This window comes from Electrophorus electricus, chromosome 2 (genome assembly GCF_013358815.1).
Source record: "Electrophorus electricus isolate fEleEle1 chromosome 2, fEleEle1.pri, whole genome shotgun sequence".
NCBI lineage: Eukaryota > Metazoa > Chordata > Actinopteri > Gymnotiformes > Gymnotidae > Electrophorus > Electrophorus electricus.
The window spans coordinates 32071086-32143174 of NC_049536.1; the positions used below are offsets into that span (position 1 = coordinate 32071086).

General features: G+C 42.9%; 1 protein-coding gene across 3 annotated transcripts; it reads left to right on the top strand.

Moving 5' to 3' along the window:
* Positions 1-20016: 20016 nt before the first annotated feature.
* Positions 20017-58444, top strand: fign (fidgetin). 3 transcript variants are annotated; one of them, XR_004777091.1, is made up of 3 exons: positions 20017-20157; positions 21119-21153; positions 45166-45209. XR_004777091.1 is itself a non-coding variant. In XM_035535866.1 (3 exons), exons 2-3 carry the CDS (start codon positions 21129-21131, stop codon positions 58442-58444), a joined length of 2211 nt encoding a protein of 736 aa, XP_035391759.1. In that variant the 5' UTR covers positions 20017-20157; positions 21119-21128. The 3 variants fall into 3 exon arrangements, 2 of the variants coding, with proteins under 2 accessions (XP_035391759.1, XP_035391766.1); XM_035535866.1 differs by lacking the exon at positions 45166-45209 and adding an exon at positions 56259-58444; XM_035535873.1 differs by lacking the exons at positions 21119-21153; positions 45166-45209 and adding an exon at positions 56259-58444.
* Positions 58445-72089: the final 13645 nt, after the last annotated feature.

The following is a 72089-nucleotide window of genomic DNA, read 5'->3' on the forward strand; positions in this document are numbered from 1 at the left end:
TATATCGTTAACAAGCACAGTAGAGAGTTCTGCGATAATTTTTTTTTTTTAAATACCTGGAAAACCACTAAAGACCACAGCATTAGGAGAATTGTAGTTTGCTGGATCAGGTTGTAGATTGCTAAATCAAAAGTACATAAAAATCTTGTAAATTTATTGCTGCATGTTTGTTTTTTTTTATCTTTAATTTTTTTTTATGCTTTATGCACCAGAGTTAACCAGCACCAGAGTGATGGAATGAGGAACACTTAGCAACTTAGCAATGATGTCACTGGGTTGCTAACTTAAGGCAATCAATGGCTGATCAATTGATAGATTAATCATCAAGGATGTGCCACCAAGTTACAAACATTTTTATAAACAATTTTGTTTATTTGTCCAATTATTTATGGTCCTACAGAATGGGTATAAAAAGAGGTTCATATGTGGTTCCTTCTCTACACATGTATATTAATTTGAATCAAAGATGACATTAATCATTAATCTCGTAGTCATCATTTAATTTCTGTGTCCATATCAGAGCTTAATTCCTTACAGTCTACAATGTAAATTCCACTGACTACTGCCTGTCTACATAATGCACTTAAACGATGTCTTGAACTGACAAAACAAATGCAAGTCACTGATCCTGCAACCTTCAGAGCTCCCACTGGTGGACACAAACTTTAAAAGAGGCAGATGCTGTCTCACCACCACGCTATGCCATCACTGAAACTTCCCTGTGCTGCTGTCTCTACATCAGTGGGCTCCAAAGCTCTGAGACACTGTTCTCATAAATGATTGCTGGAACTTGCTGTGAAGAGTTTTGAAGTGTTTACAGAGAAAATAGAGAACATGCTGTCCATGTAGTGCTGTTGCTGGATGATTTGTACCTGGAAACTTCAAAAGAGGTAGCTGCAGGATGGGACTGAGTTGGTTGTGGGTTAAAATACTTCCCATTAAAAGTTTGGTGACACCTAGATTTTCAGGTTTAAAAAAAAACAACAACACATTTATTGTCTGTTCTAAAATACAATTTTGAAGACTACCCAGATTTAAGCTGAGGAAAATCAAATAAAATCAAATTTATTTATATAGCGTTTTTTACAACAGATGCTGTCACAAAGCAGCTTTACAAATGTTCAAGTTCAAGCCCCCAGTGAGCAAGCCAAGGACGACAGTGGCAAGGAAAAACTCCCCAGAGCATGAGGAAGAAACCTTGAGAGGAACCAAGACTCAAGGGGGGTGGGTGGGTTGGGCATTCTCCTCTGGCTGACAACAGTCACCACAATAGTAACAATTTTAAGAGAAAAATAAATGAATAATTATAAAATGAAAAAATAAGCAAATAATGTCTAGTCTGGTTTTCTAGAGATCCTAGTCTTGTCCCTATTGTGTGCACGTCTCTGAAACCCATCCAGCAAGAGAACGTCCATCAAGGGCGACGGAGAAGTAGCTGGCTGGTGTGGAGGTGTGGTGGGCTACAGCAGGGGACATCAGGGGCTGGTGGGAATAGCCATGGCAGCTGAGATGGGTTGAGGCTCAATAACATCATGACATCAGGGGCAGGTGAACCTCTGAAATCATAAGTACAAATGTTTATACTTATATAGCTCATATAGCAGCTATTTCTGCTGCACACACCTTCTTCATAAAAATGGTTAGATTTTCTTGGCATTCTACAGAAATATCCTATAAATGTTCTTTATGTGCTTTTAGCAATAGTTTGCACCAACAGTTATTAGTTTTTCTTAGTGTTAAATTATTATTTAGGTAAAACTTCTTCATGCCAAGACGGACACTGTGATGAACACAAATGTCTCTTACAAAATATATACAACATCCTCTGCATGTATCTGTGAAAATCAAATATTAATGTGATTTTTTTTTTTTTAAAAAAAGGGCAAGGTGTCCCAAAACGTCACTGGTGCAAATGGCCAAACCTATATACAGCATGTGTATCTTGCTGGGTTTCAACTCTGGGTAGTTCATTTTCTTATTGTAAATAATGTCAGGGGGATACACGTCTATTTCTCCTCACTGCAGGCGGGACTGGTGAGGGTGAGATGCGTGAGGCGATTCTTCAGCAGACAGTGACACACGGTTTCTAGGGTTAGATCCCAACTGCAGACTGCAGCTCTGTTTGGCTATCCGTGATTGGTAAATTGGACTAAAGACACAGACAGTGACTGGTATCCTCTATTATATTACAGCATCCCCTTTTATTCCTTCTCTAGCTTTCTGTCTGTCTGCTGTTTAAAAGCACAAACATCAGCTAAACATCAGCATCCAAAGTCAACAAGTCTTTTTCAAATTCATAGAGAGTATTAGGGTGAGGGGTCCAAGAATGGCCTCTATGTGCTGATGGTACTAATAATGACATTACAGCAGGGATCCAGAGTCTCTGCAGTGCCATCAGCTAATTACTAAAGCTTTCAGATCCAATCACTCAACAATCAAAATGGGTCCTGGCCAAAATAAACATGACAAAATCAAAGTCTTAAATATTTGTGTGCAATGATAACAGAACACAGGTATCCTGGTAGTTAGGGAATATAGTGAAAATAAAACTCCAAAGCACACAGATAATTGTACTCTTAGAATGAATGAGTAGGTCAATGTTTGTTTAAGTGAGAGTATATGTTTGTTCAGTGCTAAAATGTTGAATACACAGTTATTTGATGTTGTGCATGTACTTTTAATAAGGCACATGAGTAAATGCAGTTAGGTTTAAGAGAGTGCGGTCTTCATTGACTGAAACTTGTTCTGTACGTAGAAAATACTAAGAAGTGTCTGTTAGGGAAAATGTAGAGTTGAATCAGGGGGTTGTTAGAACTCAAGGTCCACAAACCCTGGTGGTTTGTGTTTTTAAACATTTAAGAATTTTAATTGATGGCCATCTCTCTGTAAAGCTTCATTCACAGAATCTGGTTAAAAAGATCAAATTTAAATTGCATTTTTACTTTGTGAACAGGACCTGTTTCTCTTTTGCTGTAGATGAGTTGAGGCTGCATTTTTTAATTAAATTTTTTTTTTTAAATTGATTATGGGAATCTGTTGTGTGTGAATGTATCAGTTCACTGTTTTCATACCTACAGTTCTGTTTTATTCATTTGCTTTGGTGGCCAGAAAACATGTCACTTAGGGGCCATGAGTTGGGTGAAAAGGCTGTTCTGTTTCTTATTCACTCAAATGAACCTTAAGGACCTCGCTACTCTCAATGAATTTAATTGATCGTGAATGTTTTAGTTCATGATATGATTTATGATTTGTTGTATTGTAATTTTTAGATGATTTTAGTGAAATTGTCTTATACCTGAAACTATATGTATTGCTGCTGTCTTCATCGGGTCTCTCTTGTAAAAGAGATTAATATCTCATTGGGTTTCTAACCTGGTTAAATAAAAGTAAATAATACATAACTATATAAAATATTATATATTGAGTATACAAAATATATTTAGTGCTCTCACTTACCACACATCTGAAAAATATTACCACAACTGACATACTGACATTAAAAATGATAGTACAAGAATATATGTTCTGGAGATAGGTAGAGAGAAGATGGAGAGAGAAAGAGAGAAAAAAAACCCTAATTTGTAAAAATAGAAGCAATTTCCCAGTGCTTTTATTTCAGCATCAAATGTCAAGATCGGCTTCCAGCTGTGGAGTGCTCTGTGCTCTGTGTACCCTGATTCAGACTGCCGAGTAGCTCCATGTAATGAGAGCCTTTTGGAGATTGTACTACAGAAACAATTGATTATGTAATGGTTGAAGGGCTGTTCTCATCGCACTCTCAGAGGGAGCACACTGGCGTCTCAGTCCTCATAGCTGTGAGACTCACTCACTTCCCCCTCATTCTTCGGCTATGGGAGTTTCACTTTCCGTAGCACTGCAGACGTCTTCCTCAGAGGCCTGTGTCTCCACTCCTCCTCAAAGTCCGGCACAGAGAAACTGAACATGGTGAGGAATTCATGTAACATATTTCCATGTAAAACAAACAGTCAGTCTCTCTTTCTTGCTCCCTGCCTCTCGCTCTGTCTCTCTAAGGTCTCCTCTACATATCTTTTTTATTACACATTGTTAAATTCTGTTTTAAAAACTAAAACAGGCTCCTACATAAAACGAACACTACATAAAAGATTTCTCCAGTTCACATTAAAAGGAAACTCTTTGGGCTAAATACAGACTGAAAAATAACTGAAATTAAATTAATTTTCACATGTGCCAAAGCTGGACTGCTGGAGCATTAATTCACCAAAATCATTCCATGGATTTCACTGGCATTGTAATAATACAGGATGCGACTTTAATGAATTTTGTGGTAGGAGACTTTTTGACTTCTGGACTTCTGCATTGACAGTAACCAATCAAGTTATTCCTTAGCACTTGGTGTAATGAAAATTGTGTGCGAAACCAAAGCACACTGCTTTACTGGGAGACAGGTGCTTATTGCAGACAGGACCAAAGTGGATGCACCCATAAACACTAGCCTATTGAAATTCCAGTATCATACCTCTGGTCCTACACTGACGATGGACAGGTGTTTGGCTCAAATGAGACATATCAGTCTCCTCTAATTGCCAAGTGACAGTGCGTGTGTCTGTCTGTGTGTGTGTGTGTGTGTGTGTGTGTGTGTGTGTGTGTGTGTGTGTGTGTGTGTGTGTGTGTGTGTGTGTGTGTGTCTTTTGCATGTGTGTTTGCGCATGTGTATATGTGCATGTTTGCATATGTGTGTGACTGAGAAAAAGCAGGAGAGAGCCAAGAACCACATGACCTGTGTGTGTCTGAATTCAGTGTTTCCCTTTCTGGATGAGCAGCTCTGAGTTAGAGTGCGTTCACATCTCTGTGCATGACAAACAATAGACAGGGGAACCAATTAGTTTGTCGAGATGTTAAAAAAAAATCACCTACGGTAAATCCCAGCAGATATGTTGTGATTCTTCTCCAGGAAGCATTTAGCTGACTATTTCTTTGTTTGCCAATGGCTTAATTATGGAAGCACTGTAGCATTGCATCTCCCTGGAGAGCTACTTGTTGGAAATGTGCCAATAGCATTAGGGGGATAGCTGCTGTGTGTGTTTGTGTTTGTGCAGGTGCAAGTGTGTGTGTGAGAGACAGACAGAAACTAAGAAACTGCAAATTAACTGATAGTGAATGTAATGTCAATACTGTAATGCTTTATGGATTTTATGTATGCATATATATATATATATATATATATATATATATATATATATATATATATATATATATATATATATATATATATACTGCTGACAAAAAGAGAAATATATATATATATTTCTCTTTTTGTCAGCAGAATGTGAGTAATTCTGTGATGTTTTTGTGCACACTATAAAATAGTGTAAACCTATCCCTTCATTACTCCCTGCTCACCTTTAGAAAAGCAACATTATTCGGTCATCATGTTCTTATGACAAAATAATTTCTGCGAACAATCAAACTGCAGCCAGTGATCACAGTCTTCGGGGTGGTTCTGTGTTCTGCTGCAGGGTTTATTCTGCTCTCCCGCGCTCCTCTGTTCTTTATTGCAGATGAGTGTGCTGTCTGGCTAAGCCTCTGTATTGTGTCTGCTGGCTTTGATGGCAGTTCCGTTAGCTTTCCCCCAGGCAGAGAGCCGGTGTGTCAGAGCAGGTACACACACACACACAGACACACACAGTCTTGTATTGCTATCTTTGCAGGGTATGCCCGTTGGCTTATGTATTACTGCAGCTAAATAATGCTATTGCCTGCACCTAAAGCTAAACATTACCTATCCACAGTAACCAAAAGAAAATATTTTGGCTCTTTTACTTTTCTAAATTTTTATTTAAAAAATATGTCAATCTTTGGTTTTAACTTAAAAATAACTAAACAGGCACAAAGACAAATGCACACACACACACACACACACACACACACACAAATACACATACATACATGCCACACAAATTGTCATACGCAGTGAACACTAAATGCCCCTGGCTCAGTACAACACAATCATTGAGGTTTCCAAGCGGATCTGACAGAGGAGGTGCTCAGTGCTCAATGTTGCATATTTAGAGAAGAAAAGGAAGGTTTTTCTGGCACTCTGATCCAAATAGCTTTTGGCTATGTGTGTGTGTGTGTGTGTGTGTGTGTGTGTGTGTGTGTGTGTGTGTGTGTTTGTGTGTGTGTGTGTGTGTATTTTGACAAATTAAAATATTGTGTTGTATTGGCTTTGTAGCCCACCACTTTGGATTTGAAATGATACAGCAACCATGAAAGTAAAAAACAGATTCACATATTTTGTTTATATTTATGACAATTAATATATCCATAAGTAATCTGCTATATTTAGCACTTGATTGGAATTCCTTTTCATTCAGTGCCAGCATGATGTCTGTGACTACAGTAATGCTATGTACTACCTGGAATGCAGGCATTTTCAGTCACTCCTTGTGGCAGGTGCTTGCGTTGAGTACATCTGGTCTTCTGCCTGACATGTATGCATGCATGTTGGCGTTCAAGTCAGCTGACTGATATGGCGAGTAAAGAACTCTCCATGTTTGGCCTACACCTCTATAAGCTTTGCATGCACTTGTTAGGAAGATGTAACCTGACATTCTGTTGTTGAGGATCATTGGTGATTTGCATCCTGTGCTAAACTGTCTAGAGGTCACAGGTGTATTCTGCTCCTTATGTCTTTTGAATAACCTAGGTATACCAATTAGCTTTCAATTAGCCTGTAATTAATGTTTTTTTTTACTGTTTCATTCTTTTTTTTTTTGTATTTTATTATATTATATTTTATTTATTGCTATTATGTCTTTCTAGAAAACACTTTCTAAACAGTTCTTAAAGTAAAAGTTGGTAAGATTGAGCAAAGTGGACTAGCTTGGAACAGTGCAACCATAGGCCCCTCCCCTTCCCTCTCCAGCCCCGCCTCCAAAGCCCCTCCCAGCATAGGAGGTTCTGCACGTTGTGAAATGTCATTGCTGGCCAACAAGCAGAAATAAATCTTTTAGACCTGAAAAATAATCTACAGTAATATATATTCTGTATAAGATCAAGCACACACTTAAAGAGCTAGATGTTTCTTTGATAACAGAAACTAATAAATAGTGCTAAATATTCAAGAAACCACTTATGGGAACGTTTAGCTGTGAGAGCACAGACACACATAAATACCAGGAAATACACCAAACCGAGACGGCTGTCTGGGAGCTTTACAAGGATATGTTCACCAACATCCAAATAAAACAATGCTAGCCATTAGTCTTAGCATGAGAAACAAGTTAATGGTAGAGTATCTGTTTCGTGTACTACTGTCAGGTCATAGTGACAGTTTTAGCAAATATGGCAAGAAGTTATTTCATTAAGGGTTAACTATTGCTGCTTTATCAAAGCCCTATTTAAATAAATCATGTTACTATTGTTGTTTTTGTTGTTTCTGCTTTACACTGTTTAACATTTTATTTTTCTTTATGATAAAATGTATTCTTTAGATCTCTACTAAGAGGGTCTTCTGCGTATTATATGACATTGCCAAACTCACCACTGTGTTATTTCTTCTTATCAATGTATCAAACAGTTGCTTTTAACACCTTGTGTTTTGGCTTTGTCTTTATTGATTTATCCTGAGGTTTTTTAACTCTCATATAGTCCTGCTTTACTGGCATTAACATGACTTTGGTCATCATGTTAAGACAATAGCAACAGACAAGAGGCAAATGTAACATCTAGAATCAACTCTAAATCTTTTGTTAGCTCTCTTATACTTGAACTAATTATGCAAGGACACAGAGCAGAGCCAATAACAATCAAACAGCTAACTGTCCAATTACATAGTCTTCTGGTATGAGGGTTTGTATAAGGTCTGTGATTCTTGTGAAGTTTCACCCAATATAGATATAAAGGACCTTGAATTATAGGCAACATTTTGCACTTTGAACTCATAATTATTGTTTATTTAAAGTCCAGTGTGCTGGAGTAAAGATGTGTCACTGTCCAGTTAATGAATATATGTACAGCACATGAAATACACTATGCACAATGCTTATCTCCATCATATCATATCTGGTATGGGTAGAATTATAGCAAAATGACCATTTGTTAGTGAATAACTTTGTGCTGTTGCCAATATGATGGATGAGCCATAGTTCTCTGTAACTGTCTGTGCACTGGTGTGCAGCTGTCTAGGTTTGGGGTCAGCTGCTTCTCAGCAGAGAGAGATTTTAAAGAGAGCACTGAATGACTTCTGCTTAGGCTCAGTGGGGGAAACACTGTTTTTTTTGTGTGTGTGTTTGTGTGTGTGTGTGTGTGTGAGAGAGAGAGAGAGAGAGAGAGAGAGAGAGAGAGAGAGAGAGTCAGTGTGAAACACAATTCGGGAGGAATGCATGTCTCTCCATACTCATGCACGGGTGCTCTGGGGGCCAGCAGGGATGATAATGGAAGCAGTGGCGGCTGTGGCCGTATTGATTGCTCAGGCCACTAGTTTATTGTTCTAAGGAGTGACCGGCAACAACCCGCAGGGGCCCAGCTCTTCCCGGCTCCGGGGCCGCGTGTGCGCGGGACGCTTGAGCCGGCTGTGTAATTGTTTGTGGTGTTGGCTGGGCTGATGTTGGAACCCCACAGGGAGACAGGTTGCTTCAGCCTGTGACCTTTTCTCTACTGAGTCCAGGCCTGATCCACAGATTGAGTGGAGAACATATCAATGTAGCCCTCTCCGTCTGCTCTCCAATTAACACACACACTCATAGGTACACACACACTCACACATAGAGGCTCTGTCCCCGGGTTCAGGGCAAGATAGCGGAGCAGGAATACAATAGATCAGCTAATAGCTAATCATGGTTCTCAGCTCCCGGAAGCAAGAAGGAATGAGACCTGTGTTTATCCTGTCTGTCTTTTAATTGGGCTTGAACTGGATATTGCGGATTTGCAGTACAGACAGGTGCAGGAAAGATTTTGTTCTTTTCTTTCCGTGTGTGTGTGTGTGTGTGTGTGTGTGTGTGTGTGTGTGTGTGTGTGTGTGTGTGTGTGTGTGTGTGATTTAGGAATTTCTGTCCCATTTATTTTCCATTGTATGATCTCGAAGAATAAAAAATACTAAGATTATCAAAAAGTTGTAGTGCTGATTTATTTATTTAGTTATTTATTGAGAAAGTAATACAATTATGGGACTAGTCACACAATTAACCAATGCCACAAAAATAATCTATAAATGATCTATAAATTAATAATGTGATTTTTGGATGATTATGAGTGTTCCAAGTTATTTCATCATAAGGTATATGTTACCTGCAGTGTAATTGGATGAGTTTTATTTCTATAAATAACAGTTATATACTACTACAGCTCATTTTCCAATTCGGTGTGGTCTGATATGAAGAGTAATGACTCGCTCTGTTTCTAACTGCTCTTTACCTCTGCTCTTTTGCTGACAACCATGTAAGCTGATAAGAGCCGACATTTCTCCTGTAGAAGTGTACGTCTCACTTGAGTGCATGCGTGTGTGCGTGCGCACATGTGTGTGTGTATGTGTGCGTGTGTGTGTGTGTGTGTGTGTGTGTTTGTGTGCGTGTGTTTGTGTGTGTGTGCGTGCCTGTGTTTTTTTCTCCCAATGCGAGTGTGCGCTGAGACCTGTAGCTCGTCTGGATCTCACCCACCAATAAATGTAGATATCCAGCCATCCTCAAATGAGCAAACACAATTTGGCAAATAGTACAAAATGAAATTGCACGTCGCAGGCTGTGCAGTCGTCCTCGGGCTTTCCCAAGAGGCATCTCCCCCGGGTCCCCCAAGGAGCCGGGGAGTTCGGCTTCATCCCCGCGCGCATTATCCGTGAGCGAGCGAACTCTATTTGGGAATTGGTAAAGCACGCGAAGAGAAAGAGAGAGAGAAATGAACAGCACGGCAAATTCCATTTCACATCTGAAGTGGCAGAGCTGCAGAGAGATCATTTGGTTTGGAGTGAGTAAACACAGAGGACTCCATTGCCTGCAATGACGCGGGTAAGTGTGTGTGTGTGTGTGTGTGTGTGTGTGTGTGTGTGTGTGCGCGCGCACAGGTGTGTGTGCATGTTCGTGAGACAGAGAGGAAACGGTGAGCAGGAAGTATAAGAGTTATGTGAGGAAATCCAGTGTGGCAGAAAACAAGCATTTTCAGTTCAAATGGAAGAAGTCTGTTCATGTGTCTGCTCCTCCATTTCATCCTGCTGCATTAGAGAGAGACCAGCACCGCTCACTGTCTGGTTTTATCAAGACCAAAAATAATACTGTTTTGCACACGTACACGCACACACACACATTCAGACATGACACATGCATGCCAAACCTTTCTCTATAATGCAAAAGAAACAGGAGGCTCGTGTGATTTCTATGTCTGTGCCTAAGCACAATATACTGTCCTGATAAACATACATGTAACAGAGGAACTAGATAAAAGCACTGCAGGTGAAACTCTGTCTCCATCTATAGCTGATTTAATCACATGATACATACACTGATTAATGGAGACACAAAGAGATCAAAGCAATCATACATTCTTATGTATGTTCACAAAGAGAGCAAAACATGTGAATATATATGTACTTGCAGTAGTAGCTTAAAATGGACATAAAAGGATTTGTGGCTGATTTATGTTGGATTATGTCTCAGAACAAGTTGCTCCATGTATCGCAAACAATTGCATTGCAAAACCTCAAACAATGCCTTGTGTAGGGCATTATTGGTTTTCTTCATAAAAGACATCTATATTTTCAAACGGTCATTTCATGCCCGACATCGCCTTATTCGAATTACACATCTGATATTTAAATCAATGTGATTTACATATCATCACTCAAGTCATTTCAGTATGCTATAACCCCCCCCTGCTCCAAGTCCCCAGTAAATCTCATCTATAAAATGTTTCTTTTGCTGTGTACTAATCGGCCTGTTTGAATGCCCAGTGATTGACCACGTTAGTGTTAGTGGAGAGTCTTAATCGTGGTGGTGGTGGAGGTTTAGCCGGTGATTCACTGCTTCCTTTTTCCCCTTGGAGAGCCGACTAACTCTTCCCAACCCCATTATTTTAGCCAGAGCCATTCTAGGCTGTAAACTTTCATTGCTGGAAGATTTTAGTCTGCACCTACGGAAAACTTCTTTAAGTATTTTTATTAGGAATTGATGGCAGACATGTGACCTTTTCTGAAGCACAAAAAAGATATGGAAATGTCAATGAGCAAACAAATATTTTATGAGTATTCGAGTGTTCATACTTGTAGCGTGCTTAAATTGATATGGTTAGATACAGTTAACTATTTAGATATTATTATTATTATTATTATTATTATCATCATCATCATCTTTATTTATGTATTTATGTATATATTTATTTCTATTTTTACTTTTATTTATTTTTTGTTTGTTTAAGGTGGTTATTTTTTCATCTTTGGTGTCTTATGATAACTTGTTACGATACATAACAGAATTATGGGCCAGACATGTTTTACTGCAGCAGTGCAGCTCTGTAGGAGGCATGTGGAGTGTAGCTATGGGCCTTCCCTTCACATGGTCCTTGCTTTCCCAGACATGCTCCTGGTCTGAGCAGGGCAGGAAAGAGAAAAGCGCTAATTGAATGACCTTGGTATGGGGCGGCTTTTCACAAAGAGACCCACTCCAGCATCGGAAGTTGCAAGAGGGAAGGAAAACTGTGTCTTAGTGGGTTTTTCAGAATTCCGCACTTTGATCATGTCTCCATGAATACTGACAACTATTTTGTGGTTAACAGTCGTGACATTATTCAGGGCTCCTTCTGGACAGGTTTAAATATTACAAGCCACTCTGAACATGTCTGAAACTCACAAAAGAGTTGTGGCTGAACACACATATGTAGCTCACCTGGCCAAGAATCAGGCTTCAGACCACAGCAAAATCTGGCTGCATGTTCACAAGGCTTGTTTTTCTTCACACAAAAAGGAAAAAGAAAAAAAAAAGTTATGAAAAACACAAATATTTCAAAAGAAGGAATTAGAATTAGATGAAACTGCACTTTTCCATTGTATGACACTAATTACTCCAAACTCTTCAGCATAGCTCAAAGCCGGCATCTTTCCCAGTGCGGTTCTGTTTGTTTTCTTTCTCTCTCTGTCAGCCCATTAAATAAATAATGCTGTTCCTGTCTGCATTCCTGGTGTGTGCTTTTCTGGGCACCTCTGGGGGTGTATATCTGTGAGATATAGGATATATATTTTTTCTGAGATTAAGAGATGAGCGGGGAGGAAGGGGAGGGGGAGGAGGAGGAGGAGGAGGAGGAGGAGGAGAAGGAGAGGGTGAAGGCCTGGCTCCTGCTGTCCGACAGAGCAGGGCTGAAATGGCAGATCCATCAAAGCAGTGGAGCCTGTCTCACCTGGGGTGGGCTTGCTCACACTCCACTGAGAGTCCGCAGCAGAGAGAGAGAGAGAGAGAGAGAGAGAGAGAGAGCTGTATTTGTGAGCTTGAATGTGAGAAAAACACCTGTGTGTGTATTGCAGAGACTGAAGGAGAATGAGAGAGAGAGAGAGAGAGAGAGAGAGAGGAGGGGGTGTAGCGTGCTGTCCGTTGGCACGCGGCCAGACTACACTCAACAGCATTGTCCTTCACCTTCCCCAGCAGCAGCCTGACGTGCAATTACAATAACTTTACACTGACCACTTGGAAAACGTGCCAATAACAAGCGCTTTTGTACTGCCCATGAAAGCGCTAAAACTTTAATAGGTTTGGTCTTAAAACTATGGTATGTAGATTTACGCTACTTAAGAATTGTGAAATTTAACCTGCAAAATATTTTTTTCTGTTTCATTTTTCAATACTTTGCAACCAAAATTGTCCTCTGAAAAATGAACCCCAGGTTCTGAGTAACCAATCAATACTGAATCAATGACGTTGCAGGGGTAATTCCTGCAATGACTTGTAATGTTCCTGATACACATTACATATCCACATTTGGATCTTCGTGTGTCGCTACATAGTTGTAATGAAATTTAAATAACATTTCTGTACGTTTATCTTCAATAAATAGCTGTGCAAAAAAAAACAAACTGCAATAGCTTTCCTTTACTACCCACCTCAGATTATCACACTGCCTTTCAAACAGACTTGGGCCTCAGGTAAAAAACTGAAGTGAGCTATATGTGATTTGCTGTCAAAATAATATACACACTCCGCATTTCTGAAATATCAAGTCCAATTTGCATTTGATCTCAGTGTTTGCAATGAAAAACATCACCTACTAAAACCAAGACCATCACCATCCATCTGTGTGGGAGTACATTGACTTTAAAGGACTTACTCCAACCCTGCACCTCTTCTGTGCTTAGTTCCTATATGAAAAGCAAATATGCTTGCCTACAGACTAAACAAAACTAATTACTATTATTAACAATAATTAATCATGTTAGAAATTCTAATGGTGATTCACTATCGGCATTGCAATTTGGTCCAAACCTTAATCCATGTCCAGGAAACCGGTCCAAAGAATACTTGTCTTAATAATAAAATACTTACTTAATAATAATTCATCATTATAATAGAAATTCCAATGGTGATTCACCATCGGCATTGCGATTTGGTCTAAACCTTAACCCATGTTCATACACTCGTGTGTGTGACACAGTCATGAGCAAAATGTGTGGCCACTTCAAACATCTGAAGCTGAATATCCTGCTTTCTGCAAAGTCACACCAAAAAATTCATTTTGTATTTAACATTCATGCTCGATACTATGGGAAAGTGACAATTGCTTATCTCCATGGCGATCAATAATGGCTGTGGGTTCAGGGTGTGGAGGGTGTACGACTCTAATACAGAGAGGATGTCATTATTATTTTCTTTCTCCTAATGATGGTCATTATGCATGGCTACTGATTGAATTTCATTTGTTACCTGCATTTGAGCCGGAGTAGAATAATTACCATTTAAGTGTCTCCATTAAAATTCATACATGAATTTCATGGCCAGACCTCCTGTTAAAAATAACTAGAGTATTCTTTGCATGTCAAATGAACTGCATTTCAACCCAAGCCTGATTTAAATACTTGATTAAAGAATACCCTGTCCACACTAATTATGATTTCTAAGAAGATGCTTGATGATCAACTGAAAACAACTTGTAGCTCCCATGTCCTCGCATTCTTATTTAATATTTAATTAAAATGGATCTGCTGGTAAAACACAATCAATATCTAGCTTTCGGTCTAAATTGCATTTCCAACCTCCTGAGCCTCATTCAAAATAAACATTGCTATTTCATTATGACCAACATCGTCCAGAAGCCTTGTTCTCTTCATGGTCACTGCGTTGTGCTGGTTAAATTCAATAGTTATCAGAATGTAAGATGCCAGAGTTACAGAACAGTGTGGGGGGGGAGGTTAATAAAAGCTCAGGCAGGTTCTGTGGGCAAGCAGAATATGGTCCATTCAGTATGGACAATTTAACAATGAGGGCCATTGAGGTACTATGGTGACACTCGAGAGTAAAAGTTCTTAAAGGATTCTTGACGGGGTTATGAGGTTCAGGATGCGAGTGTGTATGCATCAAACAACTCCTTTTCTGCTTTTTCTTCTGCACAACAATGACCCTTTGAAGTTTTAGGAGTCATCCAGTTATGTATAAAGGTAAACATATAATGTAAAGTTAGCGATATAACGGTATACTTAAAGAAATCTAGTGGCTATGGGCACACAAAGGTGTAGGTTCATGGCTCATGGAATAAACTAGTGTCCTCCAGAACTATTGGCACCCTTAGTAAGGATGAGCAAAAAAGACCAGTGAAAAAAGAGTTTTGTTTGCCTGTTTCATTTTACAGGATAGGAGTGATCTAGCCATTTCCTTACAACAATCAATGGAGAAAAAAACACACATATCACAATCAATTGGAAACCCTCCCTTTTCCAACATAACAGCACTAAATTTTCTCTTATGATGGCTTGAAACTGAGTTGTTTGAAACTTCCATTTCATCTTCAAGGTTTATAGCTATTGTCTGTTTTGTGATGGTAGAAGACCTCTGATTTTCATTTAATTTGCATATTCTCTGATGTTTTCCATGTCGTTGGATGAGTACAGGTTTTTAAGGCTGCATGTCACACCAGTGAACCCAGAAGCCATCGTTACCTGCTCAAGAGTTCTTAAAGATTTGGGTGTGTTTCGAAGGTAAGCCATGAATAAGAATATATTAAATGTGTATTAAATATATATTCAAATGAATTTCTAGTTGCTGTGTTGGCAAAAATGTTTTTAATAAGAGTTTAAATAATGAATCTGAATAATTTCACTTCCTTGAGATTTGATATTTTCACTGAAAGACCAAGCTGCCAATCATTAAAGGTTTTTTTTCCTAGCCTCTTTTGCCCATCTTTACCAAGGGTAAATCTGAAGGGCAATGAAATATTAAATGTCGAAACCACATAGTCTCATCCTCTATGCTCTGTCATTGCACAGATTACAGAACCCATTAAGGCCAGGTATTTCCATTCTTTATGTCCTTAACTAAATACAAACTAGATACAGGTGTATCTACCAGCAAACAACATGGCTCAAGCTGGGCCTTCTTCCTATGAGACTGCAGCATTGCAGAAAGACTTTAAGCTGTTCTAGGGTATCAGTGTATCGGTTAATGCAAATCCTGGTAGTGTTGATTTTAAACTCAGCCGAGGAACAGAAAATTATGTAGTGCTGAACCGAATCAGAATGCCTGTGGACAGGTATAATAGCCACTCTGAGTTTGTGTGTGGGCTGGATATAGTGTGGACACTCTCCCAAGATCTCTGCCACCTTTATGAATCTATGCTCTTTTATCCCCTCACTGGATGTCTTCAGTACCAACAAGAACATGCCACTTCTTGTTTCTCATTTCATTGGACTCTGCTGCCGTGCACGTCCGCCCAAGTGGAATTAACTGTGTTTGTGTTGCAGGTAAATAAGGCATGCAGGGCCTTAATACAGCCAGAAGCCCAGCTGTGGCCGAGAGCCTACCCCACGGAGCGAGGCGAGGACGAGAGAGTGGGAGCTATAGTAAGACCTAATCAATCAATGCCAGATTACAGCTAAAGCCACTTCCATACCCATTAAAGGAGGACAAATGCAGAATTGCAACTGAACAACTTCTAGTTTTAAGCCAACAGTGGGACTTCCTGGTTATTTATCAAAGTCATTGCTGGTGAGCCAGGCTGCCTGGCTGCGCGATTGTTGTTCTCAGTAGAGAGAGGCGAGCGAAGGAGCCTTGCTGAAAGGCCTGTTTATGCCCTCAGCTCTGCCGCTGTCAGCTGGCTGGAATTTACTGTAAATCACATTGCTTTTATTGCAAGATTTAGTAGCTTATCCTCGGCGGGCTCCATTCACTTCGAGCTTGTCCCCATTAGGATGTTAGCCTCAGACCATAAAGGGATTCAGCTACACATCATCATACAATGTGAAACCAAACCTTTCATTTCTCTGCCTCACCCTGCTGTCGTCCCCTCCTGCCCTCCTTTGCCATCTTTCTTTTCACCGTTTCCTTGTCTCTTCTCTCGCTGTATTTTCTCTGTCTCCTTCTCTCTCTTTCCCCCCTTTTCTCTTTTTTTTTCTACATCCTCCTCTTTTGCCGCCTGCCTTTCATTTCTCCTTTACGCCAATTCTTTGGCAATCGCTGAGTCCTACGGCCAGAGACTCCGAGGTGGCTACGGCCTCCCCTCTCTGAACTGTTTCAGTCAGTGTTGCTTTTCTTTCTATTAATGGACCTTGGCTGTGTTTTTTATACAGATCTGTCAGAATGTAACAGTGCTGAAGCGCTTGCTTTTTTAGGCACAAAATGTTATGACTGGTTTTACCTCTCAGATGAAAGAAGCTACAGCATTTCCAATTACTGACTACAAACTCTAAGTGATATAAAACTGGACGTTGCCCTGGAGACCAATAGATTAATATTTTATTTCTGGAATGAGTAATGTGAAAATTCTTCCTCTGAATACACAGAAATATAAAAATCAACAAATGAGGGAAAAAGAGAAACTGTTGCAATTATCTGAGGCCTACTAATACATGCATACCATTGCTTTTATACCCTGCAGATTTAACAACACGGTTGCACAACTAAAACATGCTTCATAAAATCTAGAAGGAAAATCAGAACTGCATTTTTCCCCGCTCCTGTGGTGTTTATAATGGCACATCCTTTACATATTAAACTATATATATTTGATATTGTGACTACAAAATCAGATCCAAGCTTGTTGCATGATTAAAATACAACTGATGCTTCCAAGAAAGAGAATGTCAGAGAGAGAATTCAAATGTAGAACTTTTTTTTTTTTTCTCTCCATGGTGTGCTGTAGATATTATACTAAAACCAAATTAAACAGTGCAAATCACACATTGGGCTTTGTGAAAACATGCTGCCTGTTTGTTTGGTTTTTCTGGGGTGGTTGGGTTTTTTTTGTTTTGTTTTTGTTTTCCAAAGTGTGGGTTTTCCATATGAGAAAAAAATCCCTTAGTCCAAGCCCAGATGAAGTGATGGGGATGACAGAGTCCGCAGGCAGAAGGTTAAAAAACAGTGCATCACGTGACTGGGCAAACCCCTAACCTTGTTCCTGAGGAAACGGACAGTTTCGGTTGTGGCGAGGGTGTGTGTGTGTGTGTGTGTGTGTGTGTGTGCGCGTGTGTGTGTTGGAGTTGAGGGGGACAACCATGGCAACACATTCCTATCAAATTAGAGCCTGATGCAGTGTGTACACAGCCCTGATCATTACTACTTAACTGGTTAATCAGTTGAAATCCATTTAGATAAATGCTGTTCTTAATCACAGCTTTGGGATGCAACTCAAGAACAAACATTTAGTGTTTAATGTTCACTTTTCAGGCTTATGCCATTTCCATATTCAATGTGAAATATGTATCTCAAGTACCAGGAACCAGGTGTGATTACTCTGAAAATATGAATGGCTAAATTTGATCATGTTACAGTCATTTTTTCGATTTACATACACTGATTTTATTCACCTAGGTTTTCCCTTAGGTCTGGTAAACTGTTATACCCAACATCTTCCCTAATTTCAGTTTTTTGTGTTTTCTTTTCAGGCTAGAAATATTTCAGACAAACAGACAAAAAGAATAACTTCACATCTAAACATGAGCTGTTTGTGTGAGTGTGTGCAATGTCCTTATCATCCACCACAAACCTTCACACACGTGCACACACACACGCACACGCACACGCACACACACACACACACACATTCTGTCTGAATATGATTGTGGGTGTGTGTGTCTGCGTGTGCGCGTGTGTTTGTGCGTGTCCGGATGATGTGTGTGTTGACGTGCCGTAGCAAGAGTTCAGGGAGGCAGCTGAGAAAAATAATTTAGAATGTCCTGCCTGCTGACACAAGGACAAAAGGCACAGGGAGAACTTTCTCATATGTGGCCACGAGACAATGGCGGCGGCTCAGGCTGCCACTACACAGCGGTTGTTTTCTTGCTGACCTCTCGTCCTCAGAGTGATGGCTGGAGGCGTCGGACAGCCGGCTGCTCCTGCATCCACCTCTCCAGCGCTGCCGCGGCCCCGCACACACCTAGAGGCATTCCGCCGCTGATGAGCAACATTTTCCACCACCGCCAACATCTCGAGCAGGAGATTAATAACTGTCCTGATTGCATCTTGTGTGCTGGTTGTCCTCTCTTGCTGACTCGTTCCTGTTGTCTCATTCTATGGCTTTTTCTCCTTCTGCCTTTCACTGCTTCTCTCTCTCTCTCTCTCTCTCTCGCTCTCTCTCTCCCTCTTGTACAGACTAGTTTACTGCTTGCTGTCGACTTGATTTCACAGGGTAGCCTAAACACCCTGCCATACATCCGCTCTCCCATTCATTACCTCCACATCGCTCTCTCCCCTTTCCCAAAAAGCAAGGTGTGATGGGACTCAATTAAATCAAGATTAGCTACAGGAGCAAAAGAAGATGGAGCCCAGGGCCCGATCGGAGCAGCCGGGCTCCTTCGCTCATACCCAGGACCTGTGCAGTAATTATTACCTTGGAGTAAGGTGGGCAGTCGTTTGTTAGGGAGCCCAAGTGGACCAGCACTGGGTGCCCACGGGCAGGAGTTCTCCCCAGAGTTGAAGGCTGCACTGGAAATGGCCAGTGAGCTCGCTAGGGAGGGGTCAGGGCCAGATCAATGCATCACTCCAAGGCTCCTGCACATAGAGTGGAACAGGCACGGGGGAACGCGGGTGACACTCTTCACAGCATGTGTCTAAACTCACCTTCTCACCTTCTCCAGCTTTCACCGAGAGGTGTGTGGCAGTCAAAGCAAAACTCCGAACTTCAGCCAGCTAGACAGATAAGACAGATGTATGAATGTGCCCTGCAGTGACGTATGAGGTTTCCTCCACCACTGTCGAAGCGATGGATAAACCTGAGCATGATCATAACATTTGCGATTAGATGTCAAGTAAGCATGGTATGAATATCATAAAATGGTTATTAGAGTAGTTCAGTGATGAAAGATTTCTCGAGACATCTCCTGTGGTCTGAGCTATGAGCCAAGACCGCTTCACTGTGAGTAGCTCCACCGCGCATTTTTAATCTATTACTAAATTGTTACTACATTTGTTTGTAGTTCAGGCATCATTATTGTCACATTTTGGAAGTACATATCAGGCACTAATAAATTGTGACACAACAGACGATGATATATCACAATATTTCTTTTGGCTTACACCGAAAATTACATTGTTTTTAAAATACATAGGCTCAATTCAATGAAAACATTTCAGCATCAGAGTTCTGAACTGAGTTGCTCTATGCAATTAATCTGTTTATACATATTAACTCATAATTCAAAATAAATGCAACCTCTAAAAATGGGAAACGCCGTAGCCGCTTATAGACGAGTTTTTTCTTTTTTTAACTCACTTCACGGAAACCTGTGTTTAAGTAAACCTCGCCGTGACCCGGGCAGCCTGCTTTGAATTTGGCTCTCTGGCAGAGCGCATGCGCAATTTGCAGCGTGTTGGCTTCTGTACAGCAGCTGTTTAGGGTTTGAAATTCCAACATGGCAGAGCCAGTGGTCAGTCTTCCCCTTACTAACTTGGAATGGTTTCAAATCGCAAGCATCTGCGCTTAACCCGCACGACCATTCATCAGCGAACCTGTCGGATCGATGTTGCTCTAACCTCTGAGGTGATCCTGTCACACACACAGGTAAGAGTTAATCCTGCTATTCCAACGATATTAACAGTCTAAAAAGCATCGGAGCTGCTGGACTACGGAAGAGCGCTTGCTTTATCGCATAGCATGCCTCTGAGTCGCTCCCATGCACCATCCAAAAACTGCAGATCCGTATCCGAGTCCGGAATTGAATTTGATATAAAATAGGTTTGCGTAGATTGTGGAAGGCAAAACGCGCACCTGGGTGGGTGAAGTTGGATATCGCCGAGTGATAGTTGGATTGTACTCATTATCATAGCATTAGGTCTTTGATGAGAAAGTAAGAGACGGGTGCGGTTAGAATTGTTTCAAAGTAACTTTTTCTGGCAAAAGGCTGGTCAGTGCATGTAATATTATTCCCTGAAAAGTTTTCCGTTTTTCTCATGCCAATTTGGCATTTTGTGTTACATGACTGTTTAAGGGCAGCGGTCGGCATCAGAGTGTAATCTGTTTTTAAAGCTAAGGACGTTATGCTGAGGGAGTAGTAGTTCATAGCATAATTTGATGTCGGTTGAAGGCGATCACTAATCTATCTCTATCCCCGGTAGTTTTAACCAGACGGTGGAGCAAACTGACATGAGCTTGCTGTCGTGGTCATGTGTTTTTATCCGACCAGTCTCTCCCACTCTCCGTCGCGCTCTCTCTCTCTCTCTCTCTCTCTCTCTCTCTCTCTCTCTCTCTCTCTCTCTCTCTCTCTCTCTCTCTCTCTCTCTCTCTCTCTCTCTCTCTCTATCTAAGCGTCTCTCCTCTTACATGTTATCCAAGAGCTTTTGTTGGTTTTGCCTTTTGCTTAATTATATGCATGTAGGTTAAATGAATACCTGACGAAAAGGCCCCCGTTTCACGGCGGTGAAATTCGAGAGCGCGGAGGAAAAGTGGCTGTATTGAAAACCGACCTTTGGAATTTCTCCTCGTGAAAATTCCGATTCTGTTTTTTCCCCTTTCCTTGTTTTAGCCCGGCAGAGATGATCAGTACCACCGGTGTGTATGGTAGGTTTATGTTTGTGTCATTTCAGTAGACTAGCATGTCTTTAGATTTCCTCAGGTCGCATGACTGATTTAAATAACGAAAATAATGTGTGTTTATTGAAACACTAGTGATAGATACCTGTTTGAATGTTTTTCCAATCGCAGATTTTAGGACTGAAAACTATTTGCAAAGTGAGCTTTACATTATTTTTATAAACTTGTAGCGTTAGTGAATTACTCAAAAATATAGACATAATAATAATAATAGCCCAGTAAGTAATATGACATTCATCACATTAATCATAATGTAGTTTGTATGTTTTCATGTGCGGTTGTAGGAGTCCAGTTTCAGTTGGGGACGTTAAATACATTTCGGAATGTCATTTTTTATTCTTTATTTTTTTGCCTTGACAAGTTGGCATGCGTCTTTAGCGTTCTCACTATGCACACAATGACGATTAAGGGCACATAGTAACCGGAAAAAGCAGAAAAACTCAACTCTCCAGATTTGGAGATGGAATGAATAGAAGCCTCTTTCAACTCATTGTCATTATAAAGCCGGCAGGCCTGCAGTCGTATTACACTTCACTAATCCTTATGAATTTGGAGAAACAAAAACAGAAAATGATTGTTTACTGCAAGTTTGTGTAAATAAGTTGTTGTACTTGCTTATTTGAAATAAGCAACAGTGTAATGTGTGTGTGTGTGTGTGTGTGTGTGTGTGTGTGTGTGCGCGTGCATTTTGTGACAGACAACTTTCCTAGCTTTTCTTTTTAGATAGCAGTCATTAGATATTAGAAACTCTCTGGGCAGCACCAACCTGCAGCCAGTGTTAGAAAAGGTCCCTGTGCGGCTGCATTCGCATATCCGAGGCAGAGAAAAGTTAGCAACAATTTCCTGAATGTGGCACATGCATTATTCAGCCTAGCAATGGCGCTTCATCCATCACCAGTGCAGAGCAACACTGCAAAGCCTTTTGTAAAGAGCAGGTTACAGTATGCACGACTGTGTGGTTCTACATCTCACAGAATTTCAGATGAATTCTCCTGTTTCCTTAAAATCTTGCTTTATGGAGGTAACGTTCATTTCTGTGTGATTTTCTTTCTTGCTTGATGCCTGTTTCACCATTTAATATGTCACACTTGGACGTTTTAGTATGACAGGAAGTCAATATTGTTCTATTTAGAGTTACAATACTGTTATAACAGTAATATTTAGTGTTTTAATTTTTCAGTTGAATAAAGTCATGAATCTGATTAGCAATTTCGTTAAAAGTTGTTGGAGTAATTGTGGAGAGTGTTTTGCTGATATCATCTGTCTAATCTTTTTTTTTTTAACATGTATAGGTTAAAACCATTCAATTGTCCTGAAAGCATATTATTGCTAGGTGATAATGAAAAAGTGATGTGCACATACATAGCATTTACATTTTGTTATTTAACCACACAATTAAAATAATCAGGCATAAACTCAAGGGTGTTTGCCGGTCCTCTTCAATAGGGAAATGTACATTTACATTTACATTTTGTATGCTGAAGTGTTTTGCTGCGGTGCATTTTCATTAAAGTAAGCATCAGCTTTTTTTTCCCCAGCCATTAGATGTATGATACCTGTGCTAGTAAGACAGATGCATGGTTAGTTTTCGTGAGTGTTAGTTGAGAAGGTCTGCTGGCCTAATTTAAGGTGTGTTAAATGTGTAAAGGTTCCCTGGCTGTCCAGCCTTGTGATGTGGGCGTGTAACCAGAGAGGGTTGCGTTTTGGATAGATGTTTGGATGGTTTGAGGCTTTTGTAGTTGTAGCACCGTGGGGCAGGTCAGTGGGACGTGGATGGTCCGAGCAGGGCTGTTTATTTTACACCTCTGGGGGGTGGAGCCACCGTGCTCTGCGAGGTCAGGCACAGTCCTGATTTATCCCCGGGTCCTGCCTTTATCAGCACGTTAAGCAGAGCGTGCGCTTGATTGGGCGGGCGGGCGTGCGCCCGCGTGTGTTGACATGAAACCTCATGTTGAGTTTTACGGTGTGCTTGATGACAGATGCTAACCCCTCCCCCTTCCACCACCCTCTTTGCTTGATGTGTCTTGTGTTGACATGCTCGAGCAGGCGGCCTTGGGAATACACACCTATGGAATACACACTGCTGCAGCGAGCACAGCTAGCCTTGCTGCTGCTCCGCTAGCGTGTTGATGGTTGTGTTGCAGGACATACTGAGAATGTGCCAGCAGGTGCTGTGGAGACTCTCACACACCGCTTTTCTTCGTTAGAATTTAATGACCTACTAAAAATCAGTTGTTCATTTATCGCAATGAGGTATTTTCTTTGGTGTTTCAAATGTGATGGACATTTTGAGAAGTGGTTTAGGAGTGGGTTTTTTAACAGGCTTTGTTTAAAGTAAAAAATACACCTTCCCTCGTGACTAGCAGGAGTGCCATTTCTGCTTGACAGAGACAAACGGCAGATCATGTCTAAGATGTTATAAGACTCACATCAGGTTTTAATGATCCCACTATAAATTCACAATAGAAAGAAAACCCCTCTCGGCAGCCGCACGATATAGTTATTCTATATTATACTCTGCTTTTGCCCTATATAGCATGCTTGAATGCTTGAGTATCTGCATTATTTTACATTCAAAATCTGTTGCATTTTTTTAGGAAATTATTATTGGAACTGGTACAAATGTAATATTTTTGAATATGGATGTTTTTATATATTTGTCCCCCTTAGTTGTACTATTTGTATTCTATTTTGCAGTTGCACTTATACACATTCATGTTTGCCCATCAACAACTGGTGGACTTTGATGGTGAATGTTGTAGTGGACAGTTGTGTTCATCTTTAGGTTATATATTGATACATAATGTAATATTCTAATTTATATTCTGATTGTGAATATTTGACAGGACTGTGTATAATTGTTGTGGTCAAAAGGAAATTTGCCTTTTTTTTCCCAAGTGTGAATAACGAGTATGAATATGAATATTAGACTTCACTACCACACACACACACACACACACACACACACACACACACACACAGACCCAAAGACATTCACATACACACCCACATACAAAAATAGCTTTTTATTAAACCCTTGTTTGGTTTAAAGCTGTTTCACAATTTTTTTTTTTGTGGGAATGTGTCCTCCTGTTGTTTTCAGTCCCGAGAAAAGTAGACAGAAACCAGAGGCGGAATTTTTTACGTTTCACCTGATCCCTTTGACACTTGAGTAAGGTGACATACACATAAACGGTGTTGGGTTAACACTTTCCAGAGTCAAATTTACATCTGTAGGAGTTAATGTAATGCTTGTGATTTTGTGTACCTGCATCTTAGGACTCATTTGCTGGTAGTTTGGTTAAAAGAAATGGAGAAAAGGCAGCAGTATGTCTGTGCTCGGCGAGCAAGCACCGTCTTTCCTCTCGGGATTGTTTGTATAAATGAGACTGACAGTTTTTATCTCAATCTAATGGTGACAATTAAAAGAAGCTTGAGACTAAGGCTGCTTGCTGCTGGACGAGCACCTTGGGAGATCTTGGGGGCTGTTTCAAATTGATGAAACACTCATCCGCACAGACGGATACATTTGTCAGTCTCTGTAACAAATCTTATTCGCCCCCACTCCCCTCCCATCCCCATTCCAGACAAAGCCCAGCTCAAATGAAATCAGTACCGGGTTGTCATCTTTAAGCAAATATGTTAAGTGTTGTCTTGTGTGCTTTTCATCTGAAAACGAAGGAAAAACCCCTAGGGAGAGAGACTCATGCAAATACAAATCCCATTTCTACAACAGGAGGGCCCCTCTCTCACTCCCCTGCCCGTCTCTCTCTCTCTCTCTCTCTCTCTCTCTCTCGCTGTGTTTCTCTCTCCCATGGCAGCTGGCTGTGTTATCTTTGTGCGTTTCTGAGTGCGCTGTCAGTCCTCTCGCTGATCTAAGTTGGGCCGCATTAGAAAGTGGTTGCAGCTGTCTGTTGCTATACTGAGAGATGTGTGCTCTGCAGCAAAGATGAAGGACCTCGAATCCTTGACATGTTCCCTCTGCTTCCCCCTCCCCCAGACTCCCTCGCGCACACACACACACACACACACACACACACACACACGTGCGCACACGCACACACACGCATACACACACGTGTGCACGCACGCACGCGCACACACACACACACACACGTGTGCACGTACGCACGCGCACACGCACGCACACACGTGTGCACGCGCACACACACACACACACACACACACGTGTGCACGCACGCACGCGCACACACACACACACGTGTGCACGTACGCACACGCACACACACGCACACATACACGTGTGCACGCACGCACGCGCACACACACACACTTTAGCTCATTTGGACACATGCTGTCTGTCAGCTCTCAGCGAATTTTTTTTATTTTTGGTGCCTCACACAATCCTCTCTGCGATTGACAGCCTATGGGGGTATGTTTTCTGTTTTTTTTAAAAAAAAAAAATGCATATTGTCCATTATCTGTGCTGCGTTCACATGCTCCTGCTATGCTTGCCACGCTGTTCTGCTGTCCAAGCAGAGATTATCTCCAGAGTCATGGAGCAGAGTAGAATTTCTCCGCATGCTTCAGGCCCTCTGCCGTTCTGGGAGAATGATGCATGAGCACTGAGCGGTAGTTAGCAAACAGTGGCAAACAAACTGTCAGTTAGGCGCTGTAATTAAACAGATCAAACCAATTGGTTATGAAGTGTTATGAATTTTAGAAGCATTTGACTAAGCAATTTAGTTCCAATTGTGCTACTTAAACTGATAAGAGCCTGCTTAAAAAGATAAGAATATCAGCTTATTTTTGATTGATCAAACATTGTCTTTGTACTATAAGAGTATTGTAAATGCTGCACAAATGCATCCTAGAATGATGAGGAGCTAATGTCAACAGGGCTTGTTCTTCTACCTCTAGATCAGAATGTTTAATCAGTGCCGAATGTGATATTTCACAGAAACATGAACACAATACTTTGTGCACTCGAACATAAACAGAATCCTGTGCATTCAAGCTCATCTCAGGGCGCCAGTCTGTGAATAAAGGTCTACTCTGATTTGTTGATTGGTCTTTTTTTAGCTCGTTACTCAGCATTGATCACTGTGGCTGGTAGTGTAATTTTAATTCACATTTTCAAGCAATAACTTCACTTATCCTTATTTTTTTTTCTTTAGCTCTACTCATACTTTTGGTGAGATTTTGTGGGCTTCCCATGTAAAATGCTGTGTGTGTGTGTGTGTGTGTGTGTGTTGTTACATTTTTCGATCAACAGCTTGATCCATAGCTGCATGGCAGTCTAGGGAGAGAAGCACTGAAATCCATAGCAGTAACCATGATTGACAGATTGCCATAAATATGTTGCTGTGCACACTAGACTTCCATTCATTACAACGCATCGCCAAGGCAACACAACCTGACAGCATCATAACCACAGCAATCATGTTAAGCTGACATCAGGATTTGAGCTGCTCACATTCCAGTTTGGGATTTTCCTGCTTTCCACGATGGATCGCATCAAACCGATGATGAGGACAAAGGATGTCAGAAATAGATGGTGTGGCATTTTATTTAGGAATAATGGAGCATTGTTAGCCAAGTTATATTCGGTCTGAAAGTCTGAAACTGTCAAAGTGCGACAGCTTTCTCAGTGGTACATGCCTCAGCATCATCAACAGACACAACGTGTTATTTAATTTCATAATGTTTATACCGATGGACCGGGCAAAGAATGAACAAGCCAGCGGGCTTTTATGGATTTTGCGCACAGGGAGAAGTTGTTAGTGCGGTTCTTGACATAAGTGAGGTAGACCATTAAAACCAAGCATAACCAAAGTCCTTAGCTCTGGTCCCTCCTTTTTTCCCTTCTGGCAGCCCATACAGTGAGCTGCTCCTCACTGGATCTATCTCCCTGCCCATAAAGCACAGAGACAGTGGAGAGAGTCTGTTGGGGATTGGTTTAGAATAGCCAATCCCCAGGTGGGCAAAAATAGGTGTAGGAGTGATACGTTTAATCTGGCCTTCTCTAAGATATCCCCCCTGCATCATCAGTAATTAGCATACCCCCAGTGGCAGGAGCTGAGACAGCTACCTAAATCACAGATGTCTTCATTTCCCCCGTTTACATTCTAATTAGGCGTTACAAACTTTTTGATTCTTAATGGTCTTTATGAAGGGAGATTTTATCCCTTTTACTTCAAGAGGAAGCAAGCAGACACGCAGAGAGAATGAGGGAGAGAAAGAGAACGTCTGTCAGGAGACGGAGCTTTAATTCCTTTTCCTCTTTACACAGCTCTCCTCTTGGAGATGCATCATTTTTTAAATAATTCTAAGCTGAAAATAATTATTTTTGCACTGGCCTAGAGAACAGGCCTAGTGCTTTTTGAATATGTTTTTGATGCATGGCCCGAGAAGCCACGTGTTGTGCCAATGATGAATTCGCGGGTACTATTGTTTTGTGAATTAGATTTTGGAATGACATTGGCAGCTAACCATGAAATTTTGTGATGGCACAAGAGTGAAATCAAAGCTTTTTTTCCTGGCCTGATCAGGAAGCAGTCCAAAAACAGGGTTTCTTTTAACCCTTGTCTTGTGCCGGTTGTCGCCATTTAAAGTAATTCCTGGCATGTTGTGGAAATTTCACCGGTGTTTGTTGCTTGCTTAGGGCTCCCCCTGAATTGTGAAATCGAATGACTCGTTCACAGGTCCACCAAGACCTGGCCCACTGCAGAGCAACTGTTGCTATAGAGTGCGGCACGTCAGAGGTGCAGGTGCATTGGCCGTGGCAGTCTCTCTCTGCAGGAATATGTGCTCTTATCGTCGAGGAGCCTTGAAAAACGAGACGCGTGTTTTCGGCCCTCCTTCAAGGCGTTTTGCCGTGCGCTCCCGAAAGCATTTCCGTGGCTACTGAAGTGTGTGGAAACGTAAGAATACAAGAAATGAGAAATAACGAAATGATCACAACGTTGTCTGGAACAAATGTGGTCTAGTGTTGACGCAAGCACCTTGTTTTAATTTAGTTCTATTTATTTATTGTTGGCTGTCTTCCTTGGTCACATAATGTTCATTGCATCCTTGCATTTGTTTCTGTGTTCCATCTTCTATGTATGGAAAAAAAAAATTGAGATTGATGTAAAATTGTCAGACAGCTCGTCTCTTATTGCCTAAAGGGTACCCTGCAAAAAGTCACCTGGTTTCTTCCAACAAGCGGCGCTTGCTTTTATTGCAGGGGGCTAAAACCACTTTTCTGCTGTTCATTTATGTGATGTTTCTTGACATTTAAATTCATGGAAGGCCTTGTAAATTACACTAAGCCAGGAAAAAAAAAAAAAAAAAATGTGGCTGCAGAAGATCACAGCCATTCCAAGCTTAGCTTTGAGAGTGAATTATATCATCTAATGAGAACATAACATTGTAATTAATGTATTGAAATTAGCCTCTGAGAAAAATTGTCCATTGATATGCATGACAGAAAACATTCATGTGCTTGAATGAGAGTGCCAATATTTTGGCTTCCTTTTTCCTCATTCCTCATTGGCAGAGGCAAAAAAGAAAAGCGGAATCCTTCAGGAATGATGAATTGAGTCATCACGTTCAGCGGCTAATTGTCTCAAATTGATATTTTGATGTACTACTAAAGATCACATAAAAGCAGTCAGATCTTAATTAGGACGATGATCATAGGGAGATGCGCGCGATTGCCCGCCCCGCTCCACTCCGCGCGCCGCCACGCTAACTTCCCACCGCTCCATTCATCCTGGACGGGGCCGGAGGGCTGACAGGCTGGCGAGGTGCCAGGGATTGACGGAGAGAGGCTCTGGGGCGCGGGGGAGAGGTGCCGCGCGCCGCCCGTCTGAAGGGGGTGCAGGCCCAGTGGAGGGCCAGAGAAGCTGGAAAGGGCGGGGCAGAGAAAGCTGCTGGTAAACCGCCATGTAGGTTTATGGTGTAAGGCCTTCTGACGGAGGCATGCCGGAAGCTTCCGGGAGCCTCGCAGAGAGATCAGCGCTTAACGTCTACGCTCGGACGCGCGAGAGCTCTTGGAGTGGGGGCTACACCCGGCTAGAGCTCCGGGGCTGCTGTCAGGATCTTTAGACCAGCGTGTCTAGGTTTCTGGGTGCTGTCCTAGGCAATTTATGCTCCAAATTAAAAGAGAGGAATGGAGAAGACAGCTTTATGATATCCGCATAACCTTCCTATTTGATCGTAAAATAGTTCTTGTTTCACTGAAATAAGTGACGCTCGGGCAGGTTTGCATGTTGAATATTTAAACGCCTCCTGCTAACAGGCCGTGGCCGTGTGCCGAGTGGAGTGCCGCTGGTGGTGGAGTCCTAGCAGCGAGCTGTGGCCGCACCAGAGTTCCTGCCTGCCTGGTCTAGCTGGCAGCTCAGACTGGAGCCTTCTGAACGTCGGCTGGTGGGGCGAGGGCCCAGTGCTAATGATGGGCCGTAATGTAATTATCTCATCTCATCCGTCTGCGGAGCAGCACTTTTCAGCTGTCGCGCTCACCGGCACGCGGCCGACCCCGGCTCACCCCGGCTTTTTACTGCCCTCCTCCTCTCTCGCTCCCTCTCTCTCTCTCTCTCTCTCTCTCTCTCTCTCTCTCTCTCTCTCTCTCTCGCTCTCTCGCACGCTCGCATTCCCTCCTGCTTCCACGCCGCGGCTTAATATTCAGCCTCCGCTGTGCTCCCCGCGCCGGTGGGTCCTGTCCGTGTTTGTGTCAGGATCCGGAAAGGTACTTTTCAGGTTAGGTGTGTGGACCCCCCCCCCCCGCCCCCCGAGGCTCTGTGATTGTTACGTCGCAGAAGGTGCTTCTGAAGGAGCCTTAAGAAGCAGGCATTGTGCCAGGAGCGTATCCTGTCATGTGGGCGGTCACTGACTTTAGTGACAGTCATGGAGCAGGAAGTGACTTGCATGTTTGACTTCAGCTTTGTTGAAGAGAGAAGGATCTCTAGACCAGCATTTCTGCCGCCACAAGGCTTCACTTCTTCACCTCTCCTCACCATGTAACATCTCACACCTACTCCTTATTTTTAATCTGATACTCCCCAGGATAATCCACCAGTTGTTTATAGACGCTTCTAATTATAGAACCTCTGAGATGCTTTGAACCATTTACTATTCAGGAATTTTTAAAACAGTTACCATTTATTACAGTGAGATGTAGTTTGCATCTTCACAGAATTTACATTTAACCCTGGCTACCTGGTTTACTGATTAAATACCCCGTTGCTCATGTGAGGACCAATGGAAATATTTGCTCGACGCTATTTGCATCTGCTAAAATCCCCATAAATTATTAAAGCAAATTTGCATAAGAGAACGCTGTATAAGCGTCGCGTGTGCCCGTGTCGGAGGAGTGTTCCTCATGCATGTCCTCCAACTGAAGTAATTAGAAAGTAAATGTGCATTTGATGAATTTAATTGTTGAAACTGCCCTGCATGCATTTTTTGTGTATGATTATGCATTCATATTATATGAGCAGCAGGGATGAAACGCTGGCCGTTGCGTGCCCTGTCCACCTCGGTCCACTCCTACTTTAGTGCCAGATGAGCTTTGTCAGCCAGGGGACATTTCACCGTCCTACAAGGGATCAGTTGCATTCATGCGAGCTGTGGATTTCTTTTCCTTATTTTCTGAAGCATATACTCATTAATTGTTACTAAACAAAAGGCTATTGGTTTGTGAGTCAGTTGATTAATTATGGCCACGTTTAGGGCTTCGAGCCCCAGCCGTGGAGGGCTGTAATGATCATTCCCTGGGGTCCTGGATGTGTTTTTATTTTTCAGAATGTCAGAAGAACTGCCCCCACCCTTCCCCACTGCCCCCTCCTTGCTCCACCACCTCTCCATCCCTCCCTCCATCTCTCCCCCCTGATCCTTTTCTCGTTCCGTTTCCTCTTGTCACTCCACTCTTTCTCTCTTTTTTTTTACTGCGTTTAAAGAAGTCCTGAAACTGACCCTGTTTCCAATTTGATTTCAAATGAGCCTGAAGGTTTCTCTTAATGAGATTCTCATCCAAACCACTATATAATGTCTGTACAGTATGGCTAAATATAATCATAAAATGTGTGTGTGTGTGTGTGTGTGTGTGTGTGTGTCATATACATGCATATACATAGAGTTAGAGTGAGTGAGTGAGTGAGTGATTGACAAAGGAAAGCCGTACTGCAGTAGGAAAACCATGAAAGCTTTAATGGAAAGCACGGATCAGAGTATGGGTTACTGGGTTACTCCAGCACAGCCATGCTCAGTAGGCTACCACACTTGTATACTTGGAGGTGATGTTTCAGCGTTCCTGTGCGAGCTACTTTACACTGCGGAGGCGGAGTGTAAACATTTCCTTGCCTCTGAGGTCAATGAAGAACATGGTCATTAAATACTTGCTGCTGTGATTGTTACAAGCTGCGTGTCTAGTACAAGTGATTGTTTGATTTTAAAGATATAAACACATACCAGAAGTTGTCATTTTAAAAAATAGCCTTGAAATAAAAATCAGTTTAAAAAAAGGAGTTTATTTTTGTTTTATATCATTTTATTGCCTGCCTTACAGCAGCTTACTGATCTTAGCTTTCTCTCCTTTTTTTTGTTCCTTAATGTTTTCTCATTGTGTTCTTGCAATTCAATCTTGTGCTATAGCTGTCTGAAACTTCCTTTTCATAATTACTGAAAATTGAAGACAGAGAAGGTGCATTATAGGCAGTTGTGTGTGTGTGTGTGTGTGTGTGTGTGTGTGTGTGTGTGTGTGTGTGTGTGTGAGTGTGTGTGAGTGTGTGTGAGTGTGTGTGTGTGTGTGTGTGTGTGTGTGTGTGTGTGTGTGTGTGTGTGTGTGTGGTTTTCCTTCAAGAGATGTCTAAAAATTTCCTTTGGTAGTCATAGTTTGTGTAAACCGATAAGATAAAGAAAAGGGGGCATCATTTTTATCAGTCATTTGTACAGGGCACATAATGTACATTGTTGGTCTAGTGTTGCCCCTTAAATTGCCCAGTCTCCTTTAAGAATAAGCTTGTTTAGAATGTGGCCTGCTTGACAGTGCCTTTAAGTGTCCACATGGAATTAGATTAATTTAAACGAGAAAGAGCAAATGGGGGGGAAAGCAAGCGTTCATAAGGAGTCCAGCCTCATCCCCGAGGTTTATGAGGGCTGACGCCTCCGTTGTGCTAATTATCAGCGGAACGCCATGGGGAGTAATGTTGACTCTGCACCATCCAAAATAGCATCTCCACAAGAGAGCGATGCTCCACACCTCTGAGCTCAGCTGCTCTTCTCTGGCCTTGAGAGCAAGAGACAGAGCGAGAGGGAGAGAGAGAAGAGACTGAGAAGAGACAGAGAAAGACTGAGGAGAGGAAAGAGAGACTGAGAAGATATAGAGAGACTGAGGAGAAAGAGACTGAGAAGAGACAGACAAGCGAGAGAGGGGGGGAGAGAGAAGGAGAGAGAGGCCATGATCTGAATCACTGCTGTGAATTGCTCACAGTTTAAAAGATTTCATATTTCAAGTAAACAATGAGCCTGAGTAACTGAGTGCTTGGCTGAAAGATGAGGGGCAGACCTCGCTCTACACTCTCCTTTTCCCCACTGCTAGCTTAGGTTTTGGGTTTGAGTTCTGGCCCACAGAAGTAGCTTTTTCCTTCATTCCAACCCAGTGCGAAATTTCATTCCCCACATATTTTTAATGTTCCCAAAAGCCTTTTGCCTCTTTGTTTCCATTATTCATTTCAAAGTTATGTGGCTGGGAGGCCAGGGGGGGTGAAAAATAATTTTGTGTCTGACGAAATTTATGTGGAGCCAAGTCAGCGCTTTATGCAAAAAAAAAAAAAAAAAAACCTCACTCTGCTTCGAGAGACTGTGGGGGTTGTGCAGGAGGCCAGAACATGCTCGCGTGTGTGTGTGTGTGTGTGTGTGTGTGTGTGTGTGTGTGTGTGTGTGTGTGTGTGTGCGTGCGCACATGCGTGTATGTGTGTGTGCGTGCGTGTGTGTGTGTGTATGTGTGTGTGTGTGGCAGGCTTTTGTGTGTGTGTGTGTGTGTGCGCGCATGCGTGTGTGTGTGCGTGTTTGTGTGCAGGCCTGTCATGCTGTCACCGAGTCCTAATGCCTCTCTCGAGGGGTACCTGGAGGAGAGCCGTACCCAGCCGGGCTGCCTTTAGCGGGGCGCCGCGGTGACACCGGCTTCCCACCGAGACTGAAGGTGTCACCGCATGTATGTAAACCAGTGACAGATGACTGCAGACACACAGGCTGCGGGATCGAGCGTGGAGGGAAACTCTGCTTCTCATCTCCCTTCACTTGCAACTAGAGCACTGACAGAGCGAAACAAAACAGTGAAGCCCTGTGCCTTCCTCACACACACACACACACACACACACACACACAAGCTTGCAGCGCAGCCCCGATTACAAGCCGATTTTGACTACAATCTTGCTTAGAGGCATGTAGATTTGCAGCCGTGTTGTGAGAAAAGGGACCTGGCAGTAATTGCAAACGAATGAGGATTTGGCGAGTACGGGCCTCGGGCGTTTTTTCTGGGCCAAAGGTCACAGCGGTCAGTGTTACACTCTCCTCAGCCTTACTTCAACCTGCTCTCTCTGGAAATAGAACCTGCAACATCACACCGTCGCCAGCACCTCGCAATACAACCTCTCCGTTGCCCCTAGGCTGTGCGTGCGTGCGTGCGTGCGTGCGCATATGCGTGAGTGAGCACTGTCAGTCTCCGCTCTCCACGTAAGAAGCGAGTGCTTAGATTGAAACCTCAAACCAAAAAAAAAGATATTTTAACTTTAATGAGATGTAGTATTGTAATATCTCTGACCCATAATCTTATGTTATTCTAAAAACTGGCCAAAGATAACCTCTTGGACACGTTTAAATTTCAAATAAAAATTTTTTTTTGAAGATTAATCTGAAGTATCTATTAGCAAATGGCTCCTGAAGCATTTGCACACCAGCCTCGCTTTTCTGAGATGCGATAAAAAGAGGCCCCATTGTGTTTAAGGAAGAAAGATAACACTGTGGACACTGTCCAGGCATGACAGAGACCACCATTCACGTGATGAAGGCTAGCATAATGATGAGCGCTAAAAAAAGAAATTCTACACTCTTAAGACCACATTACAGTTCTCTGGATTCGTATTGTGCATGTGAACAGCTGCTTCATTTAAATTATTGGTTAATTTGCCATTAATTTGCTTCATTTGGTTGTCTTTCAGTCTCTGTTTATTACATTTTGATAGATTTTTTAATATTGTTCACCACTCCTCCAAACTGGGCTTCAGAATCTTGTAAGAAGATTATTCTGTTTTCACAGGTCTGTTTGACAGGCTGTGTCAGATGAACTCCTCACTCCTCACAGGCTCAGTGGACCTCTAAAAAATAGAATTTATAAGTATAACATATAAGTTGCATAACATAACCAAAAAGAAATTGGTTAAATATTTTGTATACAGGTCTATGCCTCTCCCTTTCTATTATCAGAATACTGATTGTTGTTTTATGTTGCCAGGGACATCTCTGCATCTCTGTTTGTGTGTGTGTGTGTGTGTGTGTGTGTGTGTGTGTGTGTGTGTGTGTGTCTGTTTGTGTATGTGTAGTTTTTTTGTTTTTTTTTCTTAACAGGTCACGTTATTTTTAGTGGCTTGCAGTGCAAGGAAACGATTCTCATTTGAGCAGCGGCTGACCCCAGGTTGTGTATATTGATGAGTGGGATTTGTTCCTTAATAGAATTGTATCTAATTAATTAGCTTATAATTGGGAGAATACAGAACATGCAAATCCAGCACATTCAGATTCAATCACTACTTAACTGCATAAATAATTGTACATTCATTTGGTCTTAATGGAAGGTGGCCATTCTTGAAGGCCTTTTGTAGTTTATTTGAGCTGATAATCAGTAGCGAAGTGAATGCGTGTTTGTGTGTGTGTGTGTGTGCGCATGTGTGTGTGTGTTAAAACCAGTTTAGTAACCGCACATCTTTTAACATTTCATTACACTGTGTAAAGACAAAGTATTACTTTCTTTGTGTAAATGTATTTGTATGTAGTCTGCTGACTGCACCCTGGGGAGGAGGTAAGGCACCTGTTACATTCGGCCATTTGCTTTCTCTTCTCTTAATCACAACAAACCAATTCTTTTTCTTTTCGTTATCTTCTTTTTTGTTTCTAACCCATGTTTTGTTTCTAAGCCACCTCCAGTGCCTGGTCCTCACGGTTCGCTCCCCACAGTCTGGCTGTCCTTCAGGACTTACTCCGTCTAAAAGCTCTCACTTTACTGGCATTAATAGAGGCTGTGAGGCGACCCAGCGTGCTGGGGACCTGTTTGGCTTCCCCCCAGCACCCTGTCTGGGGTAAAGAGCCATAGGCCGAGCGACTCTGTTCGTGATCCGTTTCATGCACAGCAAGAAAAACTGCTTGATAAGAAGTGGGCCCACTAAATAAATAAATGAATAAATATTTTCAGTTCAGTATTTATCCACTCTGAAGTGCAGTTGTGCTGTTAAGCGGAGGTTCGGACCGTGGGCTGTGATCAGAGCCCTGCCAGGAATGCACGCTGACGCTGCCTTTGTGGCTCTTAAATAGAGCCGAAAGTGGGGTGCAAATGAACGCTATTAATATTTATTAACACTCTGGACCAGGAGGTTAAAAGCAGCATTTTTGTTTGGCCGTTTGATTTATTGTGCTGTTGATGGGCTACGCAGACAAGGGGATGAAGGTTGGTCACTCTCTGACGTACTGGTAATAGGGATACATGTGTCCATGCCGTTCTGAAAACGTCACATTTCGTTATGCACATGAGTTGGATACTTAACTTGATACTTAAGGTGATTTGTAATTGATTACATTTATCAGATGCTGCACTTTTAAAACTAAGTTATATTAAAAGATGCTTCTTGCTGCAGGAAAAACAATAGTCGTTTTAATATTATAAAATGTGTGTGTGCGTGTGTGCATGTGTATGCGTGCATGTGTGTGTGTGTGTGTGTGTGTGGTGTTGGTCAGCATGCATGCTACATGTGCTTCTGAGCATCGGCTCTGAAATAGATCTTTTCTGTCTCGTCACATCGATGCAGGATGACGGATGAATCCAGACTGCAAGGTATCACTCTCAGAGAGAGCGAGAGAGAGAGAGAGAGAGAGCGAGCGAGCAAGAGAGAGAGAGAGAGAGAGATGGATCAGTATATTCCAGAGACCTGTCGCTCAGATGAGTGGTTCTGCTGGAGATCCAGCATGTCGCTGGGCCTGCTGAACACGCTGAGCTGGAGGACACTCCAGGAGAGACCCACATGTGACAGGACAAGACTTGTGAAAGCTATAGAATTTGACCACCTACGAAGCATTGCCACTCCTCTAAATGACATCGGTATTCTGAGACTGCATAGAGCGGTGAATGGAACTTCTGTTTGAACCGCTGCTAATGGGCAGCTCCTTAAGTCTTTTTACATGTGCTGGTTATAAAAAAAGCATTAATTAAATGCTGCATCGGTAAGCTTAAAGGGTGATCTTGGATGATAAAACACTTGGTTGATAAAGCACTTGGTAGCTTATCCAGACCGCTGTGGTGAGACCCACCTCACCACAACCCTGTCTGTAGCATATTGTTGGACAGCAGCTCCGAGCTCAGATCTGTATTCCCTGACGTCTACAACGTGCTCCTCTGTTCACGCCAGGCTACACCGTGCCAATGGTTGATCCGATTTCCCATAACACCCCCCCTCCGCTCAGCAAAGCGTACCACCCCCCCCCCCCCCCCCCCAACAAACCCCACGAGGCAGCGTTCCCTCACTCCAGTAACTTTGTCACAGTGCAGGCTACAGATTTCTATTTCATATTGACCAAAGATTGCTTCAGTTGCCTCATTCCACCTTTTGAGCGGCCCGTGTTCCTCGCCTGACCTTCCCCAACCACTGCAGTCGATAGTGACCGCCCAGCACCACACAGACTCCAGACGGCGCGCTGCTATTTACAGCCAGGCGTCGTGCTGGCCTTCCCTTTTGTCTCTCTGCTCTCAACGCCCAGCCGTTCAATTAAAGCATTATCGGGATTCTTAATTGCAGTTTATTTGTACAGTACTTGAAACCCAACGTGCAGGCAGCCCACCAAAACACATTCAGCTTTTGTTACTCACTTGCTTACTATTTTAACCTGGAATCTGTTTTGTCAGGTGTGTCCTGCCATGATTACACTGAGAAAAAAAGAAATAAATGAGACGTGCACAGGTCCCTCGCTGCACATTCGCACCAAACGTGTCCTACTTGTTAATCCACTGTAAGCAGGCTTGAGTGTTAATGGGAAGAAAGCAGGGTGTCATTTTGATCTATGGCCACTGCCAGTAATTCTACTCTGCAAGCGTGTGCCTCCTGAACAAGCCTCGTCAGGCTGCACTAGCCAAGGGAGTGAAAAGAGCTCTGTTCACATAAGTGACAAGTGTCTGCTCCCAACGCCTACTAGTATATAGTGAAGAGCTCGCCTAGGACCTTGATGGGTGGCATCACAGAACATCCGCTTGGATATAAGCCTACATCTAAATTGTAAAATATGTAAATGACCCGTTTGCATTTGCATATATTGATCTTCCATAGTGTCACTTCTCCCACCGTTTTAGTAAAGTGAAACTTGTTCCATTAAAACTTGGTTAACTCCTACAGCACATCACGTGTGTCTTTTCTGTGATATATACAAGCTCTTACAAAGCTCATACGGTGAGTCTTACAAATCATATGAATGCAGTCAGGTTCTTCTTATCTGCTAGTTTGACTGATCAGTCGAGGGTGAAGTCGGTCAGTCCCTTGTTCATTCGTTCTTTGCTCTCTAGTGATCAGCAGATGACTGAGGGAGGCTAGCGGTCTGTAGCTTGGCCAGACCACTGAGGCCGTTTAAATTTCCTTTAGACATCCAATAGCCACAAAGCTCTGCATTTTTCATAAGCCCCAGGACCGTCCAGTCTCCACATCTTTCAGTTTTTATTAGTCTATATCATGGAAAATATTCTCTTAAATAATGATCACTTTTATTAAAAAAGACTAAATTAGATTTAATTCAGAGACCAATCTATAAGTAAATCAACTTATTGGATTTGAAACTAAACAGTGACATTAAAGTGCAGAATGTCAGCTTTAATTTGAAGGTATTTACATCTATATTGGGTGAGCCATATTGGAATCACAACCCTTCTTATACATAGTCCCACCTTTTTAGGATACCATACATAATTGGACAACTGAATTCGCTCGTTTCTTGGCTAGTTGTGTGTTCTTGCATAATTACTTTATGCGGAAGAGTTCCACATTATATATGTCAGATTCAACTATTTAGTTAAGGTTGTTAAGAAGCAGGAAGAATGCACTGGTAATCTTAGCAATATCAGATAATCTGGCAAACAAAGGGAGACCACAGCAGTACATAAACGAAGAATCAATAACACCGTTCAGGTTGTAGGCATAGACATTTCGGTGACTACCACAAAGAGATGAATATGCCAGCATGATATATTTGCTACAAGACACAGACCAGCTGTGTGACTCAAGAATAGAAAGGCCTAGTTACACATTGCTAAAAAAAAAAGACATAAAAGGTGGATTTGTGAGCCAGCCTTGTGGACAGATTAACGTGCACCAGGATGATTGGGATTAGAAAAATGTGGAGGAAGAAAGGAACTGCTCATGATGTGAAGCATGCCATCGCATCTGAAGCATTCTGGAACAATCTAAAGCATGCTACCTCATCTAAAACACGGTGGTGTGGGTATGTACAGCTGCAAGTGGAACCAGCTCATTTGTTCTTTATTGATGACAGGACTTGCAGGTGTATTGCTGACGGTGTGACTGCTGTCTGTCGGAATTATACAGAAGCCTCTGATCTGAGTGCTCAGATCTGAATGAATGCCTTGTAGCACAGTGGAATGCACTTAACCTTGCAGCATGACAATGACCTGAAGCACATTACTAAAGCAACTATGGAATTTTTTCAGGTCCAAGGAACGGAATGTTCTCGACTGGCCGAGTCAGCCACCTGACCCGAGCCCCAGTGAGCATGCATGTCCTGGAACTGGAATACAACAAGCCCCTGAAATAAGTAGGAACTGAAAATGGCTGCATTACATGGCTAGTATGTGGATTTGCAACCATGAGAATTTGGTTTAAGATGATGTTAATTTATCCAATTACTTTTGGCCTTTATAGAAAAAAAGGGCTATATTATTTTACTGTGGTTTACCTGGCGTAAGATAGAAATAAGATAGATAGAATTAAAATTGATATTCTATACTATAGCTTTATTGTCAAGGTTACAGTTTAAATCCAAAACTGCAAAAAAAATTAAAGGTAGGCTGGACTGTACAGACAGACAACATTTAAGTTGCACATGCTCAATTAGAATGTCAGAAACCCAACAAGTCTCCCCCAGAGTTGCTCTCTACACTATTCAACACCTTAAGCTCATTGTTCAAGTGTTGCAGAAATACAGTGTTTTCTCGAATGCAGCACTCAGGAACTGCTTGGTTTTCCAAGACCAAAGCCTTCTCTCGGCACGGATTACAGTCATGGCTTACATAGCCACGCATTGCATTGTGTAGCACCTTAATAAGTTGCCACACCGTAGGCGTTAGAGATGTATTTCTTCATATCACAATGTTTTCTGGCAGTTTTACATTATACTGCTTGTATGTTGATATTTTCTTTTATATTTTCCTTTTTTTGAGGCCAGCCAGAAGGTTACTGAAAAATAGATGTAAGATGAGGTTGACGGTCCATACAAGCTTTACTCACCATACTTATCGATGTCATCAGGAAATTCTTTACATGGACTCTTACCAACTGCTAATAAACACAATGGGCCTTTTTTATTTCTGGTTATCTGTAGGTCGGAATAATGCAACGTAGTCTATATTAGTATGCCATATTATGACATTTAATAACTGATTCTATTTAATAAATAACATGCAATATATTATATTAGCATATCACCAAGGTCAATCATATGGATCTGAAACCTTCAGCTGAGTTTGTGCTGATAATCAAGAGATTATAGTGGGTCACACGCTTGCAGCATCTGCTGTGGCGCAATGGCTGCAGAGTTCATTTTGGGAAAAACATTTAAGTGGAGCATTTGTAATGTTTATTTAAATAGCAAGAGTTGCAGGTCTCGGTCCAGATGGCCATGTACTGTCTGGTTAGGAAGGAGCTGTGGCCCCTCCTCTCAACACGCCCTGCACCTGGAATTTAACTTTGAACTAAGGATTCCTCTCACCTACATTTGGACACATTAAAGAGAAAACCAGGATAAGGGACTGCTGGGTATTGTATGGCGGGGGGGAGGTGATAACCCTATGTTGGGTTGTTTCTTTCACTGCGGATGCTTGTGTCAGCGAGGCAGGCCGTTAATGGCCTTCGGTGCACACCACACAAGCTGCTTGGTAGCCTAATACAACTCCATTATTCGCTCCTCCTATTTTAACACCTGCAGGGACAGTTAGCTGACTCTCGTGAGATTTTGGAGGTGGGTGTTTGACCTGAATTGGTTAAGTGCATTAAGTGCATCTTTTGCATGTCTTGGATCTGAACTCAGCTGTGACCATCGTCGAGTGAGAGCTTTGAGTTTTCTCTAAGCTCCTTCAGTAGGAGTTTACAAAAAGTGCAGTGTGTCACTCGAATGGTTTTATTAATTACATCAACAACATATTAACGGGAATCGGATTATCAGATTCAGGGTTTGTTTTTCCACTTCACAGTCACTTTTGTTGCGGCGTGTGTAATGGAGGGTGAGTGTGAAGTAATCCTGGCCCTGAATCGGACCACTGAACGAGGTAATGTGCTCATTTGCAGTGGGCCGGGCCTTTTGGTTTGTCATTCCAAAGGTTCCTGCAGCTTTTGCATTTGCAGAGATGTGAAGAAAGGCATCAAATTGCACAACCTGACAAGTCAACTCAAATGGTTTGAAGAAGCCAATTCCCTTAAAAATTTGTATTGACTCAAACATTTGAGCATAAGTAATTTCATAAACTGAGAGTGAACCATACAGATATCTACTGTTGTGTAAAGCTATATAAATCAAGTAAATTATAGTAATTTCATTCACGCTAAACTTAAAATTAAGCAATCTGCCTACCTTATTAAAATGTAGTAATTATCACTACTGTCAGTTATGTAAGGTTAACTTCAAAGCTATCTTTATGAACACACATGAGTCAAGCTTATCACAGCAACCAACACAAAGAGAGAAGATTGGAGGAGCAAACCCCACCCCAATATGCAAATAAGTCATACCAATAGCCAGTTGTCTCTTTCATTCACTATATTTTCAGGTAGTAAATAGTGATTTCAATAATGTGTCTACAGTTTTCTAAACTTATGATTGTGAGATTATGAGTGTGATATAAACCTATGACATTAACTATAAATGACCTTGATTTTCAGTACACAGCTAAACACATATTAGTTCTCTCATTATGGTGCTAGGTTTTACCCCATAACAAAAAACATTTCTATTTGACTGTGCTGCGAACCGCAAAAGAATAAATATGAATGTGTACCTAGCATGGGGGATAAAACACTTCCAGAACATCACTGTTAACCAGTGAATAAATTATTCTATCACCTAGGCCCTCAGATAAATATTGCAAGCTCTGTGGTTTAATAACATGGAAAAGTAGTCTGATAATAAATAGTTTAACATATTTAATCTTGAAAAGCAATCCATTACCTGACCTTTTTAATAGCCCATAAAGTAAAATAAGATGAATTAGTGAATATAATACATTTGAATATGTTCACCTTCATTCAAAGATGAAAATTCTTACATCAAAATAAATTTATTTATTGATCATTTCATCTTTGAGTTCATTTAACAATATTAACTTATTTATTTTATTAAGCTGTGCTGTTTCTACCATGTAAACACATGGGTCACTATCCCAGCTCATCTCACCAAAGCAATCCTGGATTTATGTAACAGAGAAAATCTTGCTGATATGTTTGAGTCGTGATGCATATGTTGAACTTGCTATATTGTTACTGCTGTTGGTGAAAGAGTTATTGATCTCTGTCTAGATGGCCCCATAGTTACATGTACACTTGAAAAATCAGTGAAAGCACCTGTCTTTTTTATATGCTAGAGCTCTGTTTGTTTCGCTTGTAAGTGTCTCTGGATAAAAGTGTTTCTTAAATCAAGAAGTGTAAATACAGGACCCGGGAACTCTTTTGTCTCTCCGCCCGTCCCTCATCTGTTTGTCTAGTGGTCTTTTGGGGGGCAGCAGGTTGGATGGGACTATGAAGCCAGCAGGTTGGCGTGGTGCTCAGCCATCCTCTGGGAGGGGTGGGGGAGGTGGGCAGGTTGTGGCTTTGGGACCGGGCCCTTCGGCGAGGGAGTGGGGTTTGGTCAATGAGGCTTCATGTGGCGAGGTCACCATCCTGGACTCCTCTCCTTTGAAGTGTGTAAGTGAGCCCTAGAGACATGGAGTGCACAAGCGAGAGAAAAAGAGAGAGAGAGAGAGAGAGAGAGAGAGAGAGAGAAAGAGAGAGAGAGAGAGAGGGAGGGAGAGAGAGGGAGAGAGAGAGAGAGAGGGAGAGGGAGGGAGAGGGAGGGAGAGAGGATCTTCAGACCAAGTTTACTGTCACCCACGCCACCACTCTCAGCCAGATCAAACAGCAGTCCTGGGCCATGGGATTCCACTGAGGAGCTACTGTGGAAATGCAGTCTCACCCAGCTACACACACACACACACACACACACACACACACATTGGATTCCTGGATAGTTCTGCACTGGAGCTGAAATGGCACACTCACATACAGACACACACATGTGTTTGACCACACTGGATTGTACCACTGCCATTGATAAAACGGCCTCCACACACTGCACGCCTGAGTGAGTGTGTGTGTGTGTGTGTGTGTGTGTGTGTGTGTGTGTGTGTGTGTGTGAGAGAGAGAGAGAGAGAGCTGGAAGGAATATTTGACGCTATCTCTCTCTAGCCCCACTGCAGGCCTTTCCGACAGCCGTGACTGTGTTTAGTGTGCTTCAGAGCTCTCGAGAGGCCAGACGGGCTCACTAGTTTTTTGGCCCCTGGTGTCATGCCTTAATGAGCATCGCTTGGACAGAACAATGGCGCTCCACATATGCCCAGGACCCCGTGAATTATTGCTTTGCATAAGAAAATGCCAAATGTGAAACACTTGTCTCTTTCGCCAGCCGAGCGCTAGGCAGACAGAACGCCATCATGGGCTATTAGGCTTCCCAGACAGCTCTGTCAACACCAGCGGCTCTTCCGCGCTGAAATCATCTGTGATTATGTGGAAAGGTTGGAACGTTTAAATTTGCATATGAATGATGGCATGCAAGTACATTTAACAATGTAATGGAGAATTTAGTGTGATGTGATGTGTATTATTATATTTGTTCGCTGAAAAAAAATAATAAAACAGGCTGTAGATTTTTTTTTCTTCCTCTTTCGGAAATGGTTTTGTGCCATTCCAGAGCAGGCACGGGAATATGTGCTTGACTGCACAGTGTGCCCACTACATGCAGGCTTTGCACTACATGCAGGTAGTGGGGCACGTTCTGGCCTTGCCTCCATTCTTCCTGCCAAACACATTTTTTTGAAGTATGTTTTTTTTGGAAGTTAAAATTTGTAAAAAATGTAATTAAATAAAAAAAAAAATGTGTAAACTACTCTGATATTATCTCCTCGATAGGTGCTGTTTTGGAGATTTAAACTTTTCCATTACTAATTTTTCAGTCAAACCCAGAGAGGGTGGTTAAAATATTTTTACATTTGTCATTTTTAGTCAACACTATTAAGAGCACCGTCCGTCGGGCAGTCAAGTGTATGTTGATGCATCAGCTATCCATACTTACTGTGATTAGAAAAATGTATATTTTGCTGTTATATAAATGTTATATAAAGGGCATTTTCTGGTTTTGCTCATCATCCATTAAGCAAATGCTTTATCTTCCTGCAATTTGTAGCTAACGGAAACCTGATTTAATTTAGACAGGTGGCATTTAATGCAGCACTGCTACACACACAATTCTGGGATAAAAACTCAGGCATGTACCAACACAAATACTGATATCTGTGTAAGGCCCAGATCTTCATCCTTCTTTAACATGTCATCCACGAAACAGCAAGGTGCCAATTATATATGACCATGTTTGTTTTCGTGTGTGTGTGTGTGTGTGTGTGTGTGTGTGTGTGCGTGTGTGTGTGGTGGAGTTTACATATCATAACAGTACTCAGTTGAGCGTAAACATTTAAATCTGGCTCAGTAAAAGCTACAGAAGCCCTCATGACACCTCCAGATACATTATTCAACACATCGACTGTAGTGAGAGTTTGAGTGCGGGCCAGCTTACTTTCATATGCACCAGCTGAACACAAGCTGCCTGCTCTGATCTGCAGACAAACTCGAGCCAGTGCTAGAAGCCTGCTAGCCAAAGCGAGTTCAGCCTCATACAAGTCTCACTGACAGATCGCTTTCACACTCCCTTTCTGTGCTCACGGCTAAGAAGGCTCCTGTGCGCGCGTCTCCGCCAGTGGCCAAGCCTCAGCGTGGTAGATTTAGCAGAACGCTACCACTGTTGTTTTTTAAGAACAGAGCAAAATGTCCTTTTGTGCCACGGAACTTTGTGGAATGACCGTCAGTGTTTGGGGAAAGTCTTGAAGTTTAGAACTATTCATGTCAGCGCGGTACGATGCTGAAGTATGAAAGGCATTATGCATTAGTGATTTGCATAATGTTGCTGATTCATTAAGTACTTGAGCACTTCAGTAGGGCTCTTCTGTATAGAGGCGGTTCATTTTATCTATAGAGGCTGTTCATCTCTATTAAACACCCTCAGAGATGGAGAAATCCAACTCTGACACCTACGTACTGCTTAACAAACTTAACATACGTACTCGTGGTACTGCACTCTACTACATACACGTGTGTGTGTGTGTGTGTGTGTGTGTGTGTGAGAGTGTGTGTGTGTGTGTGTGTGTGTGTACAACTGATAAAAGACCTTTGTCAAGTGTCCTGTTTCTTCGTCTTACAGCATATTTGCATCCAGGTATCCACCCAGCTGAGCTGGAGAAGCATGTAAGTGGAAGTCTTATAAAACTGTTGGCATGAGATCACAATTTTTACATAAAATGAAACACTCATCTCCCTATTTAAAAGTCAAGATGATGTTTATACTACAGAACACTGCTTTTAGGAAACTAGGCCCTTATTTAAGTTAATAATTAATAAAATAATAATTTGAGAACATGTTTCTTTTTTAGACTTTAGCTGCAATGTTTCAACTGGGACAGTTAGTTTTCAGATCTAAGATACACAAATATATATATGTTTAATTGGTATAGTTTCTAAACATGGATAAATGGGTACATCAATCTAATGCAAATGTTAAAGGTGCATGAGTAGTAAAATGTACACTGTTTTTCATTAAAGTAATAAAAACAAATATATTATCTCTAATTAGACATTGATCCAAAGATAGCAATATAGCAGTGTTCTTCTTTATAGTAATAAAATAGGGTTGCTGAGCAAAAAAGAACATTAAAATGAAGCACTTTTTTATTATTGCGCATTTGCTATTAGAGAAGTCTTGTTAAAACATCTTGTTAAACATTTAATCAGTTATTATCAGTCATTAGGGTAGGCCTTTATTCCTACTTCTTTGTTATTTAAATGTTTTAACAGAGGTCTTTCAACATGGAATGGGACTTGGGCAGCCGACAAAGGCGAATCCATGCTTACTTCCCTCTATAAAGGACCAAATAAAGATATGTTTTTATTCAAAGTACTTCTGACCATTCTCTGTCCTTGAAACACACTCTTCACTTCATCATTTCTGTTTCTTTTATTGAAATTAAATTATCAAGTTTTTGGAAATTAAGTTTTAAAGCATTGAATTCATTCACTAAATTGAAAGGTTTGATAAATGGCATAAAGGAACCTCATGCCTGTAGTCAATAAGCTATAGATACAAAGAAAGGCTTTAAGGTCAAGTGATGTCCACAACACTGCGCCTCCCATGGTACTTTGGTTATGTACAAAAGCAATGTTTTGCTGAGTAGCTTTCTGATTCTAATGACTTCTTCATCCAAGATTGTCCCTACACCCTACACATTTTCTCTGAGACTTTCTTGTACATTCACCTCTCTTCTGAACCGCTTAATCTGAGCAACGGTCATTTATGGGGGCCGGAGTCTTATCCGGCAGTGCAGGACGCAAGGGAGGAACCAACCCCGGTCAGGTACCAGTGCAACACAGGGCCCGACGTCTCGTACGTTACTTCCTGATTCATTTACTTTATTTTCTAATTACTGTGAATGAGCTTGAGAGGGTTTCTCACTTTCCCTTCTGCTCTTTCTCTCTGAAATATCAATAATGACCGTCGTCATACACAAGTATGCTAATTATCCCTTGGGTGAAAATATTGACCAGTAGGAATTTGAGGCCTTTTATGTTATGTATGCTTGGCACTTCCCAGAATTACAGACATGCTATGTTTGTTAGACACATTTCAGGCATGTTTTTTACCATGAACAAATTGGATCATATTTAGAGAGCTGTGATACCTCATGTTTAACCATTAACCAGTTAGAACATCATTTCTACCTGGGGACTATGTATGACAAGGCAGTTACTGAATAATAATCATGATGATGATGATTGAAGATTATGATGGTGATGAAGATGATGATTCTTGTTGTCATGGTCGTTGCTGTTCTTGATTGTGTAATGTGTGCGTGTGGGTGGTTTGTATCCATCATCTTGAGCTAACAGTATTAGGAAGCTTTTCCAGCTGGACAACAGTGAATTGCCTGAGCACCTCCAGTATATGTTTAATTGTGCCTCTGACCTCCAGCATGTTTTTATGGCATCTTAATTTCAGACTGTGCATTGATAGGCAATCAGTTGGAAATACTGCACTTCAGAGACTGAAAGCTCGAACCAGCTTCATTAGGGTCCACACACACTCCATATGCGTGGGTCTGTGTGTGCGTGCTCCAACGCTCACCCTGGTTTGCCCAGTCAGTTCCATGTGAGATACACAGAAAAACACAGAGGAGGGTGGGGTCGAAGTCACTCATGGGCTCTCTTACCTCACTTCTGCTAATGACCTTTAAAAATCCATTTTGGATTACGTAGGAACGTCTTTGTGCTGTGCGTCTGATGGACCACCCTTCACGAAACGAGGGTCTTGAAAATTATTATTGGAAGCAATATAAGATAATGGATTGTCATTATTCTCCCTGCTGTCATGTTCGCGTATATTGTCTGCTCTTGAAATATGATGCATCCGCCGTACTTACCATCCACTTAATATCAGAAAGCGTAGCATGTGTAATGATTTATAATTACCTCAGTGTAATGTGCGTCGTGGTGCGGTTATTGGCTAAATAATTAGCTCATTGTGTTTGGACTGATGGATGACAGAGGAGAAGGAGAGGGGTTAGTGTTCGGGGGGTTGGAAACCGGTAAATAACATTATTCTGCAGAGAACAAGAAGACAAATTTAGATTTGATGTAGACTTGTACTCGACGTGATGGATAAAACAAAGCAGCCTCTGCTGTTGCCAGTATAAGATAACTAATGAGCACCTTTAAAGATAATAATGTAGCTCCCACACCGAACACTGTTCACATCAGACAATAGACTTGGAGAGATTAGAACATAGTTCTCACAGAGAGGCAGATATATAGATAAATGTATTGGTTTACACACACACACACACACACACACACACACACACACACACACACACACACACAGACATACATATATAGAGAGAGATAGAGTTAGCTGTATTCATACAGGCATTGATTGAGTGATTGACTGGGTGATTGATTGATTGGTTGATTAAGTTTAAATCCTCCTGGTTTGGATTCTGGGTGTGTTTAAAGGACATTAGCTCTCTCCAACTCCCATGTTCCCGTTAACAGAGAGGGTGCTGGAGGAGATGGAAGGACAATAAGAAGACAGACATCCAGATGAGTGGGAGCCGCGGCGAGGAGCAGAGGAGCAGAAGGAGACCCGAGCGTCAGATCAGTGGAGCAGACGGCTGCTGTGAGGGGCGTAATCGGTGTTTAGCAGATTGAAATGATTACAGCTCTGTCACAGCGGGCCGTGCACACCGCACCGCGCAGTCTCTCCTCAACACAATCATGAATATTATGGCGAGTTACAAAAGAATGGCCTCGTCTCCGGAAATTGACTGCTTGACTGACATGGCAACCGCGTTAAAGATAAGAGCCCTGTATAAATTCACCCACCCCCTTCGCCCCTATCGCGTGGCGGCACGCACTGTCCCCGCTCTTGCTCTCGATGACGGCCGTTTATTTTTGCAAAAATTTTCCCCTTCCTAACACCGCCAGGTTCGCACGCCTTTCGAGAGCGACCGCGAGCCGCGTTCCGAGCAGCTCCGACGAGAGGCGCGCTCGCAGGCGGCGAGTTAAGTTGTAGAGCGCTGACAGTGGTGCTCTGAGACAAAAACAGATGGCACATTAGAAGTAAAGCACCTTATTAACCTCCTCCAGTTTCCCCTTTTCCCGTAGAGCAGCGTGTGGACGCTTCTGACTGACAGCTTGAGTGAGCTCGCAGAGTGGTTGGGGATTCTAAACTAAGGCAGATGCTCGCGAGATTGAAACATGTTGTTAAGCCTGGTAAAGTCCACAGTAGATCCACGCTGTGAAATGTGGGCTAGCCTGTCTAGTTGGTTTCTTTTCCAGTGGATTTATTCCCAGGCTTGCATTGGAGTGGGATGAAAGCGCTTTTACTTTCTTTTTTTAGCTTGTTGTTTTAGACTCTTAGCTCGGTTTTGCTTCTGGCTGTCGAATTTGGAGGTATCGCTTTACTTTGGGGTTTGTACAGCAGAAGAAACCATCTCATCATCACACTCTTCAGACACATGCATCGCCACGATAGAGACGACCGTCCCCCTTTGGTCCTGCGGGTCATGTATAATACAGGAGGCCTCATCAGAACACAGTACGCGTCACACCTGTACTTTGTGTGAGAAGAGAGGCAATCACTGGTCCATTTCAGTTCTGTAGGATGTCTTATCCCATGTTAACTTTACCCATCGTGTGTTTTCATTCGATCGAATGATTAAAAATGCAGGTGAAATCAAATTAGAGAGGCACGACAAATCAGATTTCTTGTCGGCTCAGCCGAGTTGGCCACCCCAGTCGTCACTCCTGGTAACGCTGTGCTGCACAGAGGTAAACAGCACTGCTGATGCAAGAGGACTTTTTAAAGCACTGCCTGCCTTTCTTCATACAAATACTGGCTCTGCAAACGCAGCCATCGGGATAGAGAAGCCCCGAAGCTGTGATGCTCTGTGAGACAAAGTCACTGCTTAGCATTGTGTGTGAATATACACGTCCCCGGGGCCCTTCAAGAATCGTCTCCTTCATGTATGTTCGCCATGCTGTCTAGTGTACTTTGTGTATTTTGAATTGTTCACTTGTAGCTACCTGTACCAAAAGATTTGATGTATGTTTTTGACTTTTACTTATATAGCACAGATTAGTCTTTAACTGCTACTTGAGACAGAGATGCAGAATTGTTATTTTAGCCGCTTGTTTATTACTTTCATCGCAGACAGCTGAAAGATGTCACTTAACCACTGTGCAGCACAGCTAGACTAAAGTTTGTTAAAACTGGCTTTGACCGATTTACTATTAGTTTTAATGTTTTCGGTGTAATCGCTATAATCAGATGGCGCTTTTTTTGTGCAGGCAAGCTCTGCAAACAAGGCTGGCGCACTTTTTAGGAAGAAGGTTTGTGAGGTCCCACTTTACAGGAAATGAATACAAGGTGTGTGAAAACAAACTGCAGAGACCAAACCCGCCTTGACTCAGTAGCAATTACACATGTCTTGTATTGTAATGAGCCTATAGTAAAATAGCCTTGTTTGTCTCCAGCTGAAACTGAGCCAAGACCAGGTGTAGACAGCAATTGAGGACTTAGCACTTGCCCAGATGTTCTCGCTAGCGGTGTTAGTCTGGAGGGCAGTAGGCTAGTGTAGCACTAAAATGAACCCAGAAAGCTGTGGACACATAACATAGCACAGTAAAGACGTGCGCTTCTCACGTAAGTGATCTTACCTCCTTCACGTGAGCATGTGTCCCTGCTGCTGTATGTAGACCTCCTAATGTGAAACTCATCTAAACTACCCCATTGAGAGCATTTAAGGATGTTTATATTATCATAATTCCCCTTTCAGAGGGTTGTTCAGGATCACAATTAGCCAAGTCACTAAATGATGTGGACATCATCCTCTGACATGCATTTAAAGCTAATTAGTTGATTAATTGTGTTTTGAATGCTTAATTAAATTGTGCTAGCCTGGAGGCTGGCTGTGTAGGTGTGTAGTTTTGTTTTGTTTTTTGATTGTTTGTTTGTTTTTTAACTTTGTTGTGTGGTCACACATTAGAGCGCATGATTTCTGCTCTGTCATCTCCAGCGGGGAGACGTAACCTGTGCTGTACAGAAAAAAAGGACATTGCCTGAATTTCTTGGTTAAATTAGGAGCTTAATGTTGACCTCCGGTCTTCCAGACCCAGCGCAGTGAGTGGGACATGGATTTCCAAATTGACTTTAAACGGTTTTAAGTTGATATGTAAGATGAATGGCCTTCTGTTGCCATAACGATTACCAGCAGAGATTGAATTAGAACTGTATCCCATCCCCCCACAGAGAAAGAGAGAGAGAGGGAGAGTGTGAGGAAAAGAGGAGAAAACACATCTCCACAGTGCATTAGGATAGAAATATGAGCTTGTTTTTATTTATAAATATAATTAATGTCTGTCCACAGTATTCACACGCTTGTCATGTTGGGTGTGCTGTGTGCACATTATGAAAGGAAGAGGCTCTCATAATTATGTTTACATCCACAGATAAAAATCCCAGGGCTCTAATGATCAGTAATTATAAATATTTTTCTGAGTTTCTCTGAGTGCAGCCATGTTCATTGTGCGCTGGGGAAAGCGGTTTGTGCGGCTTAATTATGACATTGTACATGACTAAACGCAGCCGTCTGTCTGAGCCCAGCTAAACACTTCCACTGGTATAATCATGCTCAGACCTGACTCTAAAGAGCTCATTACAGTTAGCTTTCTAAAGAGCGCTTTATTAAACACAGTTACCTAATAAGCATCTTTGGTGGTGCAAATTGGCCAAAATGGTAATGAGTCTGATTAGGCCACGTTTCAATTACGACAGCTTCCTCCTAAAGCTACCCAAAGACTACCCCACCTCCCACACATCAGAACCCCCTCCCAGCCCCACCCCTCGAAGCCACCAGCACCCTCCCGAAGGTGGGGGGGGGGGAGTTCAGAGCTTGGGAATTCTGCTTGAAGCCATTGCGTGTTCATACAGACACACACGCCGAAAGGAAAAAAAAAAAAAAGGAAGAGAAAACCACTCCGCCACCTCTGTGCTTCCTTTCAGCTGTGCAGTAATGACTAGAGAATTGTGTAAGCGGCAGTCCAATTTATGCTCTGGGAAATTGGATGGCCAGAGCGCGGGCGTGCCACTGTTTGCTTAAAATCGGCCAAGGCTAGCCAGATTAATAGCTCCCAAAAAGGTCAGCTTCTCTGTTTCATTGGCCATGATCACTGTGTCTGAAATTAAACAGTGCGTCGTAACACTGCTTCCTCTCCGGGGGTTTACTGTTGATCACTCTCGCTAATAACACACCTATTAGACGCCTGCGTAGACCATACATAATTACTGTCATGCACAGGAAAGACGGTACAAGATAGAAAAGGCGATGGAGTTGCAGGTCTTTAATTATTTGGACAAGCAATTAATGCTCAAGCTAGATATCTGATTTCAATTTCTGGTCCTGCGTTCTTCTCTTGCTTTTTAGGTTGTGTGGGTGCTGTGGAAGAATTTCCATAAATTCCATGGATAATTTAGTGCTACATAATTAGCCCATTGTACCTGGAATGAAACTGATGTCTCAATTTGTTTGTTTACTTTGCTCACCTGCCATTAGGCCGTAATGAGGAAGTCACGTAAGCATCAAAGCAGCCCCCACGCAGGCACACCCGTTGGCTTCTCCACTGGCCGTGCTTTGGCCCTCCGTCCTTAGCTGAGCAGACTCTGACAGCGGGTGTAATTTAAGATTTGCCAGGCGTACTGTAAAGGTAGCCTCACAGACACTGGTGAATTAAACAGAAGCCTTTGAGGAGTGGAATTTGAGCGGACGTCCTCTAACGAAATGAGCGCTAATTATGCCGACGACATCTCAGGCAGGAGCGCTAGTCATTTCTTGTTGTCTCTAATTTCGTTTTTAATGACAGAACATGTCAGTGCCTTCAGATGTTGCCTAAATGAACTAGTCCAGTGATGAGTCCATGTGTGGTGGAAATCTGGAAACACCCAGTGGCTCCCACCTCTATTAAAAAATTCTCTTTATTGCACAAATTGCTGGTATAATCTAACACAGCATTAATTTGACAGAGCATTTCATATAAACATAGCATGTGAATTACTAATTGGGAGCTGTGGTGAATGTAATTGGATCTGTTGCAACATATGACATGAATAGCATGGGCACTATAGCAACTGTTAAGCGCACCACATGACACATTTCACAGTCCTAGTAAAGCGTTTTCGCAGGGGCTTCGTGGATAAAGAGCCACAAAATGTGTTCTCCCCCAAACCAGTGGCAGGTTAGGACATATGGGAGCAGTAGGAGTGACATTTTTATATTTCCAACAGCAATAGGTTTGTCTGTGTGTTTGTGTTATTTATTGCTGTGTCACAGAGCTAGGAGCCAGCCCGAAGAAAGCATGCAGTGTGTGGAGAAGCTCACAGCTGATTTAGTGTAGTCCAAAACTAAACTGGAGATGATTCATCTCCTAGTCCCCACGTTTCCCTCTCGCTCTCCCTCGCTCTCTCATCTCTCTCTTCCTCCTTCTCATTCAGCATCTCTGATCTGTCCTTTTTATTCTTTTCCACGTCTTCCTTTTTGCTGGATTTCTCTCTCTCTCTCCTTTGTGTTTCTCTCGCTTTGCTTCATCGTTTAACCCTTCATACTTCCATCAGATTCATTATGTTTCGTTTTGTTTTTTCCGTCCTGGTACTGACTAGAATGGTCTCCCTTCATCAATCACAGGATCTGAGCACATTTACTCGAAAGTATTTAGCATGTATTCTGAAAGGTAAGCTTGGCCATAATCATACAAAGCCTAATACTGCCTAAAGGTGTCTCTGCTTTATTCGGCAGGAAGCCAGAAATATGTGTATAAATATTGTCACTTACACAGCATTATGTAGATTTAGCTGTACTGTAACATAGTAAATGTGCCCAGACCCGGTGTTACCCCAAAATGAAACCTTTTGATGTCTCATTCTAGACAACTTAAATGCTTTAAATGGTTGGAGGAAGACATCCGTCTTATTATTGTAGGAGCCTGGTAATTTGTTAGGCTTGTTAAATGACTACAGCTGAATCTGTTCTTTTGTTAGTGTGTGGTGTGTTTCATAAAACTCATTAGACTGAGATACTGGAGTATTGTTATGAATACTGCATTGTGCAGCACTGCAGCAACTTCCACTCCAAACATCTTGCTTTATTCTAACCAAAGTAAACGCGGTGTGTGTGTGTGTGTGTGTGTGTGTGAAAGTGGTACATGAAAGACAAGTAATAAATGTATTAACGAGGGGCTGTGCGAAGGCTCAAAGATAACTGAGCTGCCAAATTCCCAAGGTAATGTCTCCCAAGGTTCAACAGTGCTGGAGTACGTACCGAACAGTTTATAGTCTGCGCGGACAAATGAAAGCTCATCTTTAGACCAAGGAAAATATATGTCCTCCACTGAGTACACATTATTATTGGAAATAAATCTTTACATACAACTCGAATGGATTGCCGCGGGAATAGTGTGTGTCCCATAGCACTAACCAGACATGGCCTAATGCGACGTGCGCGAACAGGCGTAACAACCCCGCAAAATACAGCACAATAACAAATCAAAAGCACTTTTCCCGCGAAGTGCATAAAACGTGGCATTAATTTGCCAGTAATCTAAACGCGCGGTTCGTCGGAGCAATAGTATTGACTGGCGTCGTTGTTTGGAGTGCGGCGCTGGCTGCCGCTGTTATTGACGGGCAGACTGCCATGCCTGCCATGTTCCCCGCCACCGCTTTGTCTTCAGCCGTTCTTAGTCATTAGCCCGCAGGCCTGACAGCCTCGCCAGCCGTAGCGCCAGTCCCTTTGACTAAAACCTTGGAAATTAACACAATTAGCGCAGCGTCATCCTGCTAATTAGCGCGCGCGCGCGCGCGTGTGTGTGTGTGTGTGTGTGTGTGTGTGTGTGTGTGTGTGTGTGTGTGTGTGTGTGTGTGTGTGTGTGTGTGTGTGTGTGTGTGTGTGCCGGGGGGGAGTCTCATTCGTGCCGTTTGAACAGGCTGTCGCTTCTGCTGAGAACGGCTCTGTCGTGTACTGTCAGCAGGCTCTGAACTCCTGGAACGGAGCCTGAGATTTACACTGCAGGTTAGTGTCGCAGACACGCTACGAGCCCAGCCCTAGACTGAAAAAGCAGTGCAGAATTCAACAAAAGCCTTAGCCAGTCTAGCTGGGCTTCAGTGAGTGCTGTAGGTGCTAATTCAACATTGGGGATTTTGTTGTCTAATTCAGTGAAAACCTCCTCTCCTGTATTTTTTTTTTTTCGTGTCTCCCTACTGGTGAGACATGGTCTAGGTAGACTTAATAGCCCTGAACATATTGGTTTGTATGCACCGCGTCCGATTATTGTAATAGAGCTGTATTTGCCCAGTGCACTAGGACATTTTTCTGTATATGAGCTGTATTCACAGTATACTGACTATGGGCTGTAGGCTTCACTGCAACAGCTGGAATGAGATCTGAGGCTATATATGTATAGTGTCTTAGATAAAGGGTTTAGAGCGTAAAGGATTTTAGAACTGATTGTGGTTTATGGGGGGGTATAATGTTGATTTTTGTATTTGCAAATCATTGAAGGGGAGGGGGGTGTGTGTGAGAGAGAGTGTAATCTTAAAAGATTTATAGAAGAGGAAGCGGGATCAGTGAAGAAAGCTCTTAAACACTTCAATTCACTGTTGTCTTTTTGGGCAGTGTGGTTGTGTCTGCTTAGGTCTAGTGATCCCCGCTGAGCAATCGTGCGGCTACAGCAATAGGCCTATGCAATAACTGGGCTGACTTCCACTCTCATCAGTAGCAGTCTGTGGTGTGCGTGCGCGTGTGTGTGCGCCTGCGTGGGCATGTGTGCGTTTGCGCGCGCGCGTGTGAGATGACTGCCTGTGACGTCCCATTGGTTCTCAAGTAAATGTCTCTTTGATAATCCCATGCTGAGTGTAAGATGACAGCATATGTAACTACTTGTGTTTGCAGATGGAGTTTGGGATTAAAGTTGATGGTGGCTTTAGAGCCCTGGAGGCAATAAAAGAGAGAAGCTGGAAAGAGAGAAGAGAGAGAGCGAGCGGGAAAAAAAAAGGAGCGACAGAAACAGAGAGAGAGAGAGAGAGAGAGAGAGAGAGAGGGAGGGAGTGGAGAAAGAAAGAAAAGACAAGAGCGGCATGTTTTTTCTCCTTTTTTCCACACGCAGTTCTTCAGGAGGCAGCGGGCAGACAGAGAGCTGTTGGAATTCATGCCGTGCTGCGGGGTTTGTGGGATGAAGGCAGTGGAGCGCTGCCTGGGAGATTGCTTTGCTGCACTCCTCCGAGCAGATTTGAAACTGTCTGCGACTGCTTTAGATGAGAGTTGGATTATAGAGTGACCTGCGATGTCTGTGTCACTCCGCTGTGTGCAGGGTGCATTATACTGTGCTAACCAGGTGCTGGGTGCCCAAATCCGCACTGCTCCGGTGATAGTAACTGTCAGCAGGGCCTGTGATATGTAGCCTGCGCTCCTGAAGAGCTACCGAGGAGGAAATGGAATGTAATATTTTTTTTGTGTTGTTCTTGCTGTTTTTTCATCCCCCTCTTTCTGTTTAAAAGCAATCATGTATTGGATCATTGATTCTGCCGAGTTTCACAAAAAAAGAGGCCTTTGCTGATCCTGTGCTCTCCGAACATTATTCATCAAGTTTTTGACATTGGTGTTTTTGTGTTTGTTTGTTTGTTTTTGGGGGGGTGTTTAGGTTTAAAGATGCAGTGGACCCCAGAGCATGCACAGTGGGCGGAGCAGCACTTCGACATCTCCTCCACCACTCGCTCCCCCGCCCATAAGGCCGAGGCGTACCGCGGGCACCTGCAGCGGACCTACCAGTACGCGTGGGCCAACGACGACATCTCCGCCCTGACCGCGTCGAACCTCCTGAAGAAATACGCCGAGAAGTACTCGGGCATCCTGGAGGGACCGAGTGAGAGGGCGCTGCTCTGCTCATACTCGGAGGGCGGCCCGGGGCTCCTGAATGGCCGCAAGTCGGAAGGCGAGGCGTGGCAGGAGGGGATCTACCCGGTGAACTGCGCTGCTGACGTGCTGTCCGCCGGCAAGGCGGTGGTGCCCGCTGCCCTTCCCCCGGCGGAAGGCGCGGCCAGCGTGGGCAGCTCGGCAGGGGTGGCCAGCAGCCTGAGCGAGCCCAGCTACTCCAGCAGCGGCTGCGGGAGCCACACGCCCGCCGCCCTGCACTCGGGGATCCCCTCTCAGGAATTCGCCGGCGGCTACAATGGCACATACCTGCACACCACCTACAGCGGCGGGCAGAGCACCCCAGGTCTTGCCTCCCCACACCCCTCACCTCTGCACAGCAGCGGCCTCCTCCAACCAGCCCCGCCTCCCCCTCCACCTCCCCCGACGCTCGTGCCGAGCTACAACGCAGGCTCGCCCAACCTGTCTGGCTACAACTATCCTGCTGGCTATCCCCCCCAGGCCGCCGTTGCTCCGGGCTACAGCCCCGGGGGAGCCCATCCTCCCTCCGCCTACCTGCCCTCGGGCATTGCGGCTCCCACCCCGCTGCCCCCCTCCACCCTCCCCGGCTACTCCTACCAGTCCCACAGCCACGCGCCGATCGCACCCACGCCTTTGAACGGCAGCTCGGCCAACTCGCTGAAAAGGAAAGCGTTTTACATGGCGGGGCAGGGAGACATGGACTCCGGTTATGGAAATTTCAGCTACAGCCAGCAGCGCTCCACTCAAAGCCCCATGTACAGGCTGCCAGATAACAGCATCGCTGACTCCAGCAGAGGCAACGGATTTGACAGAAGCGCTGACGCCTCGGCTCTTCCGTTTAAGCCCACCAAGCAGGCCATGTCCTCCGAGCCGCAGCGCAAGTTCAGCGGCCAGCCGAGCAGGGCCATCACCCCTCCGTCCTACAGCTCCTCCAAAGGCTCCGTGCGGCCAGGTGAGCCGTTCGGCAAGTTCGGCGAGCACGGCGACGAGCAACAGCACCACCTGGCCCACCCGAGCGGACACCCGGCCGAGGAGCAGCTGAAGAACAGCGACGCGGCGCTGGTGGAGATGGTCAGCACCGAGGTCCTGCAGCAGATGCCGCCCGTGGACTGGGGCGACATCGCCGGCCTGGAACTGGCCAAGGCCACCATCAAGGAGGAGGTGCTGTGGCCCATCCTGAGGCCGGACATGTTCAGTGGCCTGGCGCCGTTACCCCGCACCGTACTGTTCTTCGGGCCGCAGGGCACGGGCCGGACTCTGCTGGCACGCTGCGTGGCCAGCCAGCTGGGCGCCGCCTTCCTGCAGCTCAGCGCGTCGGCGCTCGTCACCAAGTGGCTGGCCGAGGGCGAGAAGGTGGTGCAGGCCTCCTTCCTTGTGGCCCGCTGCCGGCAGCCGTCGGTGGTGTTCGTCAGCGACGTGGAGCTGCTGCTTTCGCCGCAGCTGGCCGAGGAGAGCTCCGCCAACCGGATCCGCAGTGAGCTGCTCCTGCAGCTGGACGGCGTGCTCGGCTCGCCCGAGGAACACGTCCTGGTCATCTGCTCCACCAGCAAGCCCGAGGAGATCGACGAGGCCGTGCGGAGGTACTTCGTGAAGAGGTTGCTCATCCCGCTGCCGGACAGCACCGCCCGGCACCAGCTCATCAGCCAGGTGCTGTCTCAGCACAACTACTGCCTCAGCGACAAAGAGGTGACGTTGTTGGTCCAGCGGACCGAGGGCTTCTCGGGCCTTGACGTGGTCCGGCTCTGCCAGGAGGCCATTGTCGGACCATTGCACAGCATGGCCAGTGCCGACCTCTCCACGATGATGCCAGGCCAGGTGAGGCCAATCTCGTACCAAGACTTTGAGAATGTCTTTTGCAAAGTCCAGCCCAGCATATCGCAGAAAGAACTGGACACGTACATTGAGTGGAATAAAATGTTTGGCTGTAGCCAGTGAGGGGGGGCGGGGGGGTTGGGGGGGGGGCAGGGCATCATGGGGCGACCTTTCCTGCTCTAAGGGGAGGATACAATTCAGAATTCTTTGGGTGAGACGTGCGCTTTTGAAGGGTGGTTTTTGCAGACGCTAGTGACCCTTAAAAAGGAGCAGTAAGGACACTCCGATAGACATGTATGATGCATAGCTATGCTTAAGTCCATGCCTGGCCCTTTGCACATAGTCAGACAGAGAGACCCTCCACTCCTAGACTCGACACCACTGAAGCCAAGAGTCACTTACTGAGGTGCACTGTCACAGAGATGACCCCCGAGGACAAACTCCGTTAAGTGTGTAAATAACATTCTGCTGTTTTCGAGATTCTGTTGCTATCAAGTGCCTAAAGTGGTGCTTTATTATTTTATATTTTGATTGGTTTGCCTCACAATCTACATTGGTGGCATGTGCTAATATAGAAAGCTTTAACCTGAGACTAAAACAGACGTGTTCTGCTTTTTTGTCAATTCTGTCAAAAGAAAAAAGGAAAAACCAACAACAAAATTCCTCAACTGAGTCTGATCTGCAGACCCTGAGCATGCAGGAGAAAGCTGTTGTGGGATTTGTAATCTGGACCTTAATTTATAGACTTCATTTGCGTTTGATTTTCTTCAAAAACTCAGGAAAGTGATTGTGATTTGTACAGTACCTCAAAAGATTGTGTCAAAGCACTACATACTGCAGTTACCATTTGCATTTGGGTTTTCATTTGCATTAGATAAAAAGGTTCGCCTCAGTTGGTTAAGAAATGGCAAGGATTTGACTATGAATGTAACCAGAGCATTTCTGGAATGTTTGGGAAAAAAAAGAAAAGTTGAGGACTTTTTTTTTTCTTTCCTGTTCATCTTTTTCCTTCTTTTTTTTCACCCCCTAAATCTTGAAGAAAATGTTCCTGTGGTGAGTACTGCTTGAAGTAGAAAGCGGAAGTATGAAGAATTCTGAATTGTGTTCCGGTATCAGTTACAGCAACCCTGTCCTCATGCATAGCACAGTACTGACTCTGTAGTGTGAGCTCTTGTTAGATACGGACACGGTCTTTGTGCTGATGAGGTTTGTTTGAAGCCTTAGCCGCAAAGGACGAGATGCAGTGGACCACTATATTTGTATTTTGTAAAACTCATCGACGAACAGACTATTTGTGTACGTGTCTCTCCTTGTGGATCAGCAAAGACGGACATGTGGTGGGAGAACCAAAACGTACACAGAAAGCCCACCAGATATTCTCTTCAGCAGTCCAAATGCCTTTATGTTCCCGTATTGTTTTTGACTGTCCTGCTGCTGTGTGTCATCTGTGTAACAATCCTGACAGATCCTGTGTACCCTGTGTTCTTTTCCTACCTCAGTCTATTGCCGTTTCCTCTGCGAGCAGAAATTTAAGGTCGGCTTGGTGCGCTAACCTCTTCGGGCTCAACCCGGCTAGCAAGCCTGCTTAGAGAACTAGCCGCTTTCTTTCCTCCAGTCGAAAGGATCATCATTTGCTGCTCTGACACACCTGTGCAATCGTTCTGCTCACAGCACGTCGGGCACACCAGCCCCTCTGTACACACGGCCCGTGGGTTTTGTGTAGCACTCTGAGGGCGACGTTCTCCTGTCACCGGGCTTCTCTTCTGGTGGCAGCTAGTAGTTGCTCTTTTTTTTTTCCCCGCCGCTAACACTCAGCAGCTAGTCGTGTGCTTGGGCAGTAGCGCAGGGGGTTGAGGAGGCTTGCATATATTTACTGCACGTGAGGAGGAAGTAAGAGAAAGCCTCATGTTTTGAATGTATGTTTTTTGTTGTTTTGTTTTGGGGTTTTTTTTGTTTGGTTTTTTTTTTTGGTGTGTTTGTTTTGCTCACTTGTTTGCTTTTGCCTTTTTTTGCTGTTGTTGTTGTTGTTGGTGGTGATGTTTTTGGTTTGGTTTTTTTTCCTTGTTTTTTTCCGGGTTCGTTTGTTTACCCCGAGCATTTCGAGTTTGTCGTCTACTGAAGCACTAGCAGAGCGGTATGAGGCTGCCGGTGGAGGGCACTGAGACCCGCTGATGCTCTCTGAAGGACACCACCATCTGCCTTCTGCATCTCTGATACTCACGGGCCCTTACTGTTCCTCATCGCCATCACAGCCAAAACGCCACATGTCCTTTGGTGTTCGCTCCAATGTGCGTTCCTTCGGCACTGCAACCCTCCGCCACCCAGCACCACCCCCCACGTTGACAGGCGCTTGATTAGCCGCCGGATCCGCCAGTTCCTCCGCTCCATGTATATATGGCTCACGTCCCCTTATTATACGGTCTACATACATTTGGTCCTGTTTACGGTGTAAAGCAGCAGTTGGTGTACCATTTTTGCGTTCATGGAGTGATGTATGCACAACAGACTGAGGCGCCAAGCATGGTGTCATTGGTGTCTCTCCAGTAGATAACCTTTGGGTTTGATCCGGCCTGTAATTACATATTTTTGCTCTCATCTCGAAAAATAAGAAAATGTTAATGCGCAATTTGTCAAATGCACTTTTCACATTTTGAGTTAAAGCCCATCACACTGAAGCATCCTCTCCTGGCACCAAAGCAATCTCTGCCATTTTACTTCATCAATCCAAAACAAAAGCCTCTGTTTGACTGGCTTCTAAAAGTACATATAGCATACAACAGCAATTTTGCTTATGGTATTTTAATGGTGCAGACCTCAGCGTTCAAAATAATGTTATGTGTATACTTAAGCCAAATAGCACTCAGTCATATCGGGAATGACATCCCTCCATGTCATTATTTGTAACAGGCTAGAAGAGGACCACTGTGCTATGGAAGTGACCATTAGTGTTCACTTACATATGTCCCTGGTGAAAATTGGGAAGAATTGTCTTAGAACTTATTGTGTAAGCCCTTTATCACTGGTGAAGTCACTGGGAACAAATCTTTAGTTTAGGACTGCGTTAAGTGAAAAACGTAACTCTGAAGTACAAAAAAAGGTTTCAAGCACAGCCTTTTCTTCCTCCGAATAGGAACAAATACCCCAAATCACTTGAATCTTGCTTTTTGGATTTTGTTTTGCTTGCTGAGTGTGTTCCATTCCCCGTGTTCCTCAGCACTGTTCCAGATGTTGCTGTTGTGTCTGTTTTATATTCAAACATTGTTCTCTAAAACCATTTCTACCTCATTGCTACATACATACGTGTAGTACTTTATGTTCTGTTCTCTTTTTTGTTTTCAGTGTCATGTATTTGTATAAAAGAGGAAAAAAAAGAAAAAAGTAGAAAAACCTAAAAGTAGAAAAAAACCCTCCGCTTGTCCTTGAACCCGAGCAGTCTACCTCAGAAAGACTGTCCCTACACTGAGCAGTTTAGTAGCTGCACAAATAATCAGGCACACCAGTGTGTTGAGGCAAAGATATTGCACACTTACTTAAGATACAGACATAACTTTGAAACTCTGTGTACGTACATCTACATACACAACCACAATAGGTAAAGATATTGTGGACTGTATAGGTCTTCTCCAAGGTCTCTTAATGCAGATTCAGTTTTTGGATTATAATAAATCGCTTTACTCCTTTGTGAATTGTAGTGTGCATGTGAATGTGTGTGCACTTATTATTAAGTGTGTAAGTGTGCATTTTTATATTTGAAAATTCTATATGAAATGTAACTACATTTCATATACTGTATTTGTACACGAGATACACTTGCACATATGTGTACTTAATGTACATTTGCTATTGATATAACATTTTGAAACACACCACATACATGTTTATATGTGTGTGTATGTACAATATTGCCATAACTGCAGTCAACGTAAATGTATTTTCATGTATTCATAGGGACAAAGGACAATAAAAGATCATTAAAATGTTTTTTGAAATGGCAGTGTGTGCTTTTTTTCTACTGCATACCAGAAACATCAACATTTTTTAATGAGACTTGTGTCTGTAATTAGAACATTAAGACTGTGTTCCCCGTTCATTTAATGTGTTGAGCTTATTTAAATGTAACTCAATGCTACAGTGCTGAGGCATGAGAGAGATGAAATTCTTGAGAAAGACCTATACACTGCACAATCATTAAAAGAAATCCATTTGTTTTTACTGAACCTCTCTCAGAACAATTTAACTTCACTTTTCTCCAAAATCATGTATTTACTGTTGTGATAGTGAAACTGGGGAATAAAAAACAGCTGCGCTGTCATGTTTTTACAAGAGCAAAATGTTCATGCTGTAAAATTTCTTTTAATGCTGTCTATTTGCCATTAAAAATCAGCAGTAAATGTCTAGTGCATGCATACATATGTGCACACACATTGGGCTACAGTCAAGAACAAAAGCACTGAATGCTTATCGGTTGTTCATCGGGTGATGCTAACTGCGTAAGTCAACAGTCCAGTAGCTAATTAGGAGGAGCAGACAATCACGTTTACATTTGCCCGGTCATTTACATCAAACCTGCACAATGTCAAGAGTGGAGACGAGAGGCAGTACTTTTTTTTTTTCCAGTGGGCATATAGAAGTACAGTAGTCATAGATACATGGCACCCTGCTAATATGAAACTTTCTAAAGAAGGGGGTCTCAGTTATGTATTTGTAATATAATGGGCGGAGAGGCTTTAGCCTTATGGTCTAAAAACAGCCATAATGTGTAAGACTATGGGTCTGAGCCAAACTTATACCATTCCACTACTGCAACTATTGTGTGTGTGTGTGTGTGTGTGTGTATGTATGTGTGTGTGTGTGTGTAATATGTCATTTAAAGTCACATACACATGAAAAAGTATAAAGATTGTTAAGTTATAATAAAGTATTTTAGATGAGATTACATACAATTATTTCATCCATTTGTTTATTTGGTCTTAAAGACATTTCCTTTCACATGTCTAGAGAGCTCAGAAGTTCAGTGTAGTTTACTTATACTGTCAATTGCTTTAGTGTGAAGCATTCTAGTGGAGAAGAATTCCTTTCAGTGGCTTATTGGCTGTTGGTTACTGCGTCTAAGCAGTCTGCGGAAGCAGGGAGTGCAGTATACTTTCCTTTCGAACATAGCAGCTCAGTTCACACTTTGTTCTCCTAAATTCCCCGGGTACCTTTAACATATTCAAACGGCTGTTCAGTGTTATCTTTCCTCCTGTAAAGTGACCCTTATTGCTTTTCCCAAAACCCTTTCCTGTAGATCTTAAATACAGTTTGCATTATTCCAGGTTTATAAAATCTACTTTGGTCTCATTGTGAATAAGACATTAATGCTCCGGATTTTCCACGTGGAAGGCATAATTATGTAGCTGATGGTTTATGCGTGGGATGCTTCTGTACAATTAACATTGGGAACTGGGTGCATTTGGTGCCATCGCCATTTCATTTGTGATCAACTGTGTGTCATTTCCACGGCTGTGCACATTAAAAGAAGCCTTTCCTAATGGATGCAATTCAGCAGGGTTCCCCTTAGAGACACCGCCAACACACTCCAACAGAATCGCAAAGACAAAGGTTAGATCAGAGCCGCAGATGAAGGGGCGATGGTGGCGGTTTTTTCTTTCCTTTTCTTTTGTCAAGGTGTCTCCTCCTATATTTGTCATTTCTGTCTGAGGTCCTTAAATATAGCGGACGTGTAAGAACATACATTGCTCAAACACTTTTGGGGATGGATGCAAAAACGTATGTTTATAATGAATTATATGGGCTTGTATATGTAACACACAACTTCAACGCGTGCTCAATATTTATGGAATACAAATGTACTTTTTCCTCTTCGTCTGGCTGACTGTTTTTCTTTTCATTTCTAATGACTGGACGAGCAGCACAGTATTTATTAAATGTCAGTAATTCCTGATCTGCTCCTGAGTGCACAGTGTCTGTACCTTTCTTCGCCATGGGTCTCTCCTGCTACGCCATGTGCTGACTCATTCAGCATTTGCTCCTGATTGACAGGCTTTCAGAGCATCAGAGAAGACGGGTCATTTATAGCACAACAGAGGTGACATAGAAAGGCATGCTGAAGGCATTTTTTCTGTGTGTAGGAGTAAATACATTACAAGGTCACATTTAGGTTGCATAGTCTAAGGGTCAATAAAATACTTCGGTGTTCGCGCGTGCATGTGTGTGTGTGTGTGTGTGTGTATGGCAAAATAGTTGTGATCAATTTAAAATGTAAATCTTATTTGATTGAGGAATAATGTGATATTGTTATCAACAGGTTTTGTTATCTAGAGTAACTTGATTATTAATCATTCGTTTCCTACTAGCTTGAAGTCCAGCTCCCCCTCTGTTTGCTGCTGGGATTGCCACATGGAGCAAAACTTTATTTGGCAGGGTTTGCGTTTAGCTAAGGAGCTGTATATTCTGAACCTCAGATATCATGGTTAGATGGTATAATGAGGATTACTCTGAACAGTCTCTGTAATACTTAAGAAATTAGACTTTTTACACACACACAAAACTCTCGTTCTCTCTCTCTCTCTCTCTCTCTTTATATATATATATATATATATATATATATATATATATATATATATATATATATATATATACACATATATACATACAGCGAGAGAGTTCTGTACAGACACAAAGATTACTTCTGTTCCTTTTTTATTTATTATCTGATTTGTTTCCATGTTTGTGTATACTTTGTGTGTGTGTGTGTGTGTGTGTGTGTGTGTGTGTGTGTGTGTGTGTGGTCTATAAATGGACCTTTGTGTTTCATTCTATTTTTGAACAAAAGCAATTTACCAACTGCAAAAAATAAAAAAAATCCACTACTGATAAGAAAAGAGGGAAAATAAAGTTGTGTCAAACAAATTACACTCGAGTTATTAGCGCCTAGTTTGTAAATATCAAAGATCCACTTGTCCCAGTGTACGCATCCTCATTAGCATTCTGATGAAAGTCGAGTGGATGTGTGTGAACTCGGGGGTTATCTGCGACGCCACAGTGCCTAGTGCCCACATCATACACACATACACACACACATGCTGTTACACACATCGCACCGTTCAAGAGGATGAGCCACAGACCTCTCTCAAATCACTTCCTTCATAACAATTAAAATATGCAAAGTGATAATTTTCCTTAAGTAGCCTTAAATGTGCAATCTATTTAAATGTGAGGGAAATTGCCTAAAGCTTGGGATGAGCGAGAGAGGGAGAGGGAGACAGAGAAAAAAAGAATAAATTATGCAAATAGCAGAAAGGACTCTTGAAAGCCTAATTTTTCTATAATAAGCATACTGTTTCATTTAATTTTTTGCCTCTTATTAAAAGTGACAGTTCTTTTGCACTGTCTGATGGCTATATCTGACACAAGCTGGTGGAAATGACTGCTGGCCTAAACGCTAAAGCATTTTCGCTAGCTTTTAGATGATGGTTACATTCACAAAGTAATTATGCGGCAGAGAGTCTAGAAATAAGCTTTAATTACATAGTAATCGCCTCTGATGGACACTGGGAAGTGTGAACACTGCCAGACTGCAATCCATCAATGCCAAACCCCTGGCCACTTTTAATTCTCCCTCATTTGCATCATAACCTCCGCACCAAGTTGCACAAATGCTGTTAAATGTTAATAGGACCTGTCTCTCTACTCCAAATGAATGCTTAAGCTATTCCCCCACTCTCCGCCTTTTCCTCATCCCTCTCTTTTCCGTCTCCATCGCTCCACTCCCCCGCCCTCCCGCGCGCTCTCTCTTTCTCTCTTTCTCTCCACCCCTCCATCTCGCGGTCAGCCCTCATCTCATCACCCTCTCAAGCCCATCTCCGAGGGGAGGCCGCGCATAGTGGGCACTGTATGTGCTAACTGGGGGGCACTATGCTCCGTTTTTATCCCACTACTCCTAACAAGCCACGCACACAATCCTGCGTGTAAGTGTCTTGTGTGCGTGCGTGTGCGCGTGCGTGCGCGTGAGTGCGTGTGCGTGTGAGTGTGAGTGCGCGTGCGTGTGCGCGTGCGTGCGTGTGAGTGTGTGTGTTTGAAACAGAGAGAGTGAGAGACATGTGTAGTATATGAGACAGCCAGACAGAGACTGTTCATTTATTCCATTTCGGGCTTTTTTAATTTTATTTTCTGTGTCACACAATGCAATCCATCCACATTGTTCTATTGTGAGGCCCTCGAGGGATGTCTAATGCCTGTCTCGGAGGACGGGGACAGAGGCCGGCCTTTATTGATTGCAGATTGTGACTGCTGCAGCCTGTCCTGCGAATATATTCACAAGCCCTCTCATTCTCTCCGTTTAAAACCCATACGTCTCATTATCTGTCTACCACCAGTAAACAATACCTATTATTACTGTGAATGGTGCACTAACAGGCTCTGCTATTTTTTGTTATTCCAACTTGCAGCAGGTTTTGGTTTCCCTGATAAAAGCAGGCAGCGAGTTTAACGTGCTTTCATCTTTCTCTTGTTCTCTCATTTTCTCAGACTCACTCACTCACTTGTCGTGAGGTGTTACCTGATTATTTTAATGAGATTTCATTCTGTGTATAGAATTCGCCTCCGACATTCTGCTGCAAATCTGCTGGAGAAAAAAAAAAGAGGTAAATATAAACAACTCACCGTTCCATAACAACAAACCTTGGCAGACAGTGAGAAAAGTTGGAGAATTATATATGCCTTCCACTCCTGTACACCTCTACAACCACCTACAAAAACAGGGCAGTGTGCTGAACAAAATTTGGAATATATATTGTAAATTATATACACAGACACACAGACACACACACACACTGTGTGTGTGTGTGTGTGTGTATATATATATATATATATATATATATATATATATATATATATATATATAATTTATTTATTTGTAATGTGTTGCATCTCAAAATGATTGTATATGTATGTAAATCCAAAGAGAAAACACATTCACATCACACCCGGAGAGAGAGAGAGAGAGAGATGGAGAGAATGAGCCCACATGCAGGAACAACTAGCCTGGTTCATCTGCGCATTTAGAAATGCATTTAAAGCTCCCAAAATAATCAATAGTGAACAGTGGCTCTGAAACCCTCCTCACTGATGCAGCAGGAGTGAGAGGCCACTGGGGCTGCTGTCTGGCTTCAGGCACGACTCACTGACTACGTGTGTGTGTGTGTGTGTGTGTGTGTGTGTGTGTGTGTGTGTGTGTGTGTGTGTGTGTGTGTGTGTATGTGTGTGTGTGCGTGTGTGTGAGACTGAGGCCTCCAGCCAAGCCGGCACTACCCACCTCCAATTAGCGCTTAGCTGTGCTGCATAAAGTTCTAAAACACACAACTTTTACACCTCCCTCCATCTGTCCATCACGGAGGAGGAGAGGCGTCTGAGCGAGGGTCACAGGGTCAGACTGCTCAGGTTTTAGAAAGATGGGAATGGTGGGGGGGCGAGGGAGTGGGGGGGTCAGGGAAGAGCGGAAGGGATTTTAATGTATCACCTACCGTCTACCTGGCTGCTGCTAAGGGTCAGTGTGTTATTTCTCCCCATTTCACCACAGAAATGGAGCATTCCACTCCTCCCACCCTTCTCACTCTCTTTCCCTCTCTCTCTACCTTCTCTCTCTCTCTTTCTTATATATCCGTCTACCTGATAACGAGCATGCAGCCGTATGGTTCAGAGGTCATCTCCCACCACTTCTTTTAGCCTGTATTTACACCACATTTTGGAATGGGGGAAAGCATACGAGCCATGAAAATTTTACCCCAACACCACCCTCCAATCCACCCCCACCGCCACCATCAAATGGAACTTTCTAGACCATCATCCCTCATTGGCTCCACATTTTCACAAAGTGGCCAAAGTGTCATGTAGTTACCCTTTACCATGGTGAGAGCCAGCGCTGAGACCACTTTAATGATGTGCTGATCACAGCTGATACCTGTACTTCTGCCACTGTGCAATAAATATCCTCATTAATGTCAAGAAACCAAAGAATGGGCTGTTATTTAAAAGTTATGTCTTAATAATCCCTCTTTTTTCTTGATCTGAGTGGTGACACAATTTTCTATTCTAATTTGGTGGCAATTATCCTTTTTGAATCAATCCAAGTAACATTTTAATTACAACAATAAATTAAGACGTCAGAGTAGTACGGCACTAACACTGACAGTTTGGTTTTCTCATTAATACCTTAATTACTATTTGGAAATCCCTAATTGACTGTGATACTTAGCACTTCTTTTTATTGTAGGTCATCTCAAATATAGAAACGGGTCTAGCAAAGAGTCACGGTAGCTTTGGTTATTGTTTTTACCCCTTTTTAATTATTCTTTTCTGTTGTCAGTGGTTAAAATGCCACAGATGACATGCTGCACTCATGTTTCTTAACCCCGAACAGAAAACACACACACACAGTCAAAGCAGAGGGCAATAATTTGAAACATATAGCATCAGTCCCTGAATTTGATCTCTCTTCCCCTCAGCAAGCCTCTTCCATAACATCATTATCGATGGTGGATCTGTGGGCTTGTCTGACAGCCGCACGTTAGCCAGGCTCGGGGGAAATGCAAATTGATTCCTCGTCTGAAGTGGCATTTTTGAAGCCCCTGACACATTCGGCGCTGTGTCATTTTAGGCCTACTGAGCAGACTCACAGGGAAATGTCAGACTATATCTCTGTGTGTGTGTGTGTTTGCTGAGATGATCGCACCATTAAACAGGGAGCCCTGATATGAGAAGTTTTATTGCGCACGCCTCACACATTCTCATGTGCTCTGCACACACACACATGTGTTAAGTACATTTTTGCCAGAACTTTTACTACGAATTAAAAAAATATATATATTTTTTGGAAGTATAGGCATAATACAGCAAAAGACTTTTTTTTGTTATCCTAAGAACACAGACACTCTTAAAGTAATATGTTACTTGAAGGCTTCTAAAAAGAGAAAGGATGTCATTCACTAATACTGACGAGGGACTTTTATGTTGCTGTTACATTTAAAAAACATTTCCCTCAACCACTTTATTGCAGCCAAGGTACATTTTTCTGATGGCAGCCCATGCTAGTTGTAGGTCATGTGGATAGCACTATCACCAGCAAGGTACCTCTGTATGCATCTTAATTGAGGGTTTTGCAGAAATGAGTGAGTCTGGTTTATGAATTATTACAAGTCTATAATTTATTGACACAAAATGTGTAATTATCATCGACTATTGACCTTGCTTGGTCTTTTTTCTTTTGGGGGGGTAGAGGGAGGGGGCACTCTTTCTTCACCCCGAGCTTTTGCTCAAGTACTTATGACACTGTACATAATGCATTTTTACCTCTTATAAAAATGTGCCTGCTCCTAGAAACTCATGTTAAAGATCCAGGTCAAAGTTGTTATATATGAAAATAACCATTTAATCCTACTTTTATTTGTGTATCAGTGGTCTCTTCATTCTCCATTCTGTTCTGAAAAGGTGCCAAAAACCCCCATACAGACAATTTTTATCTTCATCGTCTGTCTACAAGTCCTACCACAGGTGAATGGATGTAGTTTAAAAAGGCGACATATTGTGGCTATGCTGATAGACCTTGTCTTAGAGTAGCAGGTGCAAACAAAAGCACTACTACAGGGAACAGAGTATTCTCTGTGTCTGTTCTGTCGGTGTGATAGAGTGAGGGGAGAATTAGGTGTAAGACTAAAAAGACTTTTTTTTAAAGAGGAAGGCAGAGGGAAATAGTGCCAAAATAAAAGCAAGCAGATGGGTAAAACGAAGGTCAAATTCAGTGAAGAAGTTCGTCAAAATGTGGGGACATGAGCAATCTGTAGAGTGTTAGTGGCCTTTTGCTGGACAAGCCGGGAAACATTTTAAAATTACAAGGGAAAAAAAGAGACTAGCAAGGGAATAAAACTGAGCGAGCCGCCAACACTGGACCAGGAATGACTGCCTGAAGTGATTTTGCTTCTTTGTTCCCACTCTACTTTCCTCCCCCTCTCTCTCACTCTCCTCTGTATCCCACACTCCCTCTCTTCCTCTCACCTTCACTCTCTCTCCCATTTCATTCCTCCTCTCCTTCCCTTGGCTTCCCGATTTCCTTTTTCCTATTTCCCTTATCCTTTTATCCTTTTGCACCTCTCTCTCTCTCTCTCTCTCTCTCTCTCTCTCTCTCTCTCTCTCTCTCTCTCCCATCCACCCTCTTCAGTCTGTTTTTTTTTTTTTTTTTTTTTTTTTTGCACTCACGCATGGATGGTTGCCAGATGAAGAGGAGAAGTGGATCTGGATGTAATGATTTCACAAACGGTTCCTGTTAAGCTCAATCATAACTCTGTTATGACTGATTCAGCTCCGGGCCTCTTTATACGACACAAATGAAGTCGTCCATCTTCTCCTGTATTGAGTCATCAATTTCCCTCGGCGATAAGCCTCGTTCGCAGCACCTAATCATCTGTCTGCTTGGTGCTGTCTCGTGGCCTGATCAAATGGCGCTTTTGAATACTGCTACAACAAGCGTGACAATCGAAGTCATCCATTAAGACTGAGGGGCTTCTATTATGGCTTGTGCTCACGTAGAGGTCCAGACTTCTCTTTGTACATGAACCGCTGGGCCGTAGTGTGTAGATCACCCAGTGGAGTTGTGTCTTTATTGATTACAGACACTTCCACGCTGAATTCCCCACTCAGAGTGAAGAGAGGATTTATTTTTTGGCTTGTCAAAATGCCCAGAGAGCTACTGCAAAGTGTGCGCTACAGGTGCGGCTTCACACGCACGCACACACATGCGTACACACTCTCTCTCTCTCTCACACACACACACGCACTCAGAAATGCACGCATGAACATACACTTGTTTTCATTTACTGGCAGGGCAACAAAACCAAGCCACTGGTTTCTTTGATGCACCTATATAGACAATGATTAAAAATAAAGGATGTAATAGCTAACACATAGGTATGACCCTTTCACTGACCACAACAAAAAGGTTTGTGGCCAAGTAGATATTGTGTATATAAAATACACTTGGGTACAAACACGTTCTGTACTATAATGATATTTAGATTTAGGGTTGCAATAATTGGTATTATATATTAATATTCTGAAAAGACAACACTGTTTCTGAGCAACTGTCAAAGGAATTTAAGAACCTGCGGAAGGTCCAGAGAGGTGATTGTGGTGTGACTGGTGTGAATAAGGTGATTGAGAAGAAAGGTCCCAAGAGATACGCAATCAAAGGGATCAAAGGGAATCAGGTGATCAGGAGGAAAGATCGAGAGAGAGGTGATTTGGGGGAATCAGGTGATCAGAAGGAAAGATCCTTAGAGAAAGGCAATTGTGGGGATCAGTGGGAATCAAATGATCATGATGGAATGTCCTGAGAGAGAGGTAATCCGGTACTCAGTAGGGAAGGCCCTGAGAGAGGCGATCAGGGAGGAAATGTTGCCTTTGCAATTCTCCAGGCTGTACCACAAATTAAGTTCACTTTTATTGAATCTAAGTGGGGAATAGCAGAGAAGCACGGAGTCTTCCGCAACCCCCCACCCCAAGCCAGCCGGCCCCTTTCCCAACTCCCCAGGCCCGTAAATCTACGCTGAACCGTTTTGTTTACCGTCAAACTTTCCCCATGAGCACAGAGGCCAGTGTTGTGCCGGGGCTTTCCAGGGCTGTAAAGTGGCAGCAAAGCGATCGTTACTCACTGTTCCGGAGCAGCAGGAGTCGGCGGTTGGTTGATATTTTCCCCATGCTTTTCATTAATTGAGTA

Excerpts from the sequence above, each read along its gene's own strand:
- fign (XM_035535866.1), top strand. The coding sequence starts at position 21,129 with ATGATCAGTACCACCGGTGTGTATG. Across the intron at positions 21,154-56,258 it reads CAGTACCACCGGTGTGTATG|GTTTAAAGATGCAGTGGACC; the intron begins GTAGGTTTATGT and ends GGGGGTGTTTAG.